The sequence below is a fragment of the Carcharodon carcharias genome, chromosome 6 (assembly GCF_017639515.1).
Source record: "Carcharodon carcharias isolate sCarCar2 chromosome 6, sCarCar2.pri, whole genome shotgun sequence".
NCBI classification, from domain to species: domain Eukaryota; kingdom Metazoa; phylum Chordata; class Chondrichthyes; order Lamniformes; family Lamnidae; genus Carcharodon; species Carcharodon carcharias.
In genome coordinates, this window is record NC_054472.1 from 1311353 (window position 1) to 1383441 (window position 72089).

General features: G+C 45.1%; 1 protein-coding gene across 2 annotated transcripts; it reads right to left on the reverse strand.

Moving 5' to 3' along the window:
* Positions 1 to 9200: 9200 nt before the first annotated feature.
* LOC121278738 (immunoglobulin lambda-1 light chain-like) lies at positions 9201 to 57510 on the reverse strand. 2 transcript variants are annotated; one of them, XM_041189118.1, is made up of 6 exons: positions 57417 to 57510; positions 57019 to 57324; positions 17214 to 17267; positions 13518 to 13841; positions 12208 to 12276; positions 9201 to 9702 (listed from the first exon to the last, which is right to left on the reverse strand). In XM_041189118.1, the coding sequence occupies exons 1-6, from the start codon at positions 57457 to 57459 to the stop codon at positions 9560 to 9562; spliced, it is 939 nt and encodes a 312-aa protein (XP_041045052.1). In that variant the 5' UTR covers positions 57460 to 57510; the 3' UTR covers positions 9201 to 9559. The 2 variants fall into 2 exon arrangements, with proteins under 2 accessions (XP_041045052.1, XP_041045053.1); XM_041189119.1 differs by lacking the exons at positions 17214 to 17267; positions 57019 to 57324; positions 57417 to 57510 and adding exons at positions 16973 to 17027; positions 40426 to 40718; positions 40804 to 40874.
* Positions 57511 to 72089: the final 14579 nt, after the last annotated feature.

Here is a 72089-nt window from a genome sequence, read left to right on the forward strand (position 1 = left end):
GCTGGATGCTCCTGCTGGAGTTGGCGCGTCCGTGGATGTTTGACTTGCGGCCGATGCCATTCAAGACCTAAGGACAGTCCTGCTCGGCCCTGACCTCATTCTGGGTCTCAAGGTGGCCCTCGTGCACGTTGGCTTCCTGTCTGAGTGTTCCCCTGTTCAGACAGAGTTCCGCATTGGCCCCGAGCCCCAAACCCTCCCTAGGGAGCCAGTGCCCTGCAACCTGAGTCACCTCGAGGAAATGCCGCCCCCCTCCACCGTGTCCTTTAGCACGGCGCGAAGGAGTTTTCTGTCTGGGCTGCTGCTGCTCCCCCTTCATTTGCTCCCCCTCACCCCCCTCCCCAGACACACTCTGGCTGCCTTGTTGCCATCAAGCGGCAGAGCTCCCCATTGGGGGGCCGTCAATGGGGGTGCCCTCCCTCTTTCCATCGGGGACTGGGGTGGAGGATGTTGCATGCAGCAGTCCCACACGACCATAGGATGTGTCACTTTGTGGATTCCCAGGATACCTGCACCTTTTGCATCCCCCGGAGCCCCTGCCTATGTGTATCTTGGTTGTTGTAGGCTGCATTCCCTTTTCCTTCTGTTTTGTTTGAACTTCAGTCCCACGTTCCTGATCTATGGGCACCCAGTGCGGAAGGGGGCTGGGTGAAGAGGAGAACCTCCTCATGAACCTGCTTCTGGCCCTGGCCAAGTTAGCCATTAACAGGTCCAGGCAGTGGGTGCTTGAGGGGGTCTGACCCGACTGTCTGCCCATTTTCATCCAGTTTCATTCCTTTTTTGAGATTTTGTAGCGGTTTGATACAACTGAGTGTCTGGCTCAGCCATTTCAGAGGCAACCACATTGCTGTGGGTCTGGAGTCACATGTAGGCCAGACCGGGTAAGGACTGATTTCCTTCCCTAAAGGACATTAATGACCCACCATTGCTTTTTCAAATGTAGCAGTCTGCGTTTGCAACAATTACTTTGACCTCGAGAAATCTGTTTTGTATGACTGCAACTGAGAAATGGCTGATAAATATACATAAAAAATCACCACCCCCCGTTCTGAAGAGTTCTTTGTGAAATATCATATACTTTTCTGAATTGTACTATCTCACTAAGTATGTTCTTTCTGTCATGTATTAAAAGTAATACTGAGATCCATATCAAGTGTTATTTGAAATATATTCCCTAAACTTCCCATGCATGGAATCCTATTTCTCATCTATGTGCTGTCCCTCAGTGACATAATCTAAAAAAAATGTTAGTTTCCACATGTACACTGAGCACACCCAACTCTACCACACCAGCACATCTCTCGATCCTTCCACAGTTACTAAATTGCCAGACTGCTTATCCAACATCCAGTGCTGAATGAACAGAAAGACTAACTCCATTGTCTTTGGTCTCTGCCACAAACTCTGCTCCCTCTCCACCAACTCCATCCCTCTCCTCAGCAGCTGTCTGAAGCTGAGCCAAACTTGACAAACATATTTTTATTTCAAAATGAACTTCCGACAACATATCCACGGCATCACTTAAGATTGAATATTACCACTTCTGTAACATTGCCAAACTCCATCCCTGCATCAGCTCATCAGCTGCTGAAACCCTCACCCTTGCCTTTGTTAACTCCAGGAATGACTACTTTAATGCATTCCTTCCGCATTGTACTGTCCTTAATCTTGACGTTATCCAAACATCATCTGTCCATATTCTAACTCACTCCAAGTCCCATTCCTCCATTACCCCTGTGCTCACAGCCTTACATTCACTCCTCATTAAGCAATGCCTTGATTTCAAAATTCTCATCCTTATTTTTAAACTCCTCCATAGTCCTATCTCTGTAATGTCCCTTAACCCTCCAACTGTCTACATTCTTCGAATTCTGGCCTCTTGAACATCCCTGATTTTATCCTCTCTTGCTTTGACATTGACTTTTTAAAGAAATTTATACTTCATGTTGAGTGAAACCTGATCTTAATTAAATTTGATAATCCGGCCCTTAATTGAGAAAAGAGTTGAAATGTGACCTCCACACCCCCCCCCCCCCCCCCCCCCCCCCACCACACACACACACACACACACACACACACACACACAGAGCATTTTGACAAGCCTGGTCTAAAGCACTTTGAGATGTCTGAGGCTGGACGCTTCCTTCTTGCCTGTAACGAGGTTTTTGGTCATCTATCTATTCCCTAATCTGGCACAGTGTCACTTCTTATTTCATAAACCCATGTGAAGTGTTTTGAGATGTTTTACTATGTTAAATGTGTTGTAGAAATTCAAGTTGTTTCTGTTGCTGTATGGAATTTTGTGGCAGTATTTACTTGTACTGTCGATGTTCTATCACCAGAGGGAGCCATTCATTGCTTAGTGAATTTAGAAAGACAGTTCAGCATCATCAGGTTCCACAAAATGATCCATTCCTTTTCCATCTCTTTGGGAGTTATTTTCATTTGAAGGTGGAGTTGAAAGTGCCTCCTTGATAGGAACCTTTTACAAAATTACAGGATTATCAGTACAAAGAAGGTAATTTGGCACATTTTAATGTAACCATCTTGAATGCCCTTTATTGTAGCATCCAATGAAAGGATGTGTATGCTGAGAGTGATACTGTTTTCTAATTGATATACTATCTGAAAGCAGAATTATTTTGAACCACTTTTCCTCTGATATGGTCAATGTATTCCAAGTTAAATCTGCTTTAAAGAGGAATGTTTCTCAGGAAAATCCTATGTGTTATGAACCTAAAGTCAGATGCAAGTGGCCAATTGGAAAGCTTCCCCAGTTATTAAACAATAGACAATTTTATAGCTTGTGTCGATAAAGGTTGTACATTTTTCACGCATTGTGTTGGGAATATTTGGATCTCTTCCTGACTAAATAATCATGAATAAAGTAGAATCCTGTACACCTGAAAAATCAGGCAGCCCTTTGGAAACAGAAATAAACAGGCAGTAAAATGCTACAAGTTCACAGACTGTAGGGATAGTAAGTCTGTCCTGGACTGCAAACACTTTGTTTAGGTTTAGTAAGGCAACCTACTGGGTCTAGTGTTGCATGTTCTTTATTTTGCATTGCTCCAAACCCATGACCTCTACCATCTGTAACAAGGGCAGCAGGCACATGGGGACACCACCACCTGGAAGTTCCCCTCCAAGTTACTCACCATCCTGACTTGGAAATATATCGCCGTTCCTTCACTGTCGCTGGGTCAAAATCCTGGGATTCCATTCCTAACATCACTGTGGGTGTACCTACCCCACATGGACTGCAGTGGTTCAAGAAGGCAGCTCACCACTACCTTCTCAAGGGCAATTAGGGATGGACAATAAATGCTGGTCCAGCCAGTGACGCCCATATCCCGTAAATGAATAAAAAGTGTATATAAATACAACTTGTAACAAACTAAATATTCTAATCATACCTGTTGCACCACTTGTTTTAGTTTGCTGTAGAATAAAGCAGTCTAATGATCCAAGCAGTGCCTGAATGTTAGTTCATCTTCAGAGAGATTGATGATGCAGACATGCAAAATATACCAATATCTGCTCCAACAAAATCTCATTTTTATATAATGCTTCTAATGCCTTTCAAATGAAATTTGACACTAAAACACATAAAGAGATATTAGGGCAAATAACCAAAACTTTGGCCAAAGAGGTAGATTATAAAGAGTTTTAAGGAGTAGGGGAATGGAATGTGTTCCTGTTTAAGGGAGAGGAAGGGTGTCTGGTCATTTGCATAGGTTTACCTTGGATATACAGCACAGAAACAGGCCCTTTAGCCCAACCAGCCCATGTCTGTGTTAAGGCTCAACTCACGTCTCCTCCCATTTTTTTTCATCTAAGTCTACCATCATAACCATTCTTCCCTTCTCCCTCATGTGCTTGTCTAGTTTCCCTTTAAATGCATCTGCACTGTTTGCTTCAACCACTTCCCTGTGGGAGTGAGTTCCACATTCTCACCCCTCTGTGGGTAAAGACATTTTTTCTGAATTCCCTGTTGGATTTCCTGGTGACTATCTTATACCGACAGCCTCTAGTTATGCTCTTCCCCACAAGAGGAAACGTTCTCTCTGTATCCACTCCATCAAGCCCTTCCATTATTTTAAAACCTAATCTTCAGGTTTATTAATGTCCTGCTGTAATTTGGTTGCAGTCATATTGACTATCCCCCCAGTTCGGTGTAAATTTAGAAATTGTGTTTTTTGATTCTAAAGTCCAAATTGTTCATGTAAATTGTGAATAGCAGTGGTTCCAGTGGAAAACCACTTCCCACCTTCTACCACTCTGAAAAATGATCCTTTACGCCCACCTTTAGCATTCTGTCATGAAGCCAGCTAGCTACCCACCCTGCCACTTGTCCCCTGTCTCCAAAGACTCTGACCTCACCCATCACTCTATTATGGGTCACCTTAAGAAAAGCCTTTTGAAAATTAAGATAAATTACACCTATTGCATTGTCATTGTCTGGTCTCTCAAAAAATTCAAAAGTTTGGCCAAGTAAGATTTTCCCCTTTGAAACACATGCTAACTATTCATTATTATATTTCTCTTTTCTAGATGTTCTTCTATTCTCTCCTTGAGTAGGGATTTCATTATTTTTCCCACCACTAATGTTAAGCTGGCTGGTCTATATTCACTGGACATTTTCTGTCCCCCTTAAATATAGGACGACATGAGCTATCTGCCAGCCCTCTGGTACTACATGTTTTTTCAAAAAAGTTATTAAATATCAGTAGTAGTGCATCTACTATCTCTTCCCTAGATTCTTTTAAAACACATGGCTGTAATCCATCTGGACTAGGGGTTTATACACTTTGAGTTTATTTAGTTTATTTAATATAATCCCCTTTTTTTATTTTAAATGCACTTATCTCATCATTCACTGCCATGTCTATCTGTTCTAACCCCTGGTAAACACCAAAGCAAAATAATTGTTTAATATTTCTGGCTTCTGACGTTGCTCTGTCCATGTTCGCATTTTGTAAGGTTTCCAAAATATATTTGATATCAGTCGAGGCAAGATTCTATTTCCCAATATTGCCATATGAATTATTTGTCTTTTAATTTTTCATCACCTTGACCTGGGTGAAGAGTGTATTTAAGGGAGTGAAGTGAAGGAGGTAGTAAAGGGGGACTGAATTACTGTACCAGTAACTAAGGTACAAAATATGACAATTCTGGAGGTACCTGAACAGAAGGAAAATGACTAGGCCTTCACTGGCTTACTCACTGAAACAGCCTCAATCACTAGGCTAGATTTAAGATTCTGATTAAATAGCTGGTAAATATAATTTCCTGTTTTGTTAACTGCAGGAAATTGTTAATCTGATATCTGTTTGAGGGCAGGAAATTGGAAGCTTGTTCTGAAAAGAACTAAAGCATTAACAAACCATTTGTCATTCTGTAGAGCATTTAATAGAATACTGCAAATGTGCTTCATGTTTTTGCCTACCACAATTCTCAATATAAAAACATCTGTTCCTCATCGCCCCAGCCCCTTTCCGCCCTTTTCAACTACTTATCCAATTCCCTTTTGAGCGTTTGCATTGAATCTGCTTCCAACCCCTTCCCGATCACAACAACTCTGTGCAAAAGCAAAAATCTCCTCTTCTCCCTCTCTGCTTCTTTTGCTAATTCCCTTAAATCTGTGTCCCCTGGTTATCGACCTTTTTATCACTGAAAACAGTTTCTCCTTATTTACTTTATCAAAACTCTCTGTTAAACCTCCCCTTAACCTGCTGCTCTAACGGGAACAGACTCACTTTCTGCTGTCTCTGCATAATTGAAATCTCTCATCCCCGGTAACAATAAACCTTTCCTTCACCCTCTCCAGAGTCTTGTCTACTACCTAAATGTTGATGTCCAAAATTAAACACAACACCCCAGCTGGGGCCAACGGATGATTTTTTTTTAATGTTTAAGGTAGCTTTTGCAATCTGTGTCTATTTGTAAAGGGTACACAACCCACAAGCCTCACTGTAACACTCGAACATCAAGCCCTGTGCTCTCTCCGGTGCGGTTCCAGGCAATGAGCGTGTGACCCAATAAATAAATAACTACATTTTCCGTGACAACTGTCACAGTTAAAATGTCAACTGCCGGATTTAGTCGCGGGATATCTCGGCATTAAAGAAGCTTTTTCATTCGATCAATTATTAAAGACTCAGCCGGCCAGCATCGACCTGACTACACTGATCCCAGCACAAAACTCATCTATTCTGTCATTTTGAGGGATTTTTCCTCCTGGGGAAATGGTTTTACAGATTAAAGGAAATATTTCACTTTGAGCGCGTTAATAAATCCGATCGATTCTGTTTAAACTTCGATTAATCAAAACAAAAGTATTTTTAGAGAAAGGGAAATGGGAAATGTTATTGAATAGACCATAAGGGAGGGCTAACCCGCTAACTCGCCCTCACTCTCTCCACAATTTCCAGGAGCCCGGTTTTTCTTTAGATTTTGGGGGATTTGCATTCTTTAATGTGATCGAACGTGTCACAAAAATTAAGTTTATAAATTTACCTCCCGGAGTAGCCCAGCGGCTGATTAAAAAGCAAAATGCGTTTCCTGTGCAGGATCTGGGCACCTGTCAACGCTCTCGGGGGTTTGGGAACTTGTGACTCTCACAATGTGGAAGGACGAGGCTGGTTCGTGCTGGAGTTTTGTGGGGAAGGGGTTGGAGTTTTGTCTTTCCGCTATAATCGCTCCTTCAATTCGGTCCCTGAGCCGCACGGGAGGGGCTTCGGCAGATGCTGGACACCAATGCGCGCTTCCTGGACCCATTCGGACACTCGTCAATTTTGGAAGTCTATTTTTTTTAAAAAAGAATTATCCCAAGGCGCTGCTGGACTAACGCGTGATTTTGGTAGTTTGAAGGTCAGTGAGGTTTGACACGTTGGCTCTGAGTTTGGGCATCACAGACACTTCTGTCCATTGGCAACGGGAACAAAGCTGGTGTCGGTGGCGAGTAATATTGGTGGGCAACGTCAAACCGGCGTTACACCCGAACTGACGTTAAAATCCCGGACAATACGGGGTTCAGAGTCAACTGAGATCATCAGGAGCACCAGAGAAACATTAGTGGCGATTTGTTCTGTACCGAGACCGAACCAGCTCCCTGTGTTAAAGAACCAACTTAATCTTCCCTCCAAACATTTCATGTAGAATCTTAGGTCATGAAAGAATGCCAAAAAATATATATATATAATCAAACTCGAACAGGTCGAGTCTGCGGCCGCACGTGCGAAAATCAAACTCTGCCGAAACTATTCAGAACGAAATGAAAACATTAACTTGAATCTAGTTGTTAATGTGCACATGGGGTATGAGGATCGAGTGTAAATTAGAATTCAAGAGCAATTTAACGGAGTTTTATTTCAGATCCTTCGTTCCGGTTTAACGCTCAATGTATCCTTTAAACCGTGAAATCTAATTCTAACATGGCCCCAACCGGACTCTGTTTCAAAGGTTTCGTAAAAGCGTCTCTTCCCAGTGTATTCTGGATCATCCCAGTGCCCGAAAGTGAACAACTTTAAAAATATAGAAAAAAAATGGAAGGTAGAAAAACCGAATAAATGACCCAATATTTATGGAGCAAAAACAGAAAATGCTGGAAAAACTCAGGTCACACAGCGTCTGTGGAGGAAGAGAAACCGAGTTAACGTTTCGAGCCCTATTATGACTTATTCAAAGCATAACCTTTATGGAGGGTTTCCAAATAATTCTGAGGAAAGTCTGTGTGTAGTTTTGTTTTGTAAATGAAGTTGATAACAGTTGGCATTTAAATGCACAATAACAGAAAGTCGGTGAATTATGGAAATGAATCAACGGCAGAACACTGGACAGACACGTTCCGAATTATAACAGTCACAATCCTCTTCACCCTGCTGAGCTTTTCTCTATGAATATCTCATTCCCTTTTCTTTCAACAAACATTTGCCGCAAAATCTCCCGTGAATTTTGACAAATGCCCATTGACAAAGATCACAGTTGAAATCCTGGGTTCAGGGTGAACAAGAAATCCCGTCACTGCGGGCGGGAGTTTAAACCCACCCAACCCCTCCTCACACAAGCACACTACCGAGAACCATTAACCTGCCCGGCGCATTCAAGCTTTCAAATTACTGCAGCTAAATCCCAATTAAAAGGAAGGCTGTGAAAATTAACTCACTTGTTTGAAGACTGTCTTTTATTAAAACAGTAAATTGATGTTAGGATTGAAATAATCAGCAAACGGAGCTAAGAAACTCCCGGCTCAACAGGACAAAGGAACATTTTCGAAAAGATGGTGTGTAATTCTCCAGTCCCGGTCCCAGGAAAATTCAGGCTCACGGGCGGTGTCTGCCTCACAGATTCGCGGAGGGAGAGGCGGAAGGAGGGAGGGAGGGACGGAGGGAGCCGGAATAAATTCTTCCACTCGCCGATGCTCAATGTCTCTGATAACAGTGATGCTTGGAGTTTGCCATAATGTTCCCGATAGTTGACAAGGAGACTGAGTTTACAGAAGCAACACCAGTTACTGAGTCGGACACTGGGTTCAGTACTGAGGGAGTGCCGCACTGTCAGAGGATCAGTACTGAGGGAGTGCCGCACTGTCAGAGGGTCAGTATTGAGGGAGTGCCGCACTGTGGGAGGGTCAGTACTGAGAGTGCTGCAATGTCAGAGGGTCAGTACTGAGGGAGTGCTGCACTGTGGGAGGGTCAGTACTGAGGGAGTGCTGCACTGTCAGAGGGTCAGTATTGAGGGAGTGCCACACTGTCAGAGGGTCAGTATTGAGGGAGTGCCACACTGTCGTAGGGTCAGTATTGAGGGAGTGCCACACTGTCAGAGGGTCAGTACTGAGGGAGTGCTGCACTGTCAGACGGTCATGAACTACATAGGTTTTTACAACAATCCCAAAGCTTCATGGTCATTTTTACTGATTTTATCACCAATTGTTTTAAACTCCCTGGATTCTTGGTCCAGGTCTCGTGTCAGTGACATAAGGGCTACACTCCAGTTTCTATATCAGATAGATTTCCTGCTGTGATTGTTACAAGGTCAGGTTGTAATGGTTTGAGTTGAATCCTCACAGGGAGCGAGCTGAAACTATTTGCCATTTGTCTTTGGCATTTCTGTTGTGCTTTTTAAGCCGCGGTCTTTATAGGACATTCATAAATAACTCGGCGATCACTGTCTCGCTGAGAGTAAAGCAGAATAACATCAAATACGTTTGAAAGATGTTTTATTATTGTCAAATTTGCAGAATTTATAACGTAAAGTTACAAGAGAATTATAACAATTTAATTGTAGCAAATTATTCAAAAAAGGCAGCATTGGATTGGACAGTAACAAACACTTAAAAATCAACTAAGGCTACAGAAACAACACATTAATTTGATGAACACAGAGTTAATTATCTGAAGACAGTCTGATCATTATCCACACACGAACCCGAAGATAAACCCCTCTCCTGACAGTTGTAAACTGTTCCTAAACTGACAACATTGAGTATAATCTCTGGGTAGAAACAGGCAAAGGGAGCCAAATAGATCAAAATCTTAAAACAGAGGTCAATGGGTACCGGTTAAAGTGGCTTCTTGGTGTCACGGTACTCCACCCTGTAAAGGACGAAGGAGATGATGCCGCAGTAAACCACGCTCTTCATTAACAGCAGTGTGTATGTAAAGGTAGCTACCTGCAGCGCGTTCAAAGGCGGTTCCGATAGCACTGAGGAAACAAAAAAGACACAAGCTTCTAGTTCATTGCATTTGGGGCTACTAAACATTGAGGATGTGCTGAATGGGAAAGTGAAGTGGGAAAAGCCAATAACGCGCAATGCGGCGAGTAAACAATGCTGGTGCAAAGCCCGGAATCTGGGATTGTTCATAAAGTGTCTGTAGTAATTATGTTAACAATCCACTATCTAATTCTGTTCAGCACCGGATTGTCAGTAAACCCTTGATTTAAATCGGACTATCAGTTTATAATTGCTACTAAATCCTGGGGACTACTTTAGGATTCCGGAATAAATTGTCCTTTTCAGTTTTTTTCTAGTTCACTTCAATCCAGGGAATAAATTCAGACATAAAGGAATAAGATATTGGATTGTACAGCAGGCGATTCTCACCCCTAAAGAGGAAGAGCGTTTTATATTGGGATGCAGCCTGAACACTAACCGTCTTTTCTCGGCAAAGTTGCCATTAGATAGGAGTATTGTTAATTCTCGCCCATTCCGATCTTCCGCAAGATGATGCTGGGGTTTCTTGGAATTTACAGATTATTTACAGCTCAGAAACAGACCATTCGACCCAACTACTCCATGGCGGTGTTTAGGCTCCACACCTCTCTTCATCTCACCATCAATATGAGCTTCTATTCCCTTCTCCCTCATTCACTTATCTAGATTTCCCTTTCACGGTACCAATGCTACTCATCTCCACTACTCCTCGTGGTGGCGAATTTCATATTCTAACCACCCTGTTGATAAAGACATTTCACCTGAATTCCCTAATAGATTTATTAGTGACTATCTTATATTATGTTCTCAGCAAGTGGAAACATCTCTACGTCTACCCTATCAAATCTTTTCAACGTCTTAAAGGTCTCTATTAGATTACCCCTCGACCCTTTTCTTTCCTAGAGATAAAGATCTCCAGCCTGTTCAATCTTCCCTGATAGGTATAACCTCTCAATTCTGATCTCCTATTAATTCAGTCCCTCCACATTTTTTTTAAATAAAGTGGAGACCAGGACTGTGCACAGTAGTCCGTGTGGTCTAACCAAGTTTCAATACAAGTTTACCAAAACTTCTCTCCTATTCAATTATATCCCTCTGTAAAGAAGATTAGTGCTTTGCTTTCTTATGGTTTTATTAACCCACATTTCTACATTTAGTGACTTTTATATCTGTAGCCTCTGATCACTACATTCCTTTACCCCACTTCCACAAATATGTTACGAGGATTATGCGGTCTTTGTAACCTTCCTATTAAAATGTACAATTTCACACTTATCTATATGAAAGTTTATTTTCCAAATACATGCTCATTCTGCAAGTTTAATGGCGTCTTCCTGTAACTTATCACAGTTCTCCTCTATATTAACTACACGAGCTCCCCACTGCTCTCCACCCACTCCCCTGCCCTGCTACCTTCAGGGATCTGTGGATATGCACACCAATGTCCCTCTGATCTTCAGCACTTTCCAGGGCCCTGCCATTCATAGTATAATCCCTTGCCTTGTTAGCCCTCCCCAAGTGCATTACCTCATACGTCTCCGGGTTGAATTCCACTTGCCACTGCTCTGTCCACTTTTGATATCCTCCTGCAGTTTACAGCAATCCTCCTCACCATTTAGCACCCTAACAATTTTCGTGTCATCTGCGAGCTTCTGGATCATACTCCCCACCCCCCACCCCCAACCCCCTTATATTTAAATCCAAATAATTTTTGTACACCACAAACAGCAAGAGCCCCAGTACTGAGCCCTAAAGAACCCCACTGGAAACAGATTTCCAGTCACAGAAACATTCCTTTACCAACACCCTCTGCTTCCTGCCTCTCAGTCAATTTTGAATCCAACATGCCACTTTGCCTTAGATCCCATGAGCTCTTAATTTCTCGACCAGTCTGTCATGAGGGACCTTATCAAACCTTGCTAACGTCCATGTAGACCACATCAAATGCATTACCCTTACCAACACTCCTGGTTACCTCCTCAAAAAATTCAATCAAATTTGTCAAACACGACCTTCCTTTAACAAATCCATGCTGACTATCCCGGATTAATCTGCGTTTCTCCAAGTGCAGATATATCCTGTCCCTCAGAATTCTTTCTAGTAACTTCCCCACCACCGAGGTTAGACTGATTGGGCCTGTAATTTCCTGGTCTAATCCTTCCTCCCTTTCTTAATAACGGGACAACATTAGCAGTCCTCTGGCACCTCATCTGTGGCCAGAGAGGGTTTGGAAATTACTGCCAGTTGGATTGAGCTGGGATTGGCATGGGCGAGACGCCAGGTAAAGGCTGCAAGGTCGCCTTCCGTGAAGGGCGTTGCTGGGCCAGTTGAGTTTTTTCTAATAATGCGGCAGTTTCCCCTGCACATTTTTCTGCTGTCGACCAGATTTACTGAATCAAGATTCCGGATGGCTCCCTGGGTTTAATTGTTTCAACAGTGGAACCTGCCCCAGGCCTGTGGAGACGCTGCATGAATTGTTCTCATTGAGAAATTACCTTCAGACGCGTTCTCTGCTGCTTCCGAAACAGGGGGCGGACACGTGGGAGCTGAAGGTTTTTTCATATCTACAGAAGAGGAAAGAAAGACAGAAGCATAGATTAGAAACAATCCGAAAATTCAGCGATGTTGTGGCTGGTGATAGGGAATAAGAACATAAACCAGGTGTCCATGTGGAGTAAGGCAGTCTGTCCATTTGACAGTGCCTTCAGTAAGTGAAGGATGTGTGCGGTGCTCGGAATCTCATGAGCAGAGAGCTCTGCTCTATAAGGAGTTTAAAGCGTACGAAGATAATGATTTTCTGCAGTTAAACCACTGGCTGTAACACATTCCGTATTCTCACAGTAAATGTTTCCGTTCTCAGCCCCATCAGGATTTCAGTACAGAATATACCGAGTACCTAGAGTTTAACAGGGATCGGGTTGCCCCAGTTTACTCTCCGCATCTTGACATGTTTGATGCCCAAACTCCATTTCACTGAGAGAAAAGCAGGAAAGCGCTTTCCCCTTCCCGTATTGCACTAGGAAGCCTTCCCAGTTTGCGCCGTTTGGAGTTGCAGCGGACCTTCCGCCGAGTTTACGCGGACCACCGGGAAACCCCGTGGAAATTCCAATTTTCCGCTTTAGTGAAAGTTTATCAAGTTTTTAAATTCTAGAACTGGTAGTTTTAGTCTCAAGTATGAGAGTATCTGTCGGGTGATGCTGCCTGAGTGCGGGATTTGAACAAGAGTCACATTTACAACATAAATACTGAGGTGAATAAACGTTTTGACGTCTGATGCCATAACTTGTCCTAAATATGCATCAATATTTCTATTAAACGGCTTTAGATACAGAACGTGTTCCTAGTTCCGTAAATAAAAAAAAAACTGAATAAAGAATGGTATGATTCCGCTGGGACTCTGCAATTGGATCTGTGGAGGGCACGAAACTCCGGGTGAGTTAGATAACCGAGTGAGAAAGCGGATCTAAGGGACAGGAGCGAGAAGACTTTAATCGATTGAACCTCTTCTATATCAGATAGTTATAACAGACTTCATCATTATACATCCTGCTGATGTAGGCGGCTATTGACCGACTGCTGCTTTTCAACTAAGGCTCTTGTTAAGAGCAATGGAAATGTTTTGAACGGGTCCAAGTCTAAGAACACACATTGATGGGAAAGCTGACTGATACTGAATGAGGTTGTTCCTAAACTCAGGGGTGATAGTTCAGGGGAGGTGGTGGGTGGGGGGCCGGGGGTGGGGGGTTGGTTGTTGATGGGAATCTGCTTTAACCGGAGGAGCCGATGGGAGTTATTGAGCACGTACCGGTTTTATAGTCCTTGTTGATCATTGCAGTCCCTGAGCCTCCTTCATGGTCCGCTTTGCAGTTGATATTCTTGCTTTCCCACTGGAGCTCGGTGACTTCCAGGCGGCTGATCACCGAGTAAGCATCGTTCCCCTGTTTCACCACTGGGTCTGTGAACACTCTTTCCTCTCTAGCTTTCCCCTCACCATCGATTGTCCACTCAACTCTGATGACCTCGGGGAAGAATCCAGTCAGGAGACAGACCACCAAGGCTTTTTTCTTACTCTTCATTTCCGTGGAATTGGGTGGGAAAAGGCGAATTGTTGGTTTCACAGCAAGTTTGTCTGATTTAAAAAAAAAATCAAAAGAGATTTCTATAAACCTTTCCGCTAAAGACAGGTTTAATTTACAACAACACACAGCTGGCCACAGATTTGCCGGAAGAGAAATACTTGCTCGATCTCTGTGACTTCTTGCAACCCGAGACGTATTTTTGGAGTTTAGTTGGGATTTCCGATGTTTGTTAAAGTTCAAAGCAACCGGGATCCAGGAGAGGAGAAGTGGGGGGTTGCGGGGGGGTGGGGGGGGGGTGGTTTGCGGGGAAGTACGGGAGAGGGAGTGGATAAGAAGAGAGGGGAAGGTAAGGAAAGGAGGAGGGGAGAGGGGAGAAAAGGAGAGAAAGGAGAGGTGAGAAGATGGGAAAGGAGGGGAGGGTGGGAGAGGAGGTGAGAGAGGAAGAAAGGGAAAGGAGAGGAGAAGATGAAGAGATGGCGGAATAAGAGGCGAGAGGGGGGAAGGAGGGAGAGGGGAGTATGGAAGAGGAGAGGGGAGGGGACTTTGATGGGAAAGGTGAACAGTTTGTGGCGGTTCATGCGATCAGTTTACATTGAACTGGGGTCAGACTCCAGATCTCTTCACTCACAAATGAACGTGTTCTGAGGCATTTCAGAAGAGAAACTGGGGAAATTGGGGTTATTTTCCTTGGAGCAGAGAAGTTTACAGGGAGATTTAATGAAGGTATTCAAAATTAGGAGGGTATTGATAGAGTAAATAAGAAAAGCCCGCACAGTAAACAGGGAGGCCAATAATACCAGAGTTCAGGGAGATGTGGAGTGACTGGGAAATGGCAGATACATGCACACAGTGAAGTGTGGAGTGACTGTTATTTGTAGGAAGAATGAGCGAGGAAATGGTCCAATTTTAAATTATGAAGGGTTTTGAGAGTCAATGAGGGGGTTAAATGGTGTCGAAGGACAGATAACCAGGTGCAGGGACCACAAGTGGGTTTAAAAGTTACACAGCAAGTTGTCCTGATCTGTAAACACTGCTTGGAAGAATGGGAGGAACTGATTCACTGAATGTGTATTTATAAAGGAGAAGATTGCAAAGCTATGTGGAAAGAGCAGAGAGTGGGACTAATTGGATAGCTCTTTCAAAGAGGGAGCACAGACCCGATGGGCCGAATGATCTTCTGCCTTGCTGCATCATTCTAAGATTCTCCATAACTCTCTCAGAGTTTTGTTTCTCTGTCTGCTCTCTTTCTAAGACAGTAATGTCAGTAATACCAAGTAACCCGGTTCTCCTTGTTAGGGACTAGCTAACTTATCTGAAACCGGCGATGCTTTAATTCAAGGAGAATGCTCATGAATAATCCGTAACTGTAAAAATCTACTCGCTCAAGTAATGGGAACGAACCTGAATTAAATCTCTAAGATAAAAGCAAAATCCTGCGGATGCTGGAAATCTGAAATAAGAACAGAAAACGCTGGAAAAACTCACCTGCGGAGAGAGAGAAACAGAATGAACGCTTTGAGTCCAATATGACCCTTTCTCAGACTCAGACACACTCCAAACGTTAACTCTCTCTCCGCAGGTGAGTTTTTCCAGCGTTTTCTGTTTTTATTTCGGAACTAGGTCTCGATTTCCTTGTGTGGATGGTTATGCAGTCGCTGCCGGTCGGGTGTTCGGGTCCCGCCGCCTCTCTGGTGGGGAGGGGGGTGCAGCCGAACAGCACAGACTCCCCTCCCCGCGGGCCTCCCACATCAACTAGCCCGAGGTTTCAGCCAGTGAATAACTCCTAAACCACAGAGTTAGCAAATTCCAAACTGCCTGGCCCTTTCGCTTTTGTTCTCAATGTTGTTCCAGAATAGCACCAATGGAATGTCGAGAGTTTGTAAGGACAGTAACATCACAAATTCACTCTGCTCCCTTATTCCTATTGTCCAGAATCGTGACTGTTTCTGTGTGGAATCCGGACTCCAAACTGGTTCCCTCATTGACCCTCAGCTTCCGCTAAATCTCCCCGGATTCTGCACTTGCTATTCCCAACCAATTAAAGACACCAATCGGTATCAGGGCCCGGCTGTTCCTCACGCTGCACAGGACAGAATGCAAACATCACCACCTCCCCCCCCACCCCCACCACCACCACCACCCCCCTCCCCACCCCCCGTGTTAAGCGCTGGATCTGGAGAGTCATTGGCCATCAGCAGCTTAACCTCAACGCCGAAAGCAGAATCTGCTGATCGGTTTGGAAAACCGGCCAGGCCGCTGGGGGAGACTAGACTTGGCTCAGATAAAGATTCAGACTCACCTGTTACAATGAGTTTGGTCCCAGAGCCGAATTGTACACCTCTATAGCCACGGTGGTACACGACTGTTCAAAATCTTCACTGGAAGCAGCGGTGAGTCTTACTGCCACCATTAATTATTACTATCACTATTAACTATCATTATTAATTATCACTATTAACTATTACCGCCTCTGTGAACTGTCTCTGTCTCTATAAACTGTCACCATCTTTATTGGTATTATTACCTCTATGAATTATGACGGTTTCTCCTCATTATCTAACTGACTTTTAAATGTTTTCCCTCAATAAACATCACAGATTTCTCAGAGTTACTGTAATAATCGGGAAGTTTTTGCCAGAACCAGATTAGCCCGGTACTTGTGTACACCCTTCACCCTGAGCCGCGGTATGTCTGACATGAACCTTGGTAAAAGCCATTCCGATCACAAAGCATGAAAATATCTGCCGGTGAGAGGTCCGGGATGATGCACTGAATGAGTCAATAAATGCAGCAAACTTCCCAGTGCAGAACGACTTTTCATGTAAAGTGCTCTTTACCCCTCCTTAACCGTTATTAACTCACCTGTAACTATTAGTTTAGTCCCGGTTCCGAAAAGCTTTTTACCAGACCACAGTGACACAACACCGTACAAAAACCCTTCCACCACCCCATCTTCAGAGAGCCTGATTTACGGGAACTCTGACCGAGAACATGGGTGTCGGTACCAGCACGGTGTAAACACACCTTCGGACACACACCCGACAATATAAAGTGCCTCAGTGAACATCCAAACTCTCACTAAGTACTGGGCTGACTGCCCGAGACACCCGCTGATATTTATTGAAATAGATCTTCCCGAACCGTTTCCTTAAACCCAGCATGAAATTCAGCTCAAACTCACCTGAAACGATGAGCCGAGTCCCAGAGCCGAATATCACTTTCCAGCTACCAGAGGTGACACTGTGTTATATCACAGTACAAGAACCAGGCCGGGTACCGAGCCGACCCCACAGCTTCTCCCACCCCCCACACAGGCACTAACCCTGCACCCACCCAGAAACTATCCACCCCGCTCCCGGTTATTCGGTATCTCGAGTGTATTAGTGTATTTACACACCCCTCCTCTCACACTGAAGTCTCACCTGTGACAATGAGTTTAGTCCCGGTGCCGAAGACTTTCACATATGCGTAGCCTGCTGAGCACAGTGCTGCAGCCCCTAACAATAACCCCGCTTCCTCACCACACACTCTCCCAGTCAAAGGCACAACTTCACAGTAACCACACAGCAACTTCTGGCAAATTCTCAGTGCCAAACATCATCCCCACCTCAACTGACCCGACCGGATTCAGACAGGCCGGATCTAACCTGGACTCACCGAGACCCGGACTCCCTCTTCCTGAACGCATTCTGACTCGGGCGCACTTAAGTATCGATAAGGTAACCAGCATAAGATTTTGGCTGATTTCAGAGCAAACTTATGGTTTCTCCTCGGTGTTCTCCCTATATTGTTACCTGTTTCACACTTTAGACATCAAACTGCTGAGGGTTTGTGAACCCCAACTTCTGACTTGAACCAACTCCAATATCGCACCCACTGACCCACTGCTCTCCACTCTTTGCCCACCACCTGGTACACCTAGAGTTGTGGGGTGCTGGTTACAGATTAGTATATCTTAAACAAGTCTCCCTAGCCTTCAGTAGGTTCACTGTAAGTCTTTATTAACTACTGGGACTATTTATTAATATGTCGTTACCAGCACGGTGTAAACACACCTTCGGACACACACCCGACAATATAAAGTGCCTCAGTGAACATCCAAACTCTCACTAAGTACTGGGCTGACTGCCCGAGACACCCGCTGATATTTATTGAAATAGATCTTCCCGAACCGTTTCCTTAAACCCAGCATGAAATTCAGCTCAAACTCACCTGAAACGATGAGCCGAGTCCCAGAGCCGAATATCTTTCTCCAGCTACCAGAGGTGACACTGTGTTATATCACAGTACAAGAACCAGGCCGGGTACCGAGCCGACCCCACAGCTTCTCCCACCCCCCACACAGGCACTAACCCTGCACCCACCCAGAAACTATCCACCCCGCTCCCGGTTATTCGGTATCTCGAGTGTATTAGTGTATTTTACACACCCCTCCTCTCACACTGAAGTCTCACCTGTGACAATGAGTTTAGTCCCGGTGCCGAAGACTTTCTTATCTGCGTAGCCTGCTGAGCACAGTGCTGCAGCCCCTAACAATAACCCCGCTTCCTCACCACACACTCTCCCAGTCAAAGGCACAACTTCACAGTAACCACACAGCAACTTCTGGCAAATTCTCAGTGCCAAACATCATCCCCACCTCAACTGACCCGACCGGATTCAGACAGGCCGGATCTAACCTGGACTCACCGAGACCCGGACTCCCTCTTCCTGAACGCATTCTGACTCGGGCGCGCTTAAGTATCGATAAGGTAACCAGCATAAGATTTTGGCTGATTTCAGAGCAAACTTATGGTTTCTCCTCGGTGTTCTCCCTATATTGTTACCTGTTTCACACTTTAGACATCAAACTGCTGAGGGTTTGTGAACCCCAACTTCTGACTTGAACCAACTCCAATATCGCACCCACTGACCCACTGCTCTCCACTCTTTGCCCACCACCTGGTACACCTAGAGTTGTGGGGTGCTGGTTACAGATTAGTATATCTTAAACAAGTCTCCCTAGCCTTCAGTAGGTTCACTGTAAGTCTTTATTAACTACTGGGGCTATTTACTCATGTACAGGAAAGGGTACAGGCTAGCATCTGTCTCCATGCTTGGACATTGACCCTGGCTCTGGGTTATATGCCTTCTTACATCACTGAGTGGGCAGTACCATGCACAGTGACACATTAACCCCATACGTGCCAGACTGTTATACTGCACCACTCTCAAGTCTTTATCTAATGATTTTTAAAATTCATTCACAGGATGTGGGCATCTCTGGTGAGACCAACATTTATTGCCCGTCCCTAATTACCCTTGAGAAGGTGGTGATGAGCTGCCTTCTTGAGCCGCTGCAGCCCATCTGGTGTAGGTACACCCACAGTGCTGTTAGGAAGGGAGTTCCAGGTTTTGACCCAGCGACAGTGAAAGAATGACGATATATTTCCAAGTCAGGATGGTGAGTGGCTTGGAGGGGAACTTCCAGGTGGTGGTGTTTCCATCTATCTGCTGCTCTTGTCCTTCTAGATGGTAGTGGTCGTGGGTTTGGAAGGTCCTGTCAAAGGTGCCTTGGTGAATTCCTGCAGTGCATCTTGTAGATGGTACACACACTGCTGCTACTGTGCGTCAGTGGTGGAGGGAGTGAATGTTTGTGGATGTGGTGCCAATCAAGCAGACTGCTTTTTCCTGGATGGTGTCAAGCTTCTTGAGTGTTGTGGGAGCTGCACTCATCCAGGCAAGTGGAGACTATTCCATCACACTCCTGACTTGTGCCTTGTAGATGGTGGACAGGCTTTGGGGAGTCAGAAAGTGAGTTGCTCATTGCAGGGGAGGTGCTGATGTAATTATATTGTCACTGGTTGAGTAATGCAGACACCCAGGGTAATGCTTTGGGGACCTGGGTTCAAACCCCACATCAGATGGTGAAATTTAAATTCAATAAATATCTGGAACTAAGAGTCAATGATGACCATGAGACCATTGTCGATTGTTGTAAAAACCCATCTGGTTCACTAATGTCCTTTAGGGAAGGAAATCTGCTGTCCTTATCTGGTCTGGCCTACATGTGACCCAGACCTACTCTTAAAAATGACCCCTGAATGAGGGAAATTAGGGGTGGGCAATAAATGCTGGCCTAGCCAGTAATGCCAACATTTCATGAATGAATTAAAAAAAAAGGATTCCTAGCCTCTGACCTGCTCATGTAGCCACAGGATATGGCTAAAACCCAGGATGTGGATAGTGGGAGGTTCAGCGATGGTAATGCCATTGGACGTCAAAGGGTGATGCTTAGATTCTCTCTTGTTGGAGATGGTCATTGCCTGGTACTTCTGTGACACAAATGTTACTTGTCACTTGTCAGCCTAAGCCTGGATATTGTCCTGGTCTTGCTGCATTTGGACATGGGCTGCTTCAGTATCTGAGGAGTCATGAATGGTGCTGAACATTGTGCAATCATCAGCGAACATCCCCACTTCTGACCTTATGATGGAAGGAAGGTCATTGTTGAAGCAGCTGAAGATGGTTGGGCTGAGGACACTACCCTGAGGAACTCCTGCAGTGATGTCCTGGAGCTGAGATGATTGATCCCCAACATCCACAACCAACTTCCTTCGTGCTAGGTATGATTCCAACCAGCAGAGAATTCTGCCCCTGATTCTCACTGACTCCAGTTTTGCTTGGGCTCCTTGATACCATATTTGGTAAAAGGCGGCCTTGATGTCAAGGGCAGTCACTCTCACCTCACCTCGGGAATTCAGCTCTTTTGTCCATGTTTGAAGCAAGGCTGGAATGAGGTCAGTATTTGGAGTGTATTTGGAGTTACACTAGTTTACTTTGTCTTACATTGTTATCAGTCCCATATACTTACATTGTTGCTACTGCATTATCACTATTTCTACATTATCACTATTTCTACACTATCACTAATTCTACGTTATCACTATTACTAAAATAACACTATTTTTACATTATCACTACCCTATTCCAACCCATCCCCACTCACCTACCTTCAAGTCATTGAATTTACAGGTTCAGATGCTCTGGTGGCCTCATAGCCCTTCCAGATTACTATACAGAGTTAAGATGAGTGTGTGGGATAGGGATAGGGGAAGGATTAGGGTGAGAATGAGGGTTTGTATTTATGTGAGGGTTAAAGTGAGAGTGAGGTTAGAGTTAGATTTGGATTAGAGTTAATGTTCAGGTTAGCAATTGGGTTAAGTCGAGAGTCAGGGTTAGGGTTACCATGGGTCCTGGAGCTGATAGTATCTGCAATTCATTCCACAGTGAGCTCTGATTTCAATTATAACATTGTACTATCATATTACTTAGAAGGAAGTCATTTGGCACATTATGCCTGTGTCTGCTCTTTGAAAGCACCTTCCAATTTACACTCTCTGATTCCAGAGAATGGTGGATTGTGACTGTCAATCTGATGGCAAAATAATTTCATAAAGGAGCCTGAGAAGCTCAATGGCTCCATGTTTACTCCATTTTCTCAGATGATTGTGAAAACTTGGACTGCAATTATTTTCATGCTAAACATGGGTTAGTTTTAATTGAACCTGGCATCAGGAATCTCATGGGGGTTGAAGCAATATTGAGTTCACCTGCCACCCAGTTTTAGTGTATAGGGTGGGTTTAAAACCAGTTGTTCCTCTTGATTCAGTGGATTTCTTGTCTAATGAGTTAGGTTAAAATTACTCAACAGTTGCAAAGCTGTACAATATCAGAGCACTGCACTCTGCTAAGGAAATGTAGGGACTTAACAACTATCACAGTACAAGCTGTTTTATTTTTACTCATTCATGGGATGTGGGTGTCAAAGGCCAACATTTATTGCCCATTCCTATTTGCTCTTGAGAAGATGGTGATGTGCTGCCTTCCTGTTAGTTTAGAAGCACATACGAGGAGCAACATTAGGTGCACCTAAAAATGCAGGACCAATCTAGTGAAGCTACAACACAAGACTACATGTATGTTAAGCAGTGGAAGCAGCATGCTATAGTCAAAGCTAAACATTGGGATCCCCAGGTCCAGATGATTTGTGTCCCAGACTGCTGAGGGAGGCAAGGGAGGAGATCGCAGGGGCCCTGACCCAAATTTTTAATTCCTCTCTGGCCACGGGAAAGGTGCCAGAGGACTGGAGAACAGCTAATGTGGTTCCGCTATTTAAGAAGGGTTGTAGAGATAAGCCAGGGAACTACAGGCAGTGAGTCTCACGTCAGTGGTAGGGAAACTATTGGAGAAAATTCTGAAGGAGAGTATCTATCTCCACTTGGAGAGGCAAGGTTTGATCAGGGATAGTCAGCATGGCTTTGTCAGAGGGAGGTCATGCCTAACAAATGTGATTGAATTTTTTGAGGAGGTGACCAGGTGTGTAGATGAGGGTAGTGCAGTTGATGTAGTTTATATGGATTTCAGCAAAGCCTTTGACAAGGTCCCACATGGGAGACTCATAAAGAAGGCAAAGGCTCATTGGATACAGGGTAATTTGATAAGGTGGATTCAAAATTGGCTTAGTTGTAGGAGGCAGAGGGTGATGACAGAAGGATGCTTTAGTTCCTGGAAGCCAGTGTCCAGTGGCATACCACTGGGATCTGTGCTGTGTGCCCTATTATTTGTCAATTATATAAACGACATAGATGACTATGTGGGGGTTAGGATTAGTATGTTTGCGGATGACACAAAGATTGGCCGGGTGGTTAACAGTGAGATTGAGTGTTATGGGATACAGGAAGATATAGACAGGATGGTCAAATGAGCAGATAAGTGGCAAATGGAATTTAACCCTGAAAAATGTGAGGTGATACACTTTGGAAGGAATAATTTGAGAGGGAAGTATTCAATGAACAGCATGGCACTAGGAAGTTCTGAGGAGCAAAGGGACCTTGGCATGTGTGTTCGTGGATCTCTGAAGGTGGAGGAGCATGTTAGTGGGGTGGTGAAAAAGGCATATGGCATACTTGTCCATATACTTGTCCAGTAGGGAGGTCATGTTGGAGTTGTCTAGAACCTTAGTGAGGCCACAGCTGGAGTACTGTGTGCAGTTATGGTCGTCACATTATAGGAAGGATGTGATTGCACTGGAGGGGGTGCAGAGGAGATTCACCAGGATGTTGCCTGAGATGAAACATTTAAGTTATGAAGAGAGGTTGGATAGAATTGGGTTGTTTTCATTGGAGCAGAGAATACTGAGGGGCGACCTGATCGAGATGTACAAGATTATGAGGGGCATGGACAGGGTGGATAGGGAACAGCTGTTCCCCTTAGTTGGAGGGTCAGTCACAAGGGGGCATAAGTTCAAGGTGAGGGGCAGGAGGTTTAGGGGGGATGTGAGGAAAAACTTTTTTACCCAGAGGGTGGTGACGGTCTGGAATGCGCTGCCTGGGAGGGTGGTGGAGGCGGGTTGCCTCACATCCTTGAAAAAGTACCTGGATGAGCACTTGGCACGTCATAACGTTCAAGGCTATGGGCCAAGTGCAAGTAAATGGGATTAGGTAGGTAGGCCAGGTGTTTCTCATGTGTCGGTGCAGACTCAATGGGCCGAAGGGCCTCTTCAGTGCTGTGTGATTCTGTGAAAAATGTTTGCTTTCATCCCTTTCAGTCAAACAAAGCACTGTTAGGTAGTGACAATGAAGGGTTGGCAATACAGTTCCAAATCATAATGTTGCCTGACTTGGAGGGAAACTTGCAGGTGCTGGTAGCCCCAAGTGCCTGCTACCTTTGTCCTTCTAGGCAGTTTTCTACATTGCCAGGTAGATGCCAGTGTTATACCATTACAGGAACAGTTTGGAAAAAATTGTGGTTCATAGCCTATGCTGTATTCAATGTGCTCAGCTGCTTCTTAATATTACATAGAGTGAATCAAATTGGTGTACACTGACACCTTTGATGCTGGAGACCTCAGGAAGAGGCTAAGATGGATCATCCACTCAGCATTTTTGGCAGAAGATTGTTGCAAATGCTTCAGCCTTGTCTTTTACACTGATGTGCTGGACTCTGCTAAGTTTGAGGATGAGAATGTTCGTGGATCCTATGCCTCCAATTAGCTGTTAATGCTGAGCCTTGTCTTTTGTACTCACATGCTGGGCTCTTCCTGTAATTTATTTAATTATCTGCCACTATTCATCATTAGAAATTGCAAGACTGTAGAGTTTTGATCTGTTCTGTTGTTGTGGGATTGTTTAGCTTTGTCTATAGCATGCTGCTTCCACTGTTTAACATACATGTAGTCTTGTGTTGTAGCTTTACTAGACTGATCCTGCATCTATAGGTGCACCTAGTGTTGCTCCTAGTCTGTGCTTCTAAATTCCATATTGAACAGTTTTGATCATTTAGCTTGATGGAAATGATAGAATGAGGAATATGCAGGACATTAAATCACAGATTGTGGTGGAATCCAATTCAGCTGCTACTGATGGCCCACAGCACCTCATGGATACCCACTTTTTGAGTGCTAGATCTATTCTGAGTCGATCTCATTTAGCACAGTGGCAGTGCCGCACAACGCAATGGAGGATGTCCCCCATCTGAAGACGGTATTGTGCAGTGATCATTCTGATCAATGTTGTCATGGATAGGTATCTCTTTCATTGGTAGGGTCAAGTTCAAGTAGTTTATTTCCTTGTGTTTTGTTCTTTCACTACCTGCTGCAAGCCCAGTCTGGAAGCTTTGTCCTTCAGGACTCTTGTCAGTCCAATTAGTAGCGGTGCTACTGAGTCATAGAATCATAGAGTTATTCAGATACTGAAGGAGGTTATTCAACCCATTGAGTCCATTGGCTCTCTGTAGAGCAACCAGTCCCATTCCCCTGCAATATTGTGAGCAATTTTGGGCCCCGTATCTCAGGAAGGATGTGCTGGCCCTGGAGAGGGTCCAGAGAAGGTTCACGAGAATGATCCAAGGAATGAAAGGCTTAACATATGAGGAACGTTTGAGGACTCTGGGTCTCTACTCAATGGAGTTTAGAAGGATGAGGGGGGACCTGATTGAAACTTACAGAATACTGAAAGGCCTGGATAAAGTGGACGTGGGGAAGATGTTTCCATTAGTAGGAGAGACTAGGACCTGAGGGCACAGCCTCAGAGTAAAGGGAAAACCTTTTAGAACAGAGATGAGGAGAAACTTCTTTAGCCAGAGAGTGGTGAATCTATGGAATTCATTGCCACAGAAGGCTGTGGAGGCCAGGTCATTGAGTGTATTTAAGACTGAGACAGATAGGTTCTTGATTGGTAAGGGGATACAAGGTTACAGGGAGAAGGCGGGAGAATGGGGTTGAGAAACTTATCAGCCATGATTGAATGGCAGAGCAGACTCGATGGGCTGAATGGCCTAATTTATGCTCCTATGTCTTATGGTCTTATGGTCTATCCTTGTAGCATTGGCTCTCTGCACTTAGGAAAGCTAATAGAATATTTTCATTCTTTGTGAGGGGAATTGTGAGATCAAAAAAGAGGTGTTAGGCATCTTGAAGAATATTAAGGTGGATAAGTCCCCAGGGCCAGATGGGATTTACCCCAGAGTACTGAGGCAGGCAAGGGAGGAGATTGCTGGGGCCTTGACAGAAATCTTTGTATCCTCACTGGCTACGGGTGAGGTCCTAGAGGACTGGAGAATGGCCAATGTTGTTCCATTGTTTAAGAAGGGTAGCAGGGATAATCCAGGAAATTACAGGCCGGTGAGCCTTACGTCAGTGGTAGGGAAATTATTGGAGAAGATTCTTCATGACAGGATTTACTACTATTTGGAAGCAAATGGGCATATTAGTGAAAGTTAGCATGGTTTTATGAAGGGGAGGTCGTGTCTCACTAACTTGATCGAGTTTTTCGAGGAAATGACAAAGATGATCGACGATGGAAGGGCATTGGATGTTATATACATGGATTTCAGTAAGGCCTTTGACAAGGTCCCTCATAGCAGACTGGTACAGAAGGTAAAGTCACATGGGATCAGAAGTGAGCTGGTAGGATGGATACAGAATTGGCTTGGTCATAGAGGTCAGAGGGTAGCAGTGGAAGGTTGCTTTTCTGAATGGAGAGCTGTGACTAGTGGTGTTCCGCAGGGATCAGTGCTGGGACCTTTGCTGTTTGTGGTGTCCATAAATGATTTGGAGGAAAATGTAACTGGGCTAATTAGTAAGTTTGCAGATGAGACTAAGGTTGGAGGAGTTGCAGATAGTGAAGAGGATTGTCAAAGGATACAACGGGATATAGATCGGTTGAAGACTTGGGTGGAGAAATGGCAGATGGAGTTTAATCCAGACAAATGCGAGGTAATGCATTTTGGAAGGTCTAATATAGGCAGGAATTACACAGTAAATGGCAAAACCCTTAAGTGAATCGACGGGCAGAGGGATCTGGGTGTACAGGTCCACAGATCACTGAAAGTGGCAACGCAGGTGGATTAGGTAGTCAGGAGGGCATATGGCATGCTTGCCTTCATTGGCAGGGGTATTGAGTATAAAAGCTGGGAAGTCGTGCTGCAGCTGTATAGAACCTTGGTTAGGCCACACTTGGAATATTGCATGCAATTCTGGTCACCACATTACCAGAAGGATATGGAGGCGTTGGAGAGGGTGCAGAGGAGGTTTACCAGGATGCTGCCTGGTCTGGAGGTTATTAGCTATGAGGAGAGGTTGGAGAAACTCGGATTGTTCTCACTAGAGCAATGGAGATTGAGGCGCGACTTGATAGAAGTTTACAAAATTATGAGTGGCATGGACAGAGTAGATAGTCAGAAGCTTTTTCCCAGGGTGGAAGAGTCAATTACTAGGGGACATAGCTTTAAGGTGAGAGGAGAAAACTATAGAGGAGATGTGCGGGGCAAGTTTTTTACGCAGAGGGTAGTGAGTGTCTGGAATTCGCTGCCAGAGGAGGTGGTGGAAGCAGGTACGATAGTGGTGTTTAAGAGGCAGCTTGACAAATACATGAATAGGATGGGAATAGAGGGATACGGACCCCAGAAATGCAAAATGTTTTAGTTTGACGGGCAATATGATCGGCACAGGCTTGGAGGGCCGAAGGGCCTGCTCCTGTGCTGTACTTTTCTTTGTTCTTTGTTCATTCTTTGAATTGATTACAAAAGATTTTGCTACGGTTGTACAGGGCATTGGTGAGACTTCATCTGAAATGTTGTGTACAGTGCTGGTCTCCTTGTTTAAAGAAAGATAGAAATGATTAGAAGCAGGTTTATGAGACTAATACCAGGAATGGGTGAGATGTCTGATGAGGAAAGGTTGGATAGTCTAGGCTTGTATCCACTGGAATTTAGAAGAGTAAGAGGTGACTTAGTTGAAACCTTTAAGATCCTGAGGAGTCTTGACAGGATGGATGTGGAGGGGATGTTTCCTCTTGTGGGAGAGTCTAGAACTAGGGGTCACTGTATAAAAATAAGGGATCACCCATTTAAGTCAGCGATGAGGAGAAATTTCTTCTCAGAGGGTAGTGAGTCTTTGGAACTCTCTTCCTCAAAAGGTGGTGGAAGCAGAGCCTTTGAATATTTTTAAGGCAGAGCTAGATAGATCCTTAATTAACAAGAGGGGGAAAGGTTATCGGGGGTAGGCAGAAATGTGGGGTTGAGGTTACATTCAGATCATCCGCGATTCTATTGAATGGTGGAGCAGGCTCGAGGGGCTGAGTGGCCTACTCCTGCTCCAGCTGTATGTTCATGGGCAGATCACTACTATAAAAATATTGTCATTAATTGAAGAAAAATACAATGACAACAATGTAAATCTGAAAGTAAGAGCCTAATGGCCTGGACTGTGCAACAAAGAAAAGAAAAGGGAGGTCTTTTCTACTCATTCCCTGCCCTTCAGCAGTTCACTGTGTCTTGTCAGTGAGAGCAGATATTGTTGCAAAGGTCAAAGCTGACACTGCAGAGCTCACCTGTTAGAGGTGCAGAGCTCAAGAAGCGCTGCACTGTTAGAGGTGCAGAGCTCAGGAAGCGCTGCACTGTTGGAGGTGCAGAGCTCAGGAAGCACTGCACTGTTAGAGGTGCAGAGCTCAGAAAGCGCTGCACTGTTGGAGGTGCAGAGCTGAGGAAGTGCTGCACTGTTGGAAGTGCAGAGCTCAGAAAGCACTGCACTGTTAGAGGTGCAGAGCTCAGGAAGCGCTGTACTGTTGGAAGTGCAGAGCTCAGGAAGCGCTGCACTGTTGGAAGTGCAGAGCTCAGGAAGCGCTGCACTGTTGGAGGCGCAGAGCTCAGGAAGCGCTGCACTGTTAGAGGTGCAGAGCTCAGGAAGCGCTGCACTGTTGGAAGTGCAGAGCTCAGGAAGCGCTGCACTGTTGGAAGTGCAGAGCTCAGGAAACGCTGCACTGTTAGAGGTGCAGAGCTCAGGAAGCACTGCGCTGTTAGAGGTGCAGAGCTCAGGAAGCACTGCACTGTTAGAGGTGCAGAGCTCAGGAAGCGCTGCACTGTTAGATGTGCAGAGCTCAGGAAGCACTGCACTGTTGGAGGTGCAGAGTTCAGGAAGCGCTGCACTGTTAGAGGTGCAGAGCTCAGGAAGCGCTGCACTGTTAGAGGTGCAGAGCTCAGGAAGCGCTGCACTGTTGGAGGTGCAGAGCTCAGGAAGCACTGCACTGTTAGAGGTGCAGAGCTCAGGAAGCGCTGCACTGTCGGAGGTGCAGAGCTCAGGAAGCGCTGCACTGTTAGAGGTGCAGAGCTCAGGAAGCGCTGCACTGTTGGAGGTGCAGAGCTCAGGAAGCGCTGCACTGTTAGAGGTGCAGAGCTCAGGAAGTGCTGCACTGTTGGAAGTTCAGAGCTCAGGAAACGCTGCACTGTTAGAGGTGCCGTCTTTCAGAAGTGCCATTAAGCTGAAGGAAGCCCCATCCACCCTCTTGGGTGGATGTAAAAGACCCATAGCACTATTTGAGGAAGAGCAGGGGAATTCTCCCTGGTTCCTAGCCAATATTTATTCTCATTCAATGTCACAAGAAACAAGATTATATTGGTATCATCATATTGCTGAGGTTTGCTAAATGCAAGTTAACTACTGCATTTCCTACATCACAACAAGACATCTCATCTTTAAAAAGTACCTCACTGGCTGTAAAGCGCTTCAAGATGTCTGATGGTTGTGAAAGGTGCTATTGAAATGCAAGTCTTCCTTATTTTTTTAATTCCCAATTTCATTAACACATGACAGATCTCAGTGACATCCCTTCCTAGTGAGTCTCATCCGACTGATATCCTGCCTCTCTGTCAGCCTCGCATGGCCAACTTGAGACTTAATCACTTGAGAACTCATTTTCAGTGTGGAAGCAAGCCATCCTCGACCCCGAGGGACAGCCTAAGAGGGAGAAGAGAGGCCCACTGCTGAGGATGCGCTTGGTGTCACTGTTACACGTTCCACACCTTCTGTACTCCCAACCCACACTCTCATTCCCCATCATTTCTTGCTGCCCCATCTATCAAAATTCATCAGTGGTCACTAGTCTGTGCTGTGGATTTATCAGTTGTTCTCCAGCTTATGCTTGGGATGCTTGGTTGTCACAGCAGTCACAACAAGTCATGCTGAAATATTACAGTCAGAATTCACAACTGCTGCTCTGATTCCACGTGCAAAGATGAATACCTGTGACATCAACTAGCTGTTAAGTTTTTAAAATGTATCAGGATATTTTCAAAACACAAAGTAAGTATAGAAAACTTGGCAATTCTTAGAATGCAGAATTGCTTCATGAAGAGTCTGCTCTGATAGCTATACATTTGTTAATTGTAATTATCAACCAATCATTAATATTAAAACAGAGAGGAAACACAGTCTATCTGATTGGTCAATACTATGTTTAGAAATACGAGATGAGGGAATAACAATCACATTTGTAAAATTCTTCAAAAGCACCATTTAAATTGTTAAAATATCAAATAACTCTTGAGCAAAAATATACAATTGATTGTTGGCTGCCATACTGTTTCCTAACATTGTATCTCTGGTGTCAGCCATCTTCAAAATGCCAGGAAAATGATCTAAATCTGATACAGGTGTCCCCTCAAATGCCTAAACCCCTCTCCCTAAATCTGTCCTAAATCTGATACAGGTGTCCCCTCAAATGCCTAAACCCCTCTCCCTAAATCTGTCCTAAATCTGATACAGGTGTCCCCTCAAATGCCTAAACCCCTCTCCCTTGCCTGATAACCTGCAAAATGTCCATGCATATGTTGACCTGGCCCATAATCGCCACGTCCATTTGACACCCATATCTCCATTAGATTCCAGTTAATCATCCACCTCACCTGCACCTTTGCAAAAACAGAAACAGAAATACCTGGAAAAACTCAGCAGGTCTGGCAGCATCAGCGGAGGAGAGCACAGTTGATATTTCAAGTCCTCATGACCCTTCAACAGAACTGAGATAAAAGCATAAAAAACTGCGGATGCTGGAAATCCAAAACAAAAACAGAAGCAGAAATACCTGGAAAAACTCAGCAGGTCTGGCAAGACCTTTGTGTGGATTCAAGTTCATGTGCTATGGGCTAGTGGATGAATGGTGTACAACTAACCAGGCTACAAAATGGTCAAACCTGGGTGACCACTTCAACAGTATACCCACTTGCTCTGTACCAAATCCTCTAATTAAAACAAACTCATTCTGAAAATAAGACAAACTCCAAACTCTTCTTTCCACCACAAAGAGAGTAGCCTGAGGGAAACATTACCCAAGACCAACAGGTAAAAGGGGCATCAGCACAACACAGAGAATTTGGGCTTGTGGAAATCAGTGGGACAGAGAGAGCCTGAGGGAGTCAGTGGAAGGTAGAGAGAGAGAGAGAGAGAGAGAGAGAGAGAGAGAGAGAGAGAGCCTGAGGGAGTCAGTGGGAGGTAGAGAGAGAGAGAGAGAGAGACTGAGGGAGTCAGTGGGAGTTAAAGAGAGAGAGAGAGCCTGACGGAGTCAGTGGGAGGTAGAGAGAGAGAGAGAGAGCGAGAGGGAGCCTGAGGGAGTCAGTTGGAGTTAGAGAGAGAGAGAGCCTGAGGGAATCAGTGGGAGTTAGAGAGAGAAAGAGAGAGGGAGACAGAAAGGGAGTCAGTGGGAGTTAGAGAGAGAGAGAGAGCAAGAACCTGAGGGAGTCAGTGGGAGTTAGAGAGAGGGAGAGAGGGACAGCCTGAGGGAGTCAGTAGGAGTTGGAGAAAGGGAGAAAAAGGGAAAGAGAGAGCGAGAACCTGAGGGAGTCAGTGGGAGTTAGAGAGAGAGGGAGAGAGGGAGAGCCTGAGGGAGACAGTGGGAGTTAGAGAAAGGGAGAGAGAGGGAGTAAGAGAGAGAGGGCCTGAGGGAGTCAGTGGGAATTAGAGAGAGAGAAAGAGAGAGAGAGCCTGAGGGAATCAGTGGGAGTTAGGAAGAGAATGAGTCAGCAGGAGATGGTGGGTGTAAGACAGAGTGGATCAGTGGGAGCTTGAGAGAGAGAGTGAGCCTGAGGGAGTCAGTGAGAAAACTATGTGAACAAATCAGACCAATCAAGGACTGTTGCCCGAAGACAGCAAGTAGGTGATTGTTTGTTTGGAAGATACTGAAGGTGAGGAATGCGTAGCTGAAGAGGTTCAGGGACAGAGCAGCAGTGTGGAGTGGGTGTGTGTGTCAGGAACAAGGTTAAAAAGACTCAAAGTACTGTCAGGATGAGTGGGGTAAGTACACAGTTAAGTGAATTAATAATGATTATTAGCTTAGAGAAGATTTGGAGGCATGAATTAAAATTAATAGCTTAAACAATCTACCAACTAGACTCAAAAAGAGGGGATAAAGATTTTTAAGATCATGAATGAGCAGCTGAGTCCAGTTGCTTACAATTCCTGGCCTATATGGGAAACTCAGGATACTTCATGTATCTTGAGGGAGCATGTGTATAGGAAGTGTCTCTAACTGTAGTAAGAGACACAGGACCAGGTTGCCTGATCTGGAGCTTGCATCCCAGGTTGGTAATGGAGGAGGAATGGGGTCAAGATACTGGAGGGGCTTGTCATAATTTTCAAATCTTCCCAAGGTATGTGGACATGCCAGAGGATTGGTGAGTGGCAAATGTAATATCTTTATTCAAGAAATGGTGTAAGGATATTCCTAGCAACCACAGGCCAGTCAGTTTAACATCAGTGCTGGATAAGGTTTTAGAAACAATAATCAGTGAAAACAGGAACAGGCACAGGAGTCTGAGTTATTAAGGAGAGCCAGCATATGGATGTCTAAAAGGCAGATCATGTTTGACTAATTAAATTGAATTTTTTGATGAAGTAACAGAGAAAATTGTTGAACAGAGTGCAATGGATTTTGTCTATATGGAATTTAAAAAAGCAAAAGTACCTTATAAAAGGCTGATTAACAAAATTGAAGCTCATGAAGTAGGAGGATCAAAGTTAGCTTTGATAAAAAGTGTCTCAGGGACAGAAAACAAGGAGTCATGGTAAATGGTTGGTTTTCAAACTCAAGAATGCTGGACAGTGGTGTTCTCGAAAGTTCAGTGTTGAGACCACAGCCTTTTTGATATATATATCATGCCAGGAGCAGCACCAGGCATACCTAAACATGGGGTGTTAACCTGGTGAAGCTATAACACAGGACTACTTGCATGCCAAACAGCATAAGCAGCAAGTGATAGACAGAGCTAAGCGATCCCACAATCAACAGATCAGATCTAAGCTCTGCAGTCCTGCCACATCCAGTTGTGAATGGTGATGGACAGATAAACAACTCACTGGAGGAGGAGGCTCCACAAATATTCCCATCCTCAATGATGGAGGAGTCCAGCGCATCAGTGCAAAAGATAAGACTGAAGTATTTGCAACAATCTTCAGCCAGAAGTGCTGAGTGGATGATCCATCTCAGCCTCCTCCGGAGGTCCCCAACATCACAGATGCCAGTCTTCAGCCGAGTCAATTCACTCCATGTAATATCAAGAAGGCACTGGATACTGCAAAGACTATGGGCCCTGACAATATTCTGGCAATAGCACTGAAGACTTGTGCTCCAGAACTTGTGCGCCCCTAGCCAAGCTGTTCCAATACAGCTACAACACTGGCATCTACCCGGCAATGTGGAAAATTGCCCAGGTATGTCCTGTACACAAAAAGCAGGACAAATCCAACCCGGCCTATTACCGGCCCATCAGTCTACTATTATGACACAGCAGATGGTAAATGCTGAGCTGTTCAAATCCCAGAGGGAGACTTGAAACAACTGTCACAACTAATTTTCAATTTGTACAAATTTCGAGATGTGTGCCTTGAATTCCGCAGTAATGAGACCACCAAGCTTTATGGGTTTTTATAAAACTAAATTAAACATTTATTAATAAGAGAAATTATTTTAAATACATAGATCTATAAATTACTACTATGATAGCTTCTAAATCCCCTACTCAATCTAACTCCCAGTTACACTTTTGTTAAGGCAACAGTAGGACACATAGATTTTTAAAGACCCAGGCAAAGAAACATGATATCCTGAACAAGTCAACTTCCAAGTGAGTTTTATTAACATCAATGCTTTGAAGATAGCAGCTTGAGGCATAGATGCTGAAGTGTTTTCACACTTGTAAGATCTTAAAAATACCTTCCCCTTACACACAGCTTTCACCCTTAATACATATGTCTCCCCTTTGAATGCAAATACCCATTGGTTCATTATGTCTTTGGACTTTATCTTCCTAATAATAAAAACTTCTTATAGCATTAAGTTTTACCAGTAATCTTTGGGAAAAATAAACACACTGCTTCTGATCTTCACCAGGCTAGGTGACACATTTCACCCCTCTTTTGAAAGCAATCTAGCCTGGTTTATTTCAAACGGCAAATGTTCCCTTGATACCTATGTTTCTAAACTTCCCCATGTTTACCTAATTCACATTTCAAACCTAACCTCTATTCTTAGATCAAAACACCCAGACCAGCTGCCTCTAATTCAATTAAATCTTACAGACACACACATATAGACACATCCCACTATTACTTTATTTAACAATAAATTCCAATAATATCATGAGAATTATTATATTTTCCTGATACTACTCATTAGCAAAGTGATAAAAAGTATCATTGACAGTGCTATCAAGTGGCATTTACTCAGCAATAACCTGCTCACTGATGCCCAGTTTGAGGTCCTCCAGAGCCACTCAGTTCATGACCTCATTAGAGCCTAGTTAAGAGCTGAACTCCAGAGGTGCGGTGAGAGTGACTGCCCTTGACAGCAAGGCCACATTTGACCAAGTGCAGCATCAAAGGAAATCTGGGGTCAATGGGAATCAGGTGGAAAACTCTCCACTGGTTGGAATCATACCTAGCACAAAGGGAGATGGTTGTGATTCTTGGAGGTCAATCATCTCAGTCCTGGGACATTGCTGCAAGAGTTCCTCAGGGTAGTGTCCTAGGCTTAACCATCTTCAGCTGCTTCATCAATGATCTTCCCTCCATCATAAGGTCAGAAGTGGGAATGTTCACTGATAATTGCACAATGTTCAGCAACATTTGCGATACTTCAGGTACTAAAGCAGTCCATATCCAAATGCAGCAAGACCTGGACAATATCCAGGTTTAGGCTGACAAGTGGCAAGTAACATTCATGCCACACAAGTGCCAGCCAATGACCATCTCCAACAAGAGAGAATCTAACCATCTCCCTTTGACATTCAATGGCATTACCATCACTGAATCCCCCACTATCAGCATCCTGTGGGTAACCATTGACCAGAAATTGAACTGGACAAGCCATATAAATACTATGGCTACAAGAGCAGGTCAGAGGTTGGGAATTCTACAGAAAGTAACTCACCTGCTACTCCTCAAAGCCTGTCCACCATCTACAAGGCACAAGTCAGAAGTGTGAAGGAATGCTCTCCACTTGCCTGGGTGTGTGCAGCTCCCACAACACTCAAGAAGCTTGACACCATCCAGGACAAAGCAGCCCATTTGATTGGCACCACATCCACCACCTTCAACATTCACTCCTTCCACCACCGACACACAGCAGCAGCAGTGTGTACCATCTACAAGATGCACTGCAGCAACTCACCAAGGCACCTTCGACAGCACCTTCCAAACCCATGACCTCTACTACCAGGAAGGACAAAGACAGCAGAAAGATGGGAACACCACCAACTGGAAGTTCCCCTCCAAGTCACTCACCATCCTGATTTGGAAATATATCGCCATTCCTTCACTGTCGCTGGGTCAAAATCCTAGAGCTCCCTCTGTAACAGCACTGTGGGTGTACCTACACCACATGCAGCAGTTCAAGGTGGCAGCTCACCACCACCTTCTCAAGGGCAACTAGGGATGGGCAATAAATGATGGCCCAGCCAGCAAAGCCCACATCCCATGAACAAAAAACAAATATGACTTAGACATTAGAATACAGAGTAAAATTTCATAATTTTCTGCCGATACTAAATTTGTATGTGTGGCAGAAACGAGGCTGATGCCAAATGAATGTAACAGAATATGGATGAGCGAGCAGATTAGGCAGGCAAGAGGAAGATGGAAAGAGTTGTAGAAGGTGACACATTTTGTCTGAAGGGATAGAGAGAGGCAATATAAACTTAATGGTACAGTTCTTTAGAGAGTACAGGGACAGAGAAACTTGGGAATTCATAAACAGAGATGTTTGAAGGTGGTGAGATATATTGAGAAGGTAGTTAACAAAGCACATGGAATCTTGGGCTTCATAAATGGAGGTATTGAATACAAAAGCATAGAAGTTATGCTGAACATTTATAAAGCTTTGGTTAGGCCAAACTGTATTCAGTTCTGGTCATCATACTCCAGGAAGGGTGTGAGAGTCTTTGAGAAGGTGCAGAGATTTACCAGAATCGTTCAAGGGATGACGGATTTTGGCTTCAAGGTTAGGTTTGAGGAGCTGGGTTGTTCTCCTTGGAGCAAAGGAGTTTAGAGGATGATGTGATAAATGTGTAGGGATATAATAACAGGTTCTGATGCAGTGGACAAAGAGAAGCTATTCACATGAGCTGATTGTACAAGAACTAGGACCAACAGGTTTAAGGTCTCAGGCAAGAGATGCAGGGTAGATATAAGGGAGGACATTTTAATGCAGTGAGTGGTAATGACTTGGAACTCACCACCTATGAGGATGGCAGAAATGGAGGTGGTGAATCATTTGAAAAGGAAATTGAATGGGTAATTCATCATAATAAACTTGCAGGGCTACAGCCTTCGAGTGGAGGAATGGGACACGTTGGATTGTGCTACGGAGAGTTGGTATGGACTTGATGGGCTGAATGGCCTCCTCCTGTGCCATTATGACTATGACTCTATGATTCTATGTCTCTACAACAACAGGTTTCCTTCAACCACCTTCCACCTGACTTTTGTTACTCAGCTTGATGAATTCATGCATTTTTTCCAAGATTGAGCCTATTCTGCTGCCTCTCCCAATATTTCCTCACTCTTTACTTTTATCTATGTTTCGCAGCCTTCCTCACACAACCCCCCACAAACCCCATCCCACCTCCCATTTCTCAACAACCTCACCAACTCAAATCCTTTATAAAGTCCATTATTCTTGCAACTCAGCCCTGGCTGCCTCTTCTTCATTCCCCATCCATTTCTACATCATCACTTCCTCTATTCCGTGTCCAGCTGCCCTGCATACCTCACAGTTACTTTTGAAACTTATTGAAATCTGACCCAGGTGGTCATCGTTGTCACCAGTCCCTCCATTCAGGATGGTGGCTACTCAGGGTCACCAGTTGCTGCCATGGGTCTTAGTGGGACTGAGTCGGCCGATTTGTGAACCGTGGATCCTTGGGCATGTGGGGCAGGATGCCCCAGGGGGTAGTGCCATCTAGAGTGCAGGATTTGCTTCTGCTTCTTCCCTTTCTGCTCTTCCTCATCATTAAGGCGCTGGGATTCAGTGTGATGCAGCTTGGTGGACAAGTTGTCGCCATTTTGAACAATTGGCGGCAAGTTCCACCCAGTCATTAATGCCAATGTTTCAAAGAGAGCTCCAGAGTGTCTCTAAAACGTTTCTTCTCCCCTGGTGAGTGATTGGAAACCAGGCAACGTGCTGAACTCGGCAGACGAGAGAGGCGCCGAGTTCCATGGCTTCAGCTGGATGGAGATTTGACAATCCGACCATTGCCCATTCTGCAGCTGGCACTAGCGCCTGTCCCCAGCTCCAGCGGGGTTCACTGGAGCAGGTGAAGCTGTGAATGCCAACTCACGGTTGGCGCTGATCAATGGGAACAAGGGGCCTGTTTGCTGTGGGAAGCCCCAGGTTGAGACATGAGCGATCCAGGAGCTATAGCTCTGCCTTGAATCGCGACAACTGGAAGGAGGGAGGGTCTCGTGGTTTGGAAATGGAGAGGGCTAAAACTCATAGCGTGGTTCCCAGAGCTCCTGTTATCTCACAGTTGTGGTTTTAGGGCCGATGGATCGATAAGCTGTAGAAACTTCTTTCTGCAGCTTTACAAAGCAGGAGGTTTTTGTACTAACGGTGAACACATGAACAGCACCGTGTGATATGACAGCGCAGTAATAGGTGGCTGCATCGCTCAGAGCAATGTTATCGATTATCAGAACGGCAGAACTTTCAATAATTTCCACATTGAATCTGGAGGTAAAGTCTGAGTGCAGCCACCTGCTTTTCTGTGACCTCAGATAGACAATGCCGCGGATGACGGTCTGTCTCTGCTGGTACCAGAAGATGGGTTGTGACCCTATATTATCCAACTCTGCAATCTGGCAGACGAACCGCGCTGTCTTGCCAGTAGCCCTGGTGATGGTTAAAACCTTTTGTTCCAAAGACAGGAGAGCGACACAAGTGGCTGGTGAGAGACAGAGAGAGAGAGACACTGTTACCAAAGAGACCCATGGTGGCATTAGAGTCTTTACAACAAACTATGCTGCATGTATTGTAGTTCTTTCAGAGAACCAGCACAGACAGAATGGGCCGAATGGCCTCCTCCTGTACTACACGATTCTCCGATGCCATGTCAAAGTGTCCTTTTCCGAAACCATTAAACTGCCTCGGGGCAACTTACAAGACAGCAGAGTGAGCGCCGGGGCTAAGGGATAGAGCATCTTGCCCTCTCCGGCGGCGGTTCGTCTATGAAGCTCCCTGTACACTGTTCCCCTCCCGAGCCTAACCGCCCCCCGCTCAGTGTCAACTGGCCAACCTGCCTCTGACTGCAACACGTACCATCCACTCATGGTGGGAGGGAGGAGTCATAGTCATCCAGTCATTCAGGACACATGGAGACCATTGAGGTCAACAATTTCAACAACTCAGTCCTCACTTTGATTCTGCTTTTTTTTTGCCACGTGTCCTCTGTAGTTTGTTTTCCATGTGTTGGTCTTCAGACGGAGCAGTTCATTATCCTGCCGTTAAAAGTCACTCTCTGTGTTTCTACACAACAACCATTCTCACTCCCTCCCTCCTTTCTTCCCTGATGCCTTTGCCATTTGTTCTCTCCCACCCTCCAACCCTATCCCCACCGCCCCCCTTCCCCCCCATCTGCCCCCATCACATTTCTACCTCTCTTCGCTTCCGAAGACGTTACATTGGACTGGAAACGTTAACTCTGTTTCTCTCTCTCCACAGATGCTGCCAGACCTGCTGAGCTTTTCCAGAACTTTCTGTTTTCAGGTGCAAACCATTGGGTAATGGGAAGTGCCTTTTCTTCAATCTCCTTGTTGGGAGCCAACAGGAAGATTGTGAGCGACCAGTTCAGACGGAGCTACTAAACGCAGATGCAGGTGAGGCTATAACTGAAAATAAGGAAAAGGAAGAATTGTTTTGTATCCGTTTTCATGGTAGAAGTGGAGAAAATAGATAAATGAATAAACGGGTGACGTTAAGGAGGGGATCTCGGTGTGTGTATGTGTATATTATATATATATATATATATATATAGTGAACGAAAGGACAGAGTTGTATATGTAAGTTTGCAGATGGCACAATAAATTGTGTAGATGGGAGCAGCAGTTTACACATGGACGTGGACAGATTAAATGAACAGGCAAAACGGCGGCAAGCGGAGTTCAAAGTGGGGAAATGGGAAATCATTTACTTTGGATCCGAAAAAGAGAAACTGGAATATTTTCTTAATAGAGAGAATCTAGGAACTGTGGGAAAGCACTAGAATTTCCGTGTTCATGTGACTAAAAGCTAGGGGCACAGGAACTAAGTGTAATCGAAAAGAACATTCAAATATTGGCCTTTGTTACAAAGAAAGAAAAACTTCCTGAACTATAATCTCTGGTAATGTAAGAACCACAGAGATCAATCTGTACACACATGGCGCCACAAGCAATGCCATCACCTTAGACATTTCGGTTGAGGGATTGATATTGGTCAGGACACCAGGGAGAATCCCCTGCTCTTCTGTAGAATAGAGTCATGGAGACTTCTATTTCACCTGATAAGGCAGGCTGGCCTCAGTTTCATGGCTCATCTGATAGGTGCCTCATTAGGATGTCAGTCTAGGTTCTAGGCTCAAGTCTCTGGAGTGAGACCTCAGCTCATGAGTTTCCAACTCAGAAGTGAAAGTAAACTAAACTGTTGCCACAATTATCAAAGAATTGAAATACAAAGGTTCGGTTGTACACCGTTTTGATCAGGCCCCATCTGAAGAATTGCATTCATTTTTGGACACTCGGCCTCAGAAAAGACACCTTGGATTGGAAGGTTTGCAGTGTAGAATCACCATAACGATGAGCTACATTATGAGGACAGATTGCTTGAAGTTGGCTTGTACTCTCTTGAGAATGAATGATTGAGGAGTGATCTAATCAATGTGTTCAAAATGACACAGTAGATTCAGAGAAAGGATGGTTTAGTGGGAGAATGGTGTAACTTGGTCCATCCAGGGCTGAAATCAGGAAACAGGACTTCACATTGAGGGGAGTAGAAATCGGGAACTCTCCCCTCCAAAAGGCTGTGGAGTCAATTGACATTGCTAAGGTGACGGTGGATTTTTGTATGGATATGAAGGGACCCCGAGCAAAGGAAGGTTGATGGAGCTGAAATACATATTTGCCATAATCTAACTGAATGGGAATGTAAGTTCCTCGGCTAAATGACCTCCTCGTCATATTCATATACATTTAATTAAAAGAAGAGCCAAGTTCCTAATAAAGGAGAAATGTCAGTAAAAGAGGAGTGGGAAAGTGAACAGAGGCCGCTGGAAAAATCAACAAGTTAGAATTTATTTGTAAAAAGCCAACCAATTTGTTTCCGTGGAGATCTCTAAAGATGGAGAGCAAAGTAGGAAGGGGGAGGATTTAGAAAAGATTTCCAACCCCCCACCCCACCCCGTGTAGACCTTAGAGGCTGAATGATGATGGAGCAGAGAGTTACAAGGTTACAGAGAGGTGCATAGGTTAACAATGGAAAAGCGTGGGGTGATAGAGAGCAAGATTCAGCCTGTATCCTCTCGGGAATCAGTGCCCACTCTTTACCATCTGTGGAGAGAAACACGTGCGCTGTCTGTGTCCTGTTCTCCTGTGATGTTCCAGGGTGTATAAAGGTAAAGCGATGAAGGATGGTTAAGGGTGGCTGTTTACATTGTGTCAGTTTATGATATTCGAGAGAGGAAGATTGTGGCGGTTTCCAGTTGAGTCGGATGTGGTTTGCGGCCGATGTTTGAGTTGCAATGTGTTGAGAGTTTTTGTAAGCGGGTTGAATGGCTGTTTAATGCTGTGGTCTTCCAATAGGCACAGTAATAAGTGGCGGAATCCTCTGCCTTTATGTTCTTAATACGGAGAATGCATTGTCTGTTTCCAGTCTTCTCCGCCTCAAACCTTTCATCGAATCCATCGTCCCGAGTAACGGTCTTATCGATATAGAGTATCCGGACGGGCTGTTTTCCCACCGCCTGTTTGTACCAGTGGATAGCTGAAGAACTGACCGATTCCCCCAGCTCACACGTAATAGTGGTGCTTCTCCCATGTTTCTTGGTGATTGAAAGTTGATTCTGTTTCAAATCTTGAGCAAAATACCCATCTGTGGGAAAATAAATACCAAATTACAATTAATTTTAAAGTCGAAGAAAACAAATACAACATCGATAAAGAATAAATCAACTTACGTAGAAAAAATAGAACTAAAGCGACCCCACGCAGCAACATGATTGCAGTCTGAGGCGTTGTGCCCTGGTATTGAGGTCTATATAAAATAGAAAGGGCATTGCAAAACATTCCGCCTGTGACTCGACTTCCTGTCAGTAGACGGACCGCCCTGTTTACATTGATCTCTCGTGGTATAAATGCAGCACCTGCCACAAGCCGCGCCTTTCACTCCGATTTCTAACGTGTCAGGCATTGATCGATTTTTAGTAAAGTGAAATCTCGATTGAATTACACAAACACTTATTAAGATGATTCAAACTCGTATATTTAACAAGGTGATTAAATCTACAGCACATCCCAAATCAGCAGCCTCCAGCTGATGGGAACAGCTTCATCTCTCAGTCACACACAAGCGGGATTGCGATATCTCTCGCCATTTCTTCATCATCACTGGGCCCAAATCCTAGAACTCGCTGCCTAACGGCGCTGTGGGGTCATATTCACCACACGCACTGCAGCGGCTCAAGAAGACTAACAACTGACTGTGTCATTTCTTTCATCTGCCCCCGCCTGATGTGCGCTGGGGGACTGGGGTCTGTGCCATCTCAGCAACTCCTCCAGCACAAGTTGCGTATCCGCCTGGTTGCTGCAGAGCCGGGTGTTTCTCAGTCACTGTCAGATAGTGGAGTTTGGGCCTGCAGACTGATGGGTCAGGAGCTTTCTCCCCAGTGCATCCTGACATTCCCTTCATCCTCCTGCTCGTTGTTAAACAGTGGGAGAAAAACGCTGGAAGGAATTTCCGAGCTGCCAACTTTGACAGGAATGAATTCTGTTACATACCAGCTGCACTTCTGAATGCGTGATTTCCAAAAATAAGGCAGGAGGCCAGTCATTTTAGCCGCTGCTGTGAACTCTAGACCCTTTTGCCTTTGCCCCACCATTGGTACCTTTAGACAGCAATGCTGTAAAATTGCCTTCCATAACATTCCATCTCTCCACCTCTCCTCCACCTCCCCTAGAACACTCCACCACTCTTTCCATCTCTCCTCCATCTCTCCACCACTCTCTCCACCTTCCCTCCATCTCTCCTCCTTCTTTCCTTCATCTCTCCACCTCTCTCTCCACCTCCCCTCAAACACTCCACCACTCTCTTCACCTGTCCTCCATCTCTCCTCCATCTCTCCACCACTCTCTCCACCTTCCCTCCATCTCTCCTCCATCTCTCCACCTCTCTCTCCACCCCCCCTCGAACACTCCATCTCCTTCTCCACCTCCCCTCGAACACTCCACCACTCTCTCCACCTCTCTTCCATCTCTCCACCTCTCTCTCAACCTTCCCTCCATCTCTCCTCCATCTCTCCACCACTCTCTCTGCCTCCCCTCGAACACTCCACCACTCTCTCCACTTCTCCTCCATCTCTCCACCTCTGATGGGGAAGTAATTGGCTGATTCAATTTGTCTTGTTTTTCATGTACAGGACTTACCTGGGTAATTGCACACTTTAGTTAGGTAGATGCCAGTGTTGTAGCTGGAACTGTACTGGAATCCCTTGCTAGGGGCATGGCCAGTTCTGTAGCAAAGCCTTCAACTCAACAGCCAGGGTGTTGTCAGGGTCCATACCTTTTGCTGTCTCCAATGGTGTTTAATGTGGAGGAGCACTGATTCGTCAGTTGAGAGGGGGGAGTACATGATAATTAACCAGAGGTTTCCAAACCCACTTTTGACCTGATGACATGAAACTTCATGGGTTCCAGAACCAATGTTTAGGACTCCCAGAGCCACTCTCTCCCACTTGTACATATATATATATCACTGTGCTGCCTGCCACAAACACACATGTGCAGGGATAGCGATGGAGGAAATTGGGACATTGGCTGTAAGGTATCATTCTGTCAGTGTGTTGCTTGACTAGTTGGTGGGTACAAGACCCCAGATATTATTTAGTAACTACTGAAAGTGACAAGAGGAGAAACTTTATTAAGCAACGAGTGGTTAGGGTCTGGAATGCACTGCCTGAGAGTGTGATGGAGGCAGGTTCAATCGGGGCATTCAAAAGGGAAATAGACTGTAATCTGAAAGGGAAGAATGTGCAGTGTTACCGGGAGAAGACGAGGGAATGGCACTAGGTGTGTTGTTCATTCGGAGAGCTGGTGCAGACACGATGGGCCAAATGGCCTCCTTATGCACCGTAACAATTCTGTGATTTTGTGATTCTTATTTGACTTCTCTGTATCTGTTTGATACAGCCTATTGGCTTGCTCGGCAATATAAATCAATCATTTTGTTGTGGGGTTGAAGTCACATAAAGGATGACAGATTTCCTTATCTAAAGGGTATTCGTAAGTCAACTGGGTTTGTAAGATAATTCAGTGGTTTCATACTCACCATTACTGAGTCTAGCTTTTTTAATTCATTGACTTTAAGTTCCCCAACCACCATAGCGATATTTGAGCTTATGTCTCTGCAGCATTAGGCCGGGCCTCAGGGTGTTACCGCTATAGCATCCTTTCCGACTATGACATGCAAAGCTAATGTGGGTGAATGGAGTTAGATCACAGTTCAGCCATGGTCCCATGATCCTTAGGGCGGAACAGGCCCTAAGAGCTGGATGGGCTCCTCCTGCTCCTATTGTCTTATTAATTCGGACTGAGATCAGCAAATACATTGGAGTTGGTTTGTGAGTTTGGGTAGCACATTCTCTGGCCATTTGAGCACGGACCATACCAGGGGCCTTTCTAAAGTGTGATAAAGGAAAAGGAGCTGATAGTTTAAACTCCTCATTTATAGAGTACTCAGATTTCTCATAATTAAATCTCAAGGGTTTAACAAAGTAATTTTATTCATTCAAGTGCAAAAATAATATGCAAATAAGATCGTGAAAATAACATCGCATCTACAGTTGGTGGAAATCTCCAAACTCTCCGTTTGTGTTCTGGGTGTTGGCAGCTTGTACAGAGTGAGCTAGATGGTGGCGAAGGTTCGGTTTTTGTATGGGGTTGCCCCCGCTTTCAGTCACTGTGATCCACAAAGCACAGTAATAGATCCCGGAGTCCTCCTCCTTGATATCCCGCATGAGCAGACTGCAGGATTTAGTTGCAGATCTTTTTTCAGCGAACAACACTTTGTCGGTCATATCCTGCACAGTGTCGGATGGATTCTTGTAATATAACATGCGTTGCAACCCTTGACCCGGGATCTGCCGGTACCAATGGATAATCGCATCCTCAAAGTTTGTCCCTTCGACCTTACACTCAAACCGAACAGTCTTCATCGGAGTCCTGGTCATTGAAAATGGAAACTGTGTCAACGTCTGAGCATCAGATTTCCATGAAAGAGATAAAACACAAATCAATCAGATTATTTATTAATGGGGGAGGAGGTGGGTGGGGGGGGGGGGGGTGATGCAGAATGATGAATAATGAAAATAATCAGTTGGAACCTAGAATACTGACTGAGGAAAGAGGTTAGTAAAATCAGGATAACGTGACCCTTCATGTTTGTGTGCCCGACATTGAACTGATTCAGCTTTACTCTTTATCTGTCACAGAGTCGCTGCCGTACCGGAAATTATGTCATTCAGTTCCACCCAATACTGAGTCTCCATGTGGCCTCAAGGGTGACGTTTCCATTGGGCGGTTATGATGTTTCATCTCGTTATTGACTGTTTCACTTCAGTCCGCCATTCCTCACAGCCATCCTGAATCCTCAAGACCATTCGCTCGCTGTGACTCGCTTTCTGCTATTTCCGGCTGCCTGGTGCTCCCGCCTTTCCCCCTGCCCCATTCGAACAGTTGAAATGAAAGTAGATTTACGGACCCATCTTTCCCATTCCAGTAACAATCTTACACAGCTGTAAGAACATTTCTCCAACACCTCCAGGCCTGAACAAAAAGCCCAAATCTCCTCAAAGTTTGTCCCCTGACATTAGCTCCAATCTTATGACATGTCTGTGCACTGCCTCCAGCACATTAGTGTATCCTGTGTGTCTGAGTGAACAGGGTGGAGACATTACTCGACGTGATCTAACCAGAGGCTCCAAACGGTTTGTCCATTACCTCTTCTGACTATTTAAGGCGAACATTTTATTGTTTTTTGTTGAGTCCTGCTTTCAGTTGATTGGACATATTGAACATTGAGTCTACTAAGAGGTCTTTAAAATCATCTCATAAATATATAAACCATTCATACGAAAAGCGTATCGCCCATTGTTCCTGTGAAATGGGCAGCTCTTCATTTCTCTTTCTTTGCCTCCCTGTCTCTCTTTCTCAATCTGTCAACCTGTTTTCTTCCCTCTATGCTTTCTTTCCTTTCTCTTTTTCTCTCTCACCCTCTCTTTTGCTTTTTGCATACCCTTTCTCAGTCGCTCTCTCTCCTGCCCTTTCCCCCTCTTCATCTCTCACATTCCCCCTGTTTCTTTCGCTTTCCGGCTTTTTCTATGTATCTCTCATTCTCTATTTTGCTCTATCTCTTCCATTCACTTTCTATTGCTCTCATTCTCCATTTCTGTTTCTCTCTATTTCTCTTTGTTTCTCTCACTCTCTCTTTTTCACATTCACACTGAAAATGTGGATGTTAAGAGAGACCATGCCGTACTCGTACAAGGGACACAGAAAGTTAGCATGCAGGCCCTGCAAGCAATTAGGAAGGCAAATGGCAAGTTGGCTTTTATTGCAAGGGGATTGGAGTACAGGAGTAAGGAAGTTTTGCTACAATTGTACACACCTTTGGTAAGGCCCCATCTGCAGCACTGTGTACAGTTTTGGTCTCCATAGTTAAGGAAAGATATACTTGCATGAGAGGCAGTACAAGCAAAGATTCGCTAGATTGGTTCCTGGGATGAGAGGCTTCTCCTAGGATGAGAGGTTGAGTAAATTGGTCTCTATTCTCTGGAGTTTAGAAGAATAAGAGGGGATCTCATTAAAACATAGATGATTCTGAAGGGAAATGATTAGGGGAGACAATGAGAGGTTGCTCACCTGGCTGGGGTATCTAGGAAAAAGGGGCACAGGCTCAGGATAAGGGGTTGTTGGGGACTGAGTTCTTCAATGAAGTTTGTAAGTCTTTGGAATTCTTCATTTCAGACGGTTGTGGATGTTCCATTGTTCAAATATTTTCAAAGCTGAGACAGAGAGACTGTGGGTCTTTTGGGGAATGAAGGGGTATGGGGAGTGGGCGGGAAAGGGGAGTTGGGGGTAGAAAATCAGCCATGTTTTTATTGAGTGGCGGAGCAGGCTGGATGGGTCATATGGTCTACTCCTGCTTTGATTTCGTAAATTCTCTCGCTGTTTTTTCCTCTCTATTTCCTATCGACTATCTGAGGTGGATGTTGATCAGTCCACGGCACCAAGTAGCGGTGTTCTCCCGGTGTCCTGACTAATATTCCTCCCCAACTACCGCCACTAAAACCGTTTCTTTCGCATTTAGTTTGGAGTTGTTTGAGCGACCTTGCAATTTGGCTCCTGCATCTCCAGGATTCACAATATTTCAATAACCGGAAAGCCTCCAGTTTATGACCGATGCGATGTAAATGCAAGTCCCCTCTCCTCTTTCTATCTTCAGTTTGCCCTCGCTGCAACATTCAAACGGAACAGATAATACCTTTCAAGGTCATAAATGAATCAGCCTTGTATCTGTGAAAAGGACGACATGTCCACCTGGCCCATGAAACCTACTCCTCCTGTAACCTACATACAACCTGCTCTGTAGGGGAATCTATCCACCCCATCAGCTGCTCAGAAAAGATTTTGCCAGGTTTCGCTCTGCTGTTCGAATGTAACTTCAATACAACTTCAGAAGCTCTACCCAAACATCTAACAGACACCAAGTTAAAAGCAAAATGCTGCGGATGTCTCTCTATCCGACACTGTTGGTCGAGAATCCGCTACCTTTCCAGTAACTCGGAAACCACTTGTTCCAAACCTGCTCCAGCTGCTCCTCTCCATATGTGTTTATACGTTAACTGTTAATCTTTGCTCCGATTCTCTAACAGGAAATAGAGGGAACGTTTGAAGGACCATGTGTACAATTTGAAAGCAACAGCTGCTTCGCTATTGGTTCCCATCAGAATAACCACCTGGAGCTGAATTTCCTCCCGCACGCCTCTTTTTACAGTGGATTATGCTGCCCTCGCAACTGCGGCTCCAAACTCCGCAATTGCCCCCATGGCCCTCTAAAGCTGGTTTGCCCCACCCACTCCGATCCCATTACCCGGATAGGGGTAATTCGATGCAATAAGCAATGCTACCCCGTTCCCCCCCACCCCACCCGCCCCACCCACCCCGCTACCCCCATTCCCACCAGGAGGTTAAATGAACAGCCCAGGTTATAGAAAACGCAAATCGGAATGAGTGATATTCCGTTTACTCCTGGAACTGGAAATGTGTCTGGGCTCCAGTTTTGGAGGGAATCTTGGCTTCTTCTCTTCCCCCTCCGGCACTGACCCCCACGTACGGGGTAGATGGGAACGCAAACAGATCAGCCATGGTTTTGTCGAGGGGCCGAATTAACTACTTCTGCTCCTATCTCGGATGCACTAGTGACTCCAAGCAAAGCCGCCGCTGACACGGTCACAGGTGTGAGCAGGTGTGAGCAAAGGCCAAAGCCAGTCTGCCTGAACCCCTGGATGAACATCGCTGGCAGGATGAACGCACCCGAATGTTTTCTGGGTTTATGGGGAGGTAACTGCCGTTATAATGTGTGTTTAATGCGCTGCTTCCTAAAATGTACACGTGGGGATTCAATGGAAACAAGACACCACGATCAACCCTAGGCCGCCTTTACTGTTTTAATGCAGAGCCTTACAAAGAAAGATGAAAATAAGGAAAATAAGGATCCCATTTATTTCACCGTCTGTGTTTATTCGATTGTAAAGTCTACATTTAGAGATTAACCTGCTGTCAGGAACAATTGGGAAAATAAGGGTATTCCACGATTCATTTCACGTCTGTACCAAAATGGAAGAAATCAAGAATTGTTTGTGAAATGTGAGAGTTGTTTATCAGGGAGAGGGCGAAGGGTGCAATGAGAAATTCAAAACAAGGAATTGAAGCGGGACATTGTCCTCCTGAACAAAAACAGAATTACCCGGAAAAACTCAGCAGATCTGGCAGCATCGGCGGAGAAGAAAAGAGTTGACGTTTAGAGTCCTCATGACCCTTCCACAGAACCAGGTGAATCCAAGGAGAGGGGTGAAATATAAGCTGGTTTAAGGTGGGGGTTGGGGTGGGGGGCTGGGGGGGGGGGTGGGTGGGTTGGGGGGGAGAGAAGTGGAGGAGGGTGGTGTGGTTGTAGGGACAAGCAAGCAGTGATAGGAGCAGATAATCAAAAGATGTCACAGACAACAGAACAAAAGAACACAGGTGTTGAAGTTGGTGATATTATCTAAACGAATGTGCTAATTAAGAATGGATGGTAGGACACGCAAGGTACAGCTCTAGTGGGGGTGGGGTGAAAAGACTAACAGGGCATAAAAGGTATAGATTTAAAAATAATGGAAATAGGTGGGAAAAGAAATATCTATATAAATTATAGGAAAAAAACAAAAGGAAGGGGGAAGAAATGGAAAGGGAGTGGGGATGGAGGAGGGAGTTCAAGACCTATAGTTGTTGAATTCAATATTCAGTCCAGAAGGCTGTAAAATGCCTAGTCAGAAGATGAGGTGCTGTTCCTCCAGTTTGCGTTGGGCTTCACTGGAACAATACAGCAAGCCAGGACAGACATGTGAGCGAGAGAGCAGGGTGGAATGTTAAAATGGCAAGCGACAGGGAGGTTTGGGTCATTCTTGCGGACAGACCGCAGGTGTTCTGCAAAGCGGTCGTCCAGTTTGCGTTTGGTCTCTCCAATGTAGAAGAGACCACATTGGGAGCAACGAATGCAGTAAACTAAGTTGGGGGAAATGCAATTGAAATGCTGCTTCACTTGAAAGGAGTAATTGGGCCCTTGGACGGTGAGGAGAGAGGAAGTGAAGGGGCAGGTGTTACATCTTTTGCGTGGGCATGGGATGGTGCCATAGGAGGGGGTTGAGGAGTAGGGGGTGATGGAGGAGTGGACCAGGGTGTCACAGAGGGAATGATCCCTACAGAATGCTGACAGGGGGAGTGAAGGGAAGATGTGTTTGGTGGTGGCATCATGCTGGAGTTAGCAGAAATGGCGGAGGATGATCCTTTGAATGCGGAGGCTGGTGGGGTGATAAGTGAGGACAAGGGGGACCCTATCATGTTTCTGGGAGGGAGGAGAAGGTGTGAGGGTAGATGTGCGGGAGATGGGCTGGACACAGTTAAGGGCCCTGTCAACCACCGTGGGTGGAAAACCTCAGTTAAGGAAGAAGGAAGACATGTCAGAGTAACTATTTTTGAAAGTGGCATCATCAGAACAGATGCGACGGAGGCGAAGGAACTGAGAAAAAAAGATGGAGTCCTTACAGGAAGCGGGGTGTGAGGAGCTGTGGTTGAGATAGCTGTGGGAGTCAGTGGGTTTGTAATGGATATTGGTGGACAGTCTATCACCAGAAATTGAGACAGAGAGGTCAAGGAAGAGAAGGGAAGTGTCAGAGATGGACCATGTGAAAATGATGGAGGGGTGGAGATTGGAAGCAAAATTAATCAATTTTTCCAGGTCCAGACGAGAGCATGAAGCAACACCGAAGTAATCATCGATGTACTGGGGAAAGAGTTGTGGAAGGGGGCCGGAGTAGGACTGGAACAAGGAATGCTCCACATACCCCATAAAGAGACAGGCATAGCTGGTGCCCATGCGGGTACCCATAGCCACACCCTTTATTTGGAGGAAGTGAGAGGAGTTAAAGGAGAACTTGTTCAGTGTGAGAACAAGTTCAGCCAGATGGAGGAGAGTAGTGGTGGATGGGGTTTGTTCGGGCCTCTGTTCGAGGAAGAAGCTAAGGGCCCTCAGACCATCCTGGTGGGAGATGGAGGTGTAGACGGATTGGACGTCCATGGTGAAGAGGAAGCGGTTGGGGCCAGGGAACTGGAAATTGTTGATGGGACATAAGGTGTCAGAGGAATCACGGATGTAGGTGGGAAGGGACTGGACAAGGGGAGAGAGAATGGAATCAAGATAATGAGAAATGAGTTCCGTGGGGCAGGAACAGGCTGACATGATCGGTCTACCGGGACAGTCCTGTTTGTGGATTTTGGGTAGGAGGTAGAAGCGGGCTGTCCGAGGTTGGGCGACTATCAGGTTGGAAGCTGTGGGAGGAAGATCTCCAGAGGAGATGAGGTCAGTGACAGTCCTAGAAACAATGGCTTGATGTTCAGTGGTGGGGTCATAGTCCAGGGAGAGGTAGGAGGAAGTGTCTGTGAGTTGATACTCAGCCTCCACGAGGTAGAGGTCAATGCGCCAGACAACAAAAGCACCACCCTTGTCAGCGGGTTTGATGACAATGTTGGGGTTGGACCTGAGAGAACAGAGTGCAGTAAGTTCAGAAAGAGACAGATTAGAATGGGTGAGAGGAGCAGAGAAATTGAGACGACTAATGTCACACCAACAGTTCTCAATGAAAAGATCAAGAGAAGGTAAGAATCCAGAGGGAGGGGTCCAGGTGGAGGGAGAATATTGGAAGTGGGTAAAAGGATCTGTTGAACGGGGAGAGGACTCCTGCCCAAAGAAGTGAGCCCGGAGACGAAGACGGCGGAAGAAGAGTTCAGCATTGTGCCGAGCCTGAAATTCATTGAGGTGAGTGTGTAAGGGTATGAAACTAAGTCTTTTGCTGAGCACTGAACGTTCAGCGTGGAGAGGGGAAGGTCAGGGGGTATAGTGAATACACGGCTGGGGCTGGGATTGTAAGATGGGGTGGGGATGGAGGGACAGGCAGGGGTGGAGGGTCCTAGATGGGTGTTGGTGTCGATGAGTTGTTGGAGCTTGCGTTCCTTAACACTTGAGAGAAAGAGAAAAAGTTTCTTGTTGAGGCGTCGGATGCGACGAAGAATAAAATGAAACTGGGGGCATGCGCAGCTTTGAAAAAGGGTGCGGCGCTGCTGCTGGAGGGAGAGGTCAAGTGTGTTCATATGGCAGCACATGGCACTGAGTGTGGATCTCAGAATGTGACGGGAACAGCAGTCCGAGAAACGTTTTATGTCCTGGAGATACCTGTAATCCTGGGTGTGTTCAAAACATGAGGGATGAAATTTCAGTTGAAATCCACGTGGGGTAAGTCGGAGATGGAGACAGTCACTGAGAAAGGAGATATGGCTGTGAAAGCGGGTTTTAGTAAACACCTTGTCAAACACCAGGAGAGAAATGGAAAGCAATGAAGGTGAACAAGGCAAAAGAGAGATATGGAATTCCTGTCAGAGAGAGGAGCAGTGCTTCTTCAAGGTAGGCATTTCTTGATGAGCTGTGGCAGTCAATTAAACACAGAGATAAAAACAAAAAACTACGGATGCTGGAAATCTAAAACAAAAACAGAATTACCTGGAAAAACTCAGCAGGTCTGGCAGCATCGGCGGAGAAGAAAAAAGTTGATGTTTCGAGTCCTCATGACCCTTCAACAGAACTAAGTGATATTAGGAGAGGGGTGAAATACAAGCTGGTTTAAGGTGGGGGCGGGGGTTGGAGGGGGGAGAGAAGTGGGGGGGTGTGGTTGTAGGGACAAGCAAGCAGTGATAGGAGCACATAATCAAAAGATGTCACAGACAAAAGAACAAAGAGGTGTTGAAGGTGGTGATATTACCTAAACGAATGTGCTAATTAAGAATGGATGGCAGGACACACAAGGTACAGCTCTAGTGGGGGTGGGGTGGAAAGAATAACAGGGCATAAAAGGTATAGATTTAAAAATAATGGAAATAGGTGGGAAAAGAAAAATCTATATAAATTATAGGGAAAAAAACAAAAGGAAGGGGGAAGAAATGGAAAGGGGGTGGGGATGGAGGAGGGAGTTCAAGATCTAAAGTTGCTGAATTCAATATTCAGTCTGGAAGGCTGTAAAATGCCTAGTCGGAAGATGAGGTGCTGTTCCTCCAGTTTGCATTGGACTTCACTGGAACAATGCAGCAGGCCAAGAACAGACATGTGGGCAAGAGAGCAGGGTGGAGTGTTGAAATGGCAAGCGACAGGGAGGTCTGGGTCATTCTTGTGGACAGACCGAAGGTGTTCTGCAAAGTGGTCGCCCAGTTTGCGTTTGGTCTCTCCAATGTAGAGTAGACCGCACGAGAGCAACGAATGCAGTAGACTAAGTTGGGGGAAATGCAAGTGAAATGCTGCTTCACTTGAAAGGAGTGTTTGGGCCCTTGGACAGTGAGGAGAGAGGAAGTGAAGGGGCAGGTGTTGCATCTTTTGTGTGGGCATGGGGTGATGCCATAGGTGGGGGTTAAGCAGTAGTGGGTATGGAGGAGTGGACCAGGGTGTCCCGGAGGGAACGATCCCTACGGAATGCCGACGGGGGGAGGGGTGAAGGGAAGATGTGTTTGGTGGATTTAATCCTGTGTTGGATTTAACCCCTGGAGAATAGTTGTTACTGAGAATGCATTGTCAAAGCGATCCTGGCAGCTGTAGTCCAGTGACTGATCTGTGATGAGTATCCATTACATTTACTATTCTTGGACATTTAAGTTTGTTTCACTTTTGAGAATTCGCAGAAACAGATCAAAATCATTGACGACCTCACCATAACACGTTGGGAGGGAAGAGTTTTAAAAAAAAACCCTGTCTCCTATTGAAGTACATGAGCAAAACCAAATGGCAAAGATCCACAGCTTCGCTCACAGTGTTACAAAAGCCAGTGGAACTAAGGGAGCTTCAGCGGATGAAATAACCGATAACCTGTTTCTTAATCAAATGCTGCATCTAACCGGGCATCAGAGAGGCGGATTCCCCTGCACGATATCCCCCCCATTCCCTTTGTCCACCTGAATTCCCGAATTTACAGTCCCAATTACATTCGTTTCTGTTTTACATTTTGAAATGAAAGTTCCTTCAGTGTTGCTTTTATCATTTGGAATTCCACGTCGAAAATCTTCACCCCTTCCCCTGCGAACTGGCGCTGAGGGAGCGGGGAGCCCTGGGTTTCTGTAATGGGTCCTTACCCTTGTTTCTCACTGTGGGGGTCCAGCGGGCGCAGTAATAGGTGGCAGCGTCCGACAGTTCAATGTTATCAATTACAAGAAAGAATGAAGAGCCACCCCCCTCAGCTGAGAATTTGGCTGAGATTCCCGGATCCAGCACCGCTTGGCTGCCGCTGTAACGGATGATTCTCTCGGGCGCCTGTTTCGGTTGGTGCTGATACCAGTGGATAGTCCCTGGGCTTTGCGTCACGCATTGCATTTTGACCGTTGTAGTCTCAGACTTGGTGAACGATATTGGAAACTGCTTCAAGGCCGCGGCAAAATATCCACCTGCAAATGAAACACAGAAAAGCCAGACAGTCATCAAGAGAGGCAGAACTCACTAACAGAGCGGGGATCGAGAGGGGTCAGTTTCCAGCGGCGGAAGGGGCGAAAACCAGAGGACACGAGTTTAAGGTGAACGAACCAAGGGTGACACACGGGGGAATGGGGGTGGGGACTTGTTTACTGAGCGGTGGTGGGGGTGGGGGTGGGGGTGGGGGGGGGGATGTCTGGAATGCAGTGCCTGAGAAAGTGGGCAAGGCAGCTGAACAAGCACCAGACCAGGGAACATATTACAGCACCATGGGGAAAAGGAGAGGGCAGGGGGAGGGGGAAGGAGGGGGACTAGCCGAGTTGCCCTGGCAGAGAGCCAGTATGGAGGTGACGGGCCGAGTGATCTTCTTGACTGCTGTAACCATTCTGGTTCTGAGTGATAGCTGTCACACTTACTGGGGGTAAGTGTCAGCACAATAACCAAACAATAGAACAACATGATCCAGCAAATGAAGACCAGGGTGGATTCGCTCTGTTAAAGCCGCTGGTTAAAGAGGAAATGACTCACATCTCAGACCCTGTCGATGAAATCGGTTCCGTTTCCTGGCGGTACCATGACCTGTTCCTCATCGGGATCAAAAGTTTTTCTCCGCCTTCTACACGATGCCTGAGTGTGTGTGAGTGTGTGTGTTGATCTACAGGAGATGGGAGGCGCAGCGGATCAAACCGATTGTAAATTTTATGTAACACTCAAATAATTAAACCGCCCGTCTGGCTGTGCTTTTACTCTCAGGAATGTCGTTTTCTAATCATTATTGGCTCCAAATGTTCACTTTTAATCGTTTCGCTTTCTGTTTATTGACTGGAGATGTTATTGGATTGTCTTCATGACGGTATTTTACTTGCTTTTTCCCCGTTTCGCATTTTCTGGGCCTTTAGCTTTTTCCCACACCCCGTCCTTCATGTTTTCCTCCACCCCACGGCAATTGTTTTCAGTTTCTAGAAGTTTCATCAATGTCAGCTCAGAAATCTCGAAATACCCAGTTTAGAGACTTGAGCACAGAACCCACTGCATTTCAGTGCAGTACTGAGGGAGGGCCGCACAGTCGGAGGTGCCTCTTTCAGAGTGGAAGTAAAATATTCCACGCCACTATTTGAAGAAGATCATGGGAGTTCTCGTCAATGTGGGGGCGGGGACGATGCAAAATGTATCCGTCAACCAACATCACTGAAATAGGTTATCTGGCCATTTATCACATTGCTGTTTGCTGCGGGTTTCCTATTTTTCCTAATTACAACAGTGATTAAACTTCAAAAAGTATTTTATTGGCTGTAAAACACCTTGGGATGTTCTGAGGTGGTCAAAGGTGCTATAGAAATGCGGGAAGGTTGGCATCTGGCATTTGTGCTATGCTTTCTCTATGTGTCATCTTTGAGAATGGCAGCAAGTGTGTGCACACAGATCCTTGGGCCTGAATTTTCCCGTCGGCGATTTGGGGGCGGAGGCGGGGGCGGGGCCCGCCCGCCAACCTAGGGCAAAATTCTGCCCTTGGTAAGAGCAGGTGGAGTTGTCCTGGCCTCCAGGAACTTTCACCTCCTGACCTGAGTGTGAAGAGAGCAATGAAATCTCCTGCTTTTTTAATATTTCCTGGAAATGGGCTGACCGTGACATTTTGGATTGTGGGGACTGAGCAGATGATAGAATCATAGAAACTTACAGCGCAGTTGGAAGCCATTCAGCCAATTGTACCTATGCTGCTTCTTTGAAAGAGTTCTTTAATCAATTGCAGTGCCCTGCTCTATCTCCTGGAACCCTGAAAATTGTTCCTTTTCATATATTAATCTCATTTCCTTTAGAATTATAGGGGAAGACGGTAGTACACTGGTAATGTCACTGGACTAGTTATCCAGAGGCCCAGCCTAATGTTCTGGGGACAATTAAATCTGGAATATAAAGCTAGTCTCAGTGATGGTTACCATGAAAACCATCATCAATTGTCATTTAAAAACTGCACCTCGTTCATTAATGTCCTTTAGGGAAGGAAATCTGCTGTCCTTACCTGGTCTGGCCTACATGTGACTCCAGACCCAGGGCAACGTGTTCAACTCTGAAATGCCCTCTGGAATGGTCTAGCAAGCCACTCAGTTCAAGGGCAATTAGGGATGGGCAACAAGTGCTGGCCTTGGCAGTGACACCCACAACCACATGAAAGATTAAAGATAAAGTTACTATTGGACCTGTTTCCAACTTTTCAGGCAACACTTTCCAGATTGTTTCAATCCAAATAAAAAAACCATTCGTCGGCTGGTTCTTATTGACTGAAATCAGTGTGCACTGAATACTGACTCTCCTGCCCGGGGAAACAGGGTCACTTTATTTACCCTATCAAAACCTCTCATCATTTTCAACACCTCTGTTAAATCTCCTCTTCACTTTATTTGCTCTAAGGAAATCAGTACCACTTTCCCCAATTTCTCCATCTAACTCGCCCCAGATCAACAAATCAGTTAGGAGCAGGAGTAGGCCACTCGGCCCCTCGAGCCTGCTCCACCACCCAATAAGATCACGGCTGACCTGAATGTAACCTCAACCCCACATTCCTGCCTACCCCCGATAAACCTCCCCCACGCCCCTTGTTAATCAAGAATCTATCTAGCTCTGCCATAAATCTAGTAAATCCTTCTTGTCTCCTTTCCAAGGCCTGAACATCCTTCCTAAAATGATCTGCCGTCAATTGGGCATTTGGACTCCAGTGGAGACCTAGTCATTAGCTCACAAAAATGTAGCATCATAACCTCCCCGCCTTTTTATTCTGTGTCTCTGTTTAACTCCAGGGCCTCGTATGCAATTTTAATAAAGACGTTTATCGGCGATGCCCAGTTTACAGTTCCAAATGGGACCACAGTTGGCCGGGTCAGCCTGTGTGAAACATGCCCTCCCCCCCACCCCGCACCGGCCGACTCCCCAAGCTCTCTGACATTCGGCCCGTTTACTCTGCCCAGGCCGCTGTCCGTACAGCGTGAGCTTCAATTCGGCGTCGGCAGAGCAGCTTCATCTCTACCAAAGGCCGCGAACTCCTCACTAAACCGGCTCTCGGTGTTTTCACAACAAAAACAGAATTACCTGGAAAATCTCAGCAGGTCTGGCAGCATCGGCGGAGAAGAAAAGAGTTGACGTTTCGAGTCCTCATGACCCTTCGACAGAACTAGGTGAATCCAAGAAAGGGGTGAAATATAAGGTGGTTTAAGGTGTGTGTGTGTTGGGGGGGGGGGGGTGGTTTGGGTGGGGGGGAGAGAGAGAGAGGTGGAGGGGGTGGTGTGGTTGTAGGGACAAACAAGCAGTGATAGAAGCAGATCATCAAAAGATGTCACTTTTGATGATCTGCTTCTATCACTGCTTGTTTGTCCCTACAACCACATCCCCCCCCTCCACTTCTCTCCCCACAACCCCACCCCCCCCCCCGCCCCCCTCCCCACACACACACACCTCAAACCAGCTTATATTTCACCCCTTTCTTGGACTCACTCAAGTTCTGTGGAAGGGTCATGAGGACTCGAAACGTCAACTCTTTTCTTCTCCGCCGATGCTGCCAGACCTGCTGAGTTTTTCCAGGTAATTCTGTTTTTGTTTTGGATTTCCAGCATCCGCAGTTTTTTTGTTTTTATCTCTGTGTTTTCACCCCATGTTCAGGAGATCAAAGCGGCCGAGGCTTCGCTGCTATCACAAGGTTTGATCATTGATGGTTTTAGGCAGGAGGGTGAAAAGGCGACACCAGCTGTGGTGTGGCTGCGGCTTTTCCCGGTTAGTGGGGGTGGGGAGTCCGGGTCTTTCTGGTAGTTGAACCTCAAGTGGTTGGGAGTTTTTGTACAAAGGCTGTGTTTCTGCCTGGCACTGTGTGTATCCCAGTACGCGCAGTAATACGTGGCCGCGTCCTCTGGCTTCACTTTGTCGATTGTGAGGTAGAAATCGTTCTCTCTATTCTTCCCGGCTTTAAACAATGCACCAAATCCCGGATCCCGATATGTGCTTTCCCCATAATAGAGTACTCTAGTGGGCTGCTGGCCAGGTTTCTGCTGGTACCAGTGAAGGGGGTTACTGTTGCTGATCTTTATATTTTGTGTTTCGCATTTGATTCTGCCGGTTTTACCAGGAACTTTAGTAACGGATGTTTCAGCCTGTTTCAAAATTTGAGCGAAATATCCGCCTGAGGAAAGAATACACACGGTTAAAAATAAACAGCGAGGTGAATAAGACTGAAGAACAGAATCTGAATTAAATTGCATCAGAAACACATACAGGGCAAAACCATCACCACAATGAGGCAGCAAAGCAGAGACATGTTCACTTCACTGGATCAAGGACTATTCAACTCAAGCAACTGCTTAAAAACTGAAAGGAAGCGATTCACTTCCTACTAACACAGCAGTGAAACATTACTGTCGATGATGAACACGCCCCGCCCTCTCGTTTTCCTCTTTGCAGTTACCCGGATGGGTTATTTGCAATAAAAACAGATATTGCCGGAAATTCTCAGCAGGCCAGGCAGCCTTAGTGGGGAGAGAGAGAGAGAGTTAACGTTGCAGATCCCTGAACACCGGGGAGAGTTAGAGATGTGCCAAGGTTTTAGACAAATGCAGGGAAACGGGGAGGCGAGGTACTCAATGGAGTGAGGGTCTGTGATGGGCTGGACCACAGATTACAGGTCAGAATGGACGCTGGTGAGAGGTAACGGAGGATAGCATTGGGGTGATCGGGCTAGAAGAGGTGGGAATGGCAACAGCAAAATCATTCCGAACGCCTGCTGTCTGAGTAAACGGGACAGAGGTTATGGTCTGAAATTTTTGAACTCAGTGTTAAGTCTGAAAGGCTGTAAAGTGGATAATTGAAAAAATCGATGATTTGCAGTTTTCTGAAACAAAAGCAGAAAATTCTGGAAAAACTCAGCAGCTCCAACAGCAAGTGTGGAGAAAAAAAATCAGAATTAACGTTTCGAGTCCGTATGAATCTTCTTCACAGCTAAAGAAGTCATACGGACTCGAAATGTTAATTCTGTTTCTCTCTCCACAGAGGCTGTCAGACCGGCTGAGTTTTTCCAGCATTTTCTGTTTTTGTTTCAGATTTCCAGCATCCGCAGTATTTTGCGTTTATATTTGCAGTATTCTGTTGGGTACCGTGTTATTCATGGGGGAGGTGAAGGGATGTGTGTGTGTGTGTGTGTGTGTGTCAGACACACAGGTACTTTTATTCCAGTAGCAAAGTAAAGGATATGATTAACCAAGTTCATTTCTTGTGGATGGCATGAGCAGGAAGAGGCCATTTAGCCCCTTCGAATCTGTTCTGCTATTCAGTCTGATTGTGGCTGATCTGTACCTCAACTCCTTTAGTGTTCTTACACACAAAAAAAATCTATATATCTCAGCCGCGCAAGCTTCATTCGGCCCTGAGCACCCACGGCTTTTCGTGGGGGGCAAGGGGGAGAGAGAGTTCCAGATTCTCACTCCCCTTTGTGTGAAGTGTTTCCTGGCATCGCCCCTGAACGGCCCGGCCCTCATTTTAAGATTATGTCCACCACCAGAGCAAATAGGTTTTCCGTATCTACCCTCTCCTGCCCCTTAATCATTTTAAATACCTCGATTAGGTGGGCTCTCAATTTTCTAAACTCAAAGAAATGCGAGCCAAGTTTATGGAACTTGTTCTGGTAACTTAACTCTTTAGGCTCTGAATACACACACGTGCGCCCCTGCCAGAATGGGGATTTTTTGTATTTGCAACATAGGAGACCAGCCGCAAGTACACAGCAGCTGACTTAATCTAACTCCCTGTTTGACGATGGCTCCTCTGAAGCTCCCTGGGAATGGTTTCATATGTTAAAGGCGCTTTTTTTTAAGCTGTTGTTTGTGTGGAAGCTGAAAGAGGAGTGAGCTCTGGGTTTTTGTGAAGAGTTTCCGCTTCGATTGAACGCTGTGCTTGTCCAGTAGGCGCAGTAATATGCGGCAGCGTCTTCCTCCGCGATGTTTTTGATTATTAAAGTGTACAAATTGCCGCTCTTATCCGCTGAGAATCTGCTGCTGATTCCCTGATCCCGAACGATCTTGCTGTCATAGTAGAGAATTCTGGTCGGCGCCTGACCCGCTCTGTGTTGGTACCAATGAACCACGGTGACCTGCCCGCTTGCTGCACAGTTAAATCTGACAGTTTTATGCGGTTTGCTTAGGTATAATTTTGGAGTCTGTGTCAAAGGCCCGGCCAAACACCCACCTGGAAAACAAAATTCGCAAAATTATCTGACTCGAAAATGATGAAGATTAATGGACAGAATCTAAATAAGTATAAGTGCATACAAGGTAAAACTAGCGTCACAATCACCCAGAACATCGTGCACTGACCCACTCGCTCGCTACTGAAGATATTGCCCAAGATTAGAAATATGTAGGACTCACGTCTCTTCCGCAACCCCCTAACCCCGCCCCCAACAGGTCCAAGGCGCGAATTTCCTGGCGGCATAAAACCCACCACGTCAACAGCTTCTTTTTAAATGTGAGCTGGGTTACCGTCTCTGATAGTCCCTCTTTTTTTATTGTTTTTCGTTTTTTTTAATCGGTTTTACAATCTCGGAAAGTGCTAATTCAACATTAAATTTGGTACTTTAGATTAAGAAATGAGTCGCTCCGAGTTGTAGAGGTTAGAGAGGGTTGATGGGGGTAATGCTGTTGATGTGGTCTACATGAACTTCCAAAGGACATTTGATAAAATGTCGCACAATAGACTTGTGAGCAAAGATGTAGCTGGCAAAAGAAAAGGCACAGGAGCAACGTGGATAAAAACAATTCTGTCCTCGGCCCCTTGTGGTCTTCCAGTGAAACTCAACACAAACTCAAGAAACAGCACCTCCTCGTCCAATTAAGCACTTTACAGCCTTCTGAGTTCAACAGTTGCAGACCCTGAACTCTGTCTCCCATTTTGATTCTGTTTTTTTTGTTGCCACCTGCACCTCTGAATCTTGTTTTTCATGTTTTTGTTGTGGACACGGCTGGTCATTATTCTGCCGTTCACACTTACTCTGGACAGATGTTTCTTTCTTTCTCACAACCATTATCATTCCCTTTGCCCTTTGTTCCATGCCATCTTTGTCATTTAATCTACCCCGCCCTCTATCCTGTACCTGACCTTCTCTGTTGTTCTTCCTCCCTTCCACCTTTTCAATGGTATAAACCCATCACATTTCTACCCTCCTTCGGTTCTGAGAGAGAGCCAAAGCATTATTTGATTCCACAGGCGCTGCCAGATTTGCTGAGTATTGCCAGAACTTTCCGTTTTTATTTCTGATAACCAGATAATTTCTGAAGTGGAAAAAATGATGGGAAAAGTGAAAAGGTGGGGGAATGGGACTAGGTGAGTTATTCTTCCGGAGTGTTAGCATGGACACTACAGGCTGAATGGCCGTCTACGGTGCTGTAACCATTCTATGAATCTATGAATTGGGAAAAACGTTCACTCACTATTATTCCCCGCTTTCTGTTACTTAGCCAATTTCTTTTCCATGTAGCCATTGTCCCTTTAATCACATGGGTTCCAATGTTGCTAACAAGTTCATTATTTGATATATTGTTAGACACCTTTTGGAAGTCCAAAATCACAATATTAACCACATTAGCCTTGTCCAGCCACTCCAATCCTTCATCAAAGGCCCCAATCAAGTTGGTTACACACAATTTGCCTTTAACAAATCCCATACTGGGATTCATATTTATTAGGATAAAAGCAAAATACTGTGGATGCTGGAAATCTGAAATAAAAACAGAAAATGCTGGAAAAGCTCAGCAGGTCTGACAGCATCTGTGGAGAGAGAAACAAAGTCAATGTTTCGAGTCCGTATTGAGTCTGGGAAGAAGGGTCATACAGATTCGAAACATTAATTCTGTTGTCTCTCTGCAAATGCTGTAAGAACTGCTGAGATTTTCCAGCATTTTCTGTTAATTAATTTTATCCCAGAATAATGTCTCCAAAAGTTTCTCTACCACTGGAGTTAGACTGACTGACATTTAGTTGCCATGTTTATCCCTTTCCCTTATTTTGAATGGGGATTTAACATGTGAAATTCTTTGCCACCATTTCCAAATACATACAATTGTAGCTGGAGCATCTACAATTTCCACTTACTTCCATCGGCAATCTCAAATGCATCCCATCCAGACCAGATGATTTTTCACCGTTGGCTGCTACCAACCTTTAAGTGCCTCCTGTTTATCTATTTTTGTCATATAAAATTTCTCTACTACCTTCTCCTTTGTTGTTTTGGCATTATCAATATCTGGAAGCTCTGGTGATGCCAACATTAGCTTGGAAACATGTTTATAATGTTGCTGATGTGGGGTTTTCTTCAGTGACTGCAAAGTCTCAGTGTAGATTAATCTTACATAAGACTTGTGTCCAAACAGCTCCTATGTCTGCAACAGAAGAACATCCCATGGTCAACATGCAATATCCAGGGTCAAACTATGAGTTGCTTCATGGTAAAATGATTAATGGTTTCTGAGAGGGAAGATATCTGTTAATCATTATCCTTGAGGATGAGTCACTTTGAAGATGGGCCTGCTTTTTTGACAAAGTCCCTTACCTGAGGATCTGGATTAAAGTGTTGATGAGTAGGATGACTGGAACATATCATTAGACTTGGATATTTTGCATTATCGAGATAGCTGATGTAATGCAACACTTCCTTTGTAAGGCATTTCACATTGTTATAGTCAGATGTCCGTCATTTATCTGCAGGAAATGTTGAATCCTGAAAACTGGTGAAAGGATTTGCTTATGCTTAGTGTGTGAAAACACATTCATTCACGCATCAATGCTTCACTTGTCTGGTTGCCCAGAGTGGAGAAACCCCTACTGCTACAGCATCACTAGCAATGGGAGTCCATCAATAGGAAACTGCATGTGTTCATACTACTGTCAGTAATGTGGTGGTAATGCACTTACATTTTCAGGTGAGTTTATCCGTTTGTTCTGCAGTTTGGAAGTAGTCCTGTTATCTATCAGCTTTGTGTTTACAAGACAGCTTCTGTCTAATGGCAACTGAATGACTCTTCACTTTAGCACAGGGGCTAGCAAAGTGTCTAGGGGTCAGGCCCAATGACATACATCATACTGGTTGGTTGGAGCTCAGGTGATCCTCTGTGAGACATGATGCAGACAAGCCTAGTGCTGATGTCAAGTCACATGTAGTCATATGAGACCGTTAATGGTCATCCATTTCATTCAATTTTAAATTGAGTACCTTCCTTAAATATTTGCATGTGCAGATGAATAGGAAATCACTTTGATCCTGGCATCCATTGGAACATAGGAACAGATGAGCAGGAGTAGGCCATTCAGCCCCTCAAGCCAGCTCTGTCATTCAGTTCGATCATGGCTGATCATCTACCTGAACATCACTTTCCTGCACTATCCCTTGATGTTTTTGGTATCCAGATTTCTGTCTTGAATATGCTCACTGGCCGAGCCTCCAAAACCCTCTGGGGTAGAGAATTCCAAAGGTTAATCACCCTCTGAGTGAATAAATTCCTCCTCATCTCAATCCTAAATGGCCTACCTCTTATTCTGAGACTGTCCCTTGGTTCTAGACTCACCACCATCCCCCACCACCCAGCCAGGGAAACATCGTTCCTGCATCCACCCTGTCATGTCCTTTAAGAATTTTGTAAGTTTCAATGAGATCTCCTCAGCTTCTTTGAAACTTTAGAGAATACAGGCCCAGTTTCCCCAGTCTCTCCTCATAGGACAGTCCCACCATCCCGGGAATTTACTTAGTTAACCTCCACTGCACTCTCTCAATGGCCAAAAGGAGACCAAAGCTGTACACAATACTCCAGGTGTGGTCTCACCAAGATTCTATACAATTGCAGCAAGACATCTTTACTCCTGGACTCAAATTCATTTGCGATAAAGACCATTTGCCTTCCTAATCACTTGCTGTAGCTGCTTGCTAACTGTTCCTCATTCATGTATTGGGACACCCAGATCCCTCTGTAACTCGGAATCCTGCAATCTCTTTGCATTTAAATAATTTGCTTCTTTTCTATTCTTCCTGCCAAAGTGGATAAGTCCACATCTTCCCACATGATCTCCATCTGCCAGATCTTTGCCCAGTCTATTGTCCCATGTTGCACCGCTAAAGGTGCAAGAAGGAAGAATCGCAGGATGGTGAAACGCTGGAGAAAGTTGCAGAGAGTGAAACCAAGAAGAGATAAAAAGATAAGAATGAGTTGTGGACAGGAGCGTAGTTCTGGACAAACTAGAGATGATGGAAGGAGAGGTCAGCAGCTCGGCCGCGGAACATATCAAGAACATGAAGCCTTTCCGGGTCTGAGTTAATTACAGCTCAGACATTATTCAGCCCTTGACGCTTTTCATTTTCACCCAGGAGGTGAGATTTGGCGATGATATGTAACCGTGACTAGTACAAATCACACGGCGATCTCCAGGAACACATTCTATTAAAATAAAACAAAGATGCTTTTAGATATCGGCAAGGGCCCATTGAATCTGGGAAAACTCTACACTGTCTTATTTTCAGTTAGTTGCAATAAAAAATAAATAATCGCTGCATTAAATCCATTCGAAATCCCGAGGTTAATGTGTTCGGGTTTAATGAATTCGTCATTAACATAACTATATTCCCGACACCGCACTCTGTGCGGACCTTTATTTAACCATTTGATTCGGTTGGAATTGTTATCTTTCGGTGTTTAAGCCCCAGTGCGAGAAAGAGCAAATACCAAACAAATATGTTTTTTCAGTCTCCAAATATATAACCCGCCAAAGTTTACATTAAACCGTGGATTTATGGACGATCCCGCGCAGCTGTTCTTAGCTCGAGTATCCCCACAGTTTAATATTTGTTCGGTTATCTTTTGGGAAGTTTACAGGATGAATATTAAGTGACTTGTTCCCGGTGTGCCTGCAGACGTGTGTGGGAATATTCCCATCAATATCAGTGAAAGGATTGGAGAATTCAGAAATGTGCTTCAGCCTCGCTGATTGGCTGCAGGTCTAACCTGACTCATTAATTGTATTAATTCTAAATTATTTCTAAACGGAGGACAATGTTCACTCGACCCCACAGCCCCTGTGGCACAGGGAGGAGATGTTTGGGTGCGGAGTATTTGTAGGGGCCCTTCACAGCCTTGTGTCACTGTGCTACTCCAGATCGCACAGTAATAAACTCCTGCGTCGCTCTCCACCAGGCTCTTTACATCCAGTATACTCGCCTTTTCTTGTTGCACATTTTCGGCTCTGAATCTATCGGCGAAATCATCGTCGTAAACTGGGCGGACTCTTGTCACGTAGGCAATGCGGCGGAAGCCTTGACTGGGAGAGTGCCGGTACCAGTGAATTGTAGCACTGGTGAAATTCGCAGTCTCAAGCCCACACCGAAAACGGGCCGCTCTCCCCTGGGACTTGGTGGTGGACCGCTTGGACTGAGTCAATAATTGAGTAAAACACCCACCTGTTTGAAAGAACATGATTGTTACCATATTGTAGGAGAAATGTTATAACTAGAAATGAATCTAACCTAAAGTTACCCACAGGGGAAAGAGGCCACGAATATGAACATTAACGAGATCTCCATGTCGCCCGCCAGCTTTGCTCTGACCAACTTGAGGATCCGATGAAATACTTGCCTACGGGAAATGACGTGAAGAGTCTTCTCCAGTAGCACTGAGAGTTCAGGACTGTCCGAGGAGAAGGACTCTCACTGAAATGACTCCTTACTGTCAAAATAAAACAGTCGCTGATGCTGAATGAAGCTTTGCAGAGAACCTGCATTTGTGTAGCGATCTCAGGATGTCCCAACGCGCTTCCGACCAATGAAATGTAGCTTTGTAGCTTTCATTTTGCGCACAGCAGGATCCCACAACAAGAATTAGATTAAAGGAGCAGATGGTTTGTTTTCAGCGTTGTTTGAAGAATAATCTGTCCGGTGGTGCCATGAATCTTAAGAAGAAAGAAGACTCAGTTTAATGCCTCGTCACACACACTGTTGCACAGACAATGCAGCACTCCCTCAGTACTGAACAAGTTCCAACGAACAAAACCCTCAGGTGGTACCATTTTACTTTAGTGTGTTCACTGCCACAGGATGTCTCAAAGTGTTTTACCGATAATTAAGTACTTTCTCAATTCACTTATGTAAGAAACACCACAACCAATTTTTACACAGCAAGCTCCCATAAACAATGGAGACTTTGGGAATTCTGCATAAAACATGCTTTAAAAAAAAACCCCGGTAAATGCATCCTTGGGGAGTGAAAGAGTTGGCATTAAGCGTTCTGTTGCCCTCGCCATAGATACTGAGCGACCTGAGTATTTCCAGCAGTTTTTGTTTGTATTTCAGTTTCCATCATCCTCAACATTTTGTTGTGGATTTTTTAAGTATTTTGGTCCGGTCTGAGATATGATTTTACGGGTTAACGCTCCCATTATAAATGCTCTCAAAGTTCTTTGACTGAAAGACCACTTTGCAAATGGGTTAGTAATCACTGATTCCCCCCCACCCACCCCCACCCCCAACACACCCCCACCCCCTCCCCCCGCTAAATTATAACACTGAAAAAGTGCTAGGTGCAAAAGGCAAAAGTTGTTCCAATAATGCCTTAAAGAAAACAGGTACTTACAGATTTCAGCTAAATGGGTGTGTCTGCTTCCTACAATAGAGCCTGTCTACCGACGATAGGAGCCTGGAGGGAACAGGAACATCGAAGGGAGCAGAATTCGCCTCTACCCACCCGCTCGCTTACTCTTGACCACGGCGCTCTGCAAGGTCAGCCACTCATTGACCTGATCTGCACTATGGACCATTCGAGACTGCACATGGAGCTTCTATTGGTCTGCAGACCCCAGTTTGAGAACCGCTGTTTTACAGAAATCCGTTCTCTTATTAGAGCAACATTGGGAGAAAATCATTCAAAACACGGAGTCGGTTTTTCCAAAGTGATTATTCACACCCCTCCCTCCTACTTATTTAGCTGTTTCTCTTTTTCTCTCTCTCTCTTTGACCTTTTTGTAAAGCACCTACCTCGCCTGCTTAAAGGTCACTGTTCAAACGTACAAAAAACAGATGAAGTGTGAAATGTTGATAAGTACTGCAAGTGTTTTCCAACAAAACCGATGATTTGTTAGCCTGATGTGTTGGGAACTCTCTGGCCCTGGGTGGTCTTGCCGCTCCAGTTTCCAGGCTGAAAGTTGGGAGGATAGATTTTGGTCAGAATCGGGAGGGTAGTTACAAGTTTTAAGTCACTGATATGGGCAGTGTAATGCTGGTTATACTTTATTACCCAAAGACAAGTTGTACTGATTTGAATTAACTAAGTCCAATTATAACTGTTTCCTTTCATATGCCCTTGTTATCTTAGAAATAAAATAGTTTAATGTTTCATTCTGACCTTATCTCACAAAGTATGAACAATCTGCCTACTAAAAAATTATGGCGGCACATGTAGGGACATGTGTGAAAAACAAAATATCCCGCTTATGTTCCAAGTGAGATGCATTGTTTCATTCCCGGGATTAGAGTATAGTATTTAATAAGCAGATACTGGATAGGGTAACTCAATTCTGGAACGTAAGATCTAATATTGGGGTTTTATAGGATATGATCATGGATCCCTTGCATGGAGGGATTATAGGATATTGTACATCCTTTACCTCTGGGACCAGAAAACACCAAAATGCCTGATTGATATTCTTTATTACATCACATTTGTGAGACAATACATAACCCTCACATACATATGAGATAGATACCAATTATAATTCACACATCAAAGACTCCGCAGGAGACTGTAAGCATATCATTTTGACGACTTATACAAACCTCAGTGAGACTAGCTTAAAGTCCTAAGGAGCTCCAGTGTGTTCTGCATTTATAGAGTTGACTTGTGTAGGATGAATATGCGCACAATACTGTGTATGTTGTTACGTAAGCTTATTTAGTGGCGAGGGTAACAGTTACCATTCATGTCTATTAATGCCTTACACTTTTTATTAGATTCACAATTTTCCACACAATTGTTCTAGTTCTCGTTAGCTTTCAAAGTCTTATCTCTTCCCAATGCACGCATAACATAACCCTATTCATACCAGGTCAGTCTCCTCGACTGATTTACTACATATCAATCCAGGTCCCATCTTTATTACCATTCAGAATGAGACTTTAATATGTGTTGATATATTTTATATTTCGAACAATTTACTATGGCTATTCTACCTGGTAAAACTACTTGCACCTGGGCTCCACTAGCAGGAGTGACGGAGGCCGTTGAACAAAAAGAGTTATCGATGACAAACCCAGAGTTACAACATGTACCCTCCGAAATGAATCAGTTCAGTTAGCAGCTGCATCAGCTTTATTCTGGGCCTAGAACTTCATCATCAGAAGATTTGTGGCTCACGATGGAATCCTTTTCCTTCCAGCTATGAGCCCTTAGCCTCTAAGACCCCATTACCTGAGACTCTGAATCTCTATTTGTTAAATGATCATTCAGGGTGACCTCCCCACATGTGTTTCTTTGACAAGGAAAGAAATATGTACTTTGATATCAGCAACGAGAATCTCAACGTTGCGCTTGTGGTTTGGTTACTAACAGCTTGAGCAGTTCCGGGAGGCAATGCAGGCTTCGCCAGCTCTGTCAGCGTGGAACCCAATACACACAAAATACCCAGACTGACGGCGCAAGTAGATTGAAAGGGTTTGTCTGCAACAGCTTCTAGCTGAGAATCAAGTGTGAAAACTGCCATCGGAGCAGTAGCGAGTTTAAAATACAAAACCGCTGCAGCCCTTCCAAGCGGATTCTGGATACCAGATACATTGCACCAGTCTTTCTAGTGAAACCCTTATAAATAAATCTTGCAGTGTTTGTCAATTTTGATGAACGAGACCAGTTGATTATGGATTTAATGATACACCCAACCTGGTGATAGTTACTTAATGGCACCACCAACACTCAATACAGGAGAAACAATCATTTAGACATTAACTGACATCGGAAGCAGATCGGCACAGTGTTAACGAAACGGGATTTCATGTTTGTGTTACACCCAACTAATGTTAGTTAGAAAGAACCCAGTAGGTGAAATGTAATCGTCCGGGAAATAACTCCAGCTCTTCCAGTGCTCAGTTTACACCAGGGTTTCTATAGCTGGTTGCAGGCTTGATTCGGACCAAATGTTTGAATTTTACTGCCAGTGGCAACAGCTGGAACAGCTGTGATCTTGACACAGCTCTAGACCTGATCTTGACACTGCTCTAGGCTTGATCTTGAAACTGGCCTGGGCCTGTCAGTTCGGCTACTCACGAGCAGGGACTTTCCAGCCTCAGAATTAACCAAAAGCAAATGGTTGGCAACTGTGGGTCCATGATAAAGATTAGTTTCACTGTTACCCAGGAACCATGAAGGAAAATGTTGGAGAAGGAGTTTCAAGACAAATTAGTCCTCCACGCAGATAACTGGGTATTTTTGAGTTCTTGGAGCATAGGCCCAACTGGAGTAAACGCAAAGACAGCCAACTGGACTGGTGCAGCTCCCGAACAGCAGAGCGAGAGCCTAATACTGCCAGAGAGACATGTACTGACCTCTCCTTCAATCCCAAATAGCATCAACAAGAGGCTGTTTGTATTCTTCACTTGGTAATCAAGGCAGTTGACATGAGAGAGTTTTCCGTCCAGATCTCTCAGAACCTTCAAACTGTGCTTCAATTTACAGTCAAAATAGCCCAAATTCACCAATCGATCTTTCCGCACAATCGATACCTTAAATGTCACATTCTTCATACTTCTATATTTGGTCCAGTTAAACTTGGTTGGGTCACAGTTTCTGTATTTCCTCAGATGAATCCTGGAGGGATTGGGATAAACCTTGCTGGTCACCTTAGGGAATATACTCTGTCCATGACTGTCTCCGAATCGGTAAACCACGGAGGGAAGCTAGATTTTAAAGGTTTCCCTTATTTGGTTGAGAAGCCACAGACAGCAATCAGCTGGGGTATGAAGTGAGGAGATATTTCCGCGTGTACATCAAAATTAAATTTAAATTGTTACTCGATAACTCAATCCTACATAAGCGCCGCTATTTTTTCAACATGTTCATATCAGTAGTCAAGGTGTTAGTCCAACAGAATACATAGACCAGTGTTCTCACATGGCTGGAACATTCCCTTATTTTCAAACGATGTGGCTGGAAAATTGAAATTATAATGCGGCTGGGTCCATTTGATTGACATGATCCTAAAAACCAACACTCCCAGCTAGCACTTCCTAAAATTATAAACTTTAGCCAACCAAAATTAGACTTGATTAATATCTTTTCACCAGCATTTCTCTCACTTCATTGGACTATTTGTTGTTCGGTGTTCTATAACAACCATTTTCTCCCCACTTCCCCGGAGGCCACTAACCCACATTGGGGCAGGGTCCACTGAGCTCAAGCAGTTCACATAGCAACAGGAGGAGGCCGTTCAGCCCTTCTAGCCTGCTCTGCTATGCAATTAGATCACGGCTGATCTGCATCTTAACTCCCCACACCTCCAACTCAGGACCTACTGCTAGACCAGCTGTCATTAGAGGAGTGAAACAAGTGTGATGGAATACTCCCTACTTGCCTGGATGAGTGTGGCTCCAACAACACTCAAGAAGCTCAACACCATCCAGGATAAGGCAGCCTGCTTGACTGGTACCCCATCCCACACTTTCAAAATTCACTCCTTCCACCACCGACACACAGTAGCAGCAGTGTGTACCATCTACAAGATGCACTGTAGCAACTCACCAAGGCTCCTTCGACAGCACCTTCCAAACCCATGAACACTACCATCCAGTAGGACAAGGGCAGCAGAAAGATGGGAACACCACCACCTGGAAGTTCCCCTCCAAGTCACTCACCATCCTGAGTTGGAAATATATCGCCGTTCCTTCACTGTCGCTGGGTCAAAATCCTGGAACTCCCTCCCTAACAGCACTGTGGGTGTACCTACATCACATGGACTGCAGCGGCTCAAGAAGGCAGCTCACCACCACCTTCACAAGGGCAACTAGGGATGGGCAATAAATGCTATTATTTATATCATTTATTTTTTGCTGTCTCACATCCTGCTACATCATTCTCATTCAATATACCACCAGGTCACTTGCTCCCAGCACCTGCTTTATGGTTGTTGGGTATGGAGCCAGGCGGATTTTTCTTGCTTCTTTTGGTGAGATTCCCAGGTATCAGGCAGCACCTCCCACAGCGGTATGGCTGAGGTCAGTAACTGGCACAGTGGTGAGGTATGATGTGGTGGGAGGTGCTGGAGGGGAAGGCTGGAAGTGTAGAGGGATACTGGGGAAGAAGGGTGGCAGGGACACAGATGTGAACTCAGGTTTTGTCCCTCCCACTTGTTAGAAACATCACACTTGATACTTGATCAGAATGGATATGTGCCTCTGGTGTAATGAAAAGTCTCTTCACAATGACCAGGCAACAACTACACAACAATTAACCATCAATCCAACTGTGATTTCAAACCAGCTTTGAATCAGAGTGTTAACTGATTATCATTTCACCCACACGTGACACAAAAACTGTCGAGCAGTCAGGGCCATCTGTTTGATCCATGTGATATCAAATTGGGTTCTGATCAAATATTCCTTTTAGTCAGAGAGAAGGTAACAATAGGAAAAGTGCAACAAAAATAAAAATACCTGGAAAAACTCAGCGGGTCTGACAGCATCTGCGGAGAGGAAGACAGTTAACGTTTTGAGTCTGTATGACTCTTCAACAGACTAAGGAAAACTAGAAGTGAGGTGAAATATAAGCTGGTTTAAGAGGGGGGTGGGACAAGTAGAGCTGGATAGAGGGCCAGTGATAGGTGGAGATTGCCAAAAGATGTCGCAGACAAAAGGACAAAAAGGTGTTGAAGGTTGTGATATTATCTAAGGAATGTGCTAATTAAGGATAGAAAGCAGGATGAGCAAGGTACAGATAGCCCTAGTGGGGGTGGGTGCGGTGAAGGGATCAAAAAAGGCTAAAAGGTAGAGATAAAACAATGGATGGAAATACATTTAAAAATAATGGAAATAGCTCTGAAAAGAAAAATCTATATAAATTATTGGAAAAAGGAGGGATCGGAAAGGGGGTGGGGATGGAGGAGAGAGTTCATGATCTAAAATTGTTGAACTCAATATTCAGTCCGGAAGGCTGTAAAGTGCCTAGTCAGAAGATGAGGTGCTGTTCCTCCAGTTTGTGTTGAGCTTCACTGGAACAATGCAGCAGGCCAAGGACGGACATGTGGGTAAGAGAGCAGGGTGGAGTGTTGAAATGGCAAGCGACAGGGAGGTTTGGGTAATACTTGCGGACAGACTGAAGGTGTTCTGCAAAGCGGTCACCCAGTCTGCGTTTGGTCTCTCCAATGTAGAGGAAACTGCATTGGGAGCAGTGAATGCAGTAGACTAAATTGAGGGAAGTGCAAGTGAAATGCTGCTTCACTTGAAAGGAGTGTTTGGGCCCTTGGATGGTGAGGAAAGGGGAAGTAGAGGTGCAGGTGTTGCACCTTCTGCGGTTGCATGGGAAGGTGCCATGGGAGGGAGCTGAGGTGTAAGTGGTGATGGAGGAGATGTCCCAGAGGGAACGATCCCTGCAGAATGCCGCCGGGGGGGTGAAGGGAAGATGTGTTTGGTGGTGGCATCATGCTGGAGTTGGCGGAAATGGCGGAGGATGATCCTTTGAATGCGGAGGCTGTTGGGGTGATAAGTGAGGACAAGGGGGACCCTATCATGTTTCTGGGAGGGAGGAGAATGTGTGAGGGCGGATGTGCAGGAGATGGTCCGGACACAATTGAGGGCCCTGTCAACCACCGTGGGTGGAAAAGCTCGGTTAAGGAAGAAGGAAGACATGTCAGAGGAACTGTTTTTGAAAGTGGCATCATCGGAACAGA

What these genes read in the sequence shown, in the direction of transcription:
- LOC121278738 (XM_041189118.1), bottom strand. Translation starts at nt 57,459, where the DNA reads ATGTCTCTGCTTTGCTGCCTCATTGTGGTGATGGTTTTGCCCT. An exon ending in TGTGGTGATGGTTTTGCCCT is followed by an intron (nt 57,325 to 57,416) that starts GTATGTGTTTCT and finishes TTCTTTCCTCAG; the next exon opens with GCGGATATTTCGCTCAAATT. An exon ending in CAACAAGGACTATAAAACCG is followed by an intron (nt 12,277 to 13,517) that starts GTACGTGCTCAA and finishes CCTCTTCTGTAG; the next exon opens with ATATGAAAAAACCTTCAGCT.